The 71758-nt window shown below is 47.1% G+C and overlaps 1 protein-coding gene across 1 annotated transcript; it reads right to left on the bottom strand.

Annotated features, from left to right (window-relative positions):
* Window positions 1-14482: 14482 nt before the first annotated feature.
* On the bottom strand, window positions 14483-63725 carry PRAG1 (PEAK1 related, kinase-activating pseudokinase 1). The gene is made up of 6 exons (XM_032413496.1): window positions 63586-63725; window positions 58975-59447; window positions 55100-56931; window positions 35557-35714; window positions 22475-23232; window positions 14483-15782 (listed from the first exon to the last, which is right to left on the bottom strand). The coding sequence occupies exons 2-6, from the start codon at window positions 59281-59283 to the stop codon at window positions 14589-14591; spliced, it is 4251 nt and encodes a 1416-aa protein (XP_032269387.1). The 5' UTR covers window positions 59284-59447; window positions 63586-63725; the 3' UTR covers window positions 14483-14588.
* Between the last annotated feature and the right edge of the window lie 8033 nt (window positions 63726-71758).

Here is a 71758-nt window from a genome sequence, read left to right as displayed (position 1 = left end):
CAAGAAACTCTGACCCAATTACAGGAACGAGTACATCGCCCGTGGGAATCACTCCAGCGGACAACTTGGTGGGATACCCTCTCACAATGGTTCCCTTGGTTCCGCCCCCTCGTTGACCCCTCCTAATGCTCCTCCTCATAGTAGCATTTGGTCCTTATATTCTTAATGCCCTTTCTAGGTTTATCACTACTCAAATTGCTAAAATCAGACTCCAGTACTCCTTACTCACTATTGCCCCTTAAAAGATGAAAATGAAGCCTCTAAACTAGGTGTTTAAAGGAGCATCAAAGGGGGGAATGATAAGGAAAATCTGTGACCTAAGATGGCTGATGGAGCCAGTGAGAGAGTCCCAGTCCTTGCCCCTGGGTTCTTCTCCCGGCTCTGTTTCCCACGCGCACCAGTCCGGGTCCTTCTCCCTGCCCCGCTTCGCGCACATGCCCAAAGTGCCAAGTATGCGGAAGTAGAAGTGTATAAATTGTCCCCTTGGTTTGTGCTCGGGGCTCAGACCTTTGGAGATCACTCTCCTCTGAGTCTGCCGGCATTAAATAAACCTCCTGTCCTCCAAGATCTCCGGGTGCCGCTTGGTTCTTCCGTCGGGCGATCCAGCCCAGGTTCCATAACACAAGTGCTATACAATTTTGTGAGGCTTGTCCGAGTTCCAGTGGTTAGGACTCTAAGAAAATGACCATCACTTCTTTCAAGCCCTGACTCAGTACTGACTTATTTTGGCCATTGTTTCCTGACTATCACTATCTTAAGCCAACAATCTTTTCCTTGCTTCGATCAATCTCATGTATAAAAGTCACAGGATGTGGGCATGCCTTTGATCTCCAGTTTTTTCCCATAGGGCCACCCTGTTCCTTATATAAGGTTGCTGGACAGGCGGTTCACAAATGAGAGTTAGTAAGTCTTACCTGGGTGTAAAAGTGACTTAGGGAAACCTAAGATTTTCATAGCTCTTAGTAAGTGAACATTGCTACAAATGTCTATCAATCAATCAGTGATTAAGGAAATTGCTTAGGGCTCCGGACATCAAACAGTGATCACATTACAGCTCAGTAATTAACAGAGAGAAACTTCTCACCACTGAGTCCACTGCAGTCAGCCCCTGGCTCAGGATGCAAGGAATATAGTTGTTCGCAGCCAAAGTAAACACTTCCCCATCTGGGAGGCCCACTGAGTGACATGCAGCTTTGATGTAGACATCACTCCCCCCCCACCCCCCCCCCCCCCCACCCCGCCCCCCGAGAGCTATTTGTTTGGAGGCAGGGGTGGGGGAGGGAAGATGTTTGTCTGCTAAGATGTCCTGCTAGCATATTTTTGCTTCCTGCAATGCGATCCTCATGAGTTTGGGTGGAAGTGATTACCCTGGCACTTTAAAAGGAAAGTTGCTTCTGAAACCAGATTCTTCTTGGCAGTGTCCTGACATGCCTTTATTAGGGCTGATGAAATAATCTGCTGAGGATTTAGCTCACTTTCACAGACCCTTCTGACCCAGAATGGAGAGAAACCAGACAGAGGTCTGAACTCCACCTGGGGTAACTGTCAGGGACCCTGGGATAGGTTCATGGCGTTTGTGGATCCCTTTATCCCAGGATAAAGGTACATTATTTTGGAAAACTGAATTCCTGTCATAAAAACAGAACACTGAGAAGCAGCTCAAAAACAAGGTACCCTCAGGCCATTGCCGAGAACTAAGAGTGTGTCTTAAAGCTCATCCAAATCTGGGGAAACCTAGAGTGCAGGGCCCCGTATAACAAAATTTTTCTCTCAACAACATTCCTGTAAAATCACTGACAAACATTTCAGTAATTCGTAAACTTATGTCCACTTATGGATTTAGGTGGTTCTCATGAAATTTCATCCTAATTTTTGCCTAACCATTAAAGGAAAATGTGCTTCTCCTAGAGGGAGTCCCATGTACAGCGACTTCTGGTGTAGGGAGTTCTCTACTGCAAGTCACTTAGTAAATGTGCCGCACAGAGACCTAAGATCACAGTGTGTTCACCATGCCTTTCAGCACCGAGCCCCACTACCCAGAGCCCCATTGAAGAGGTTCAATTGCTGGGAATGTTGGGACAGCCTCATTACAAACCAGAGATGTCCCACCCAGCTGGTATCATACTAATATTCAGACTTAGCCTTAAGACCAAAAAAAAAAAAAAAAAAAAAAAACCAAACTCACAGTACAGAGTGAAAAATCAGCAGCTTGGGAAATTTGAAGATTCTTGCTCCTTTTCTGCCCGTGTAGCCTCAGTTTGGTGCAGAAAATGAAATTTCGTGTCTTATAATGGTCTGGTAAACAAAACAAAACAAAACAAAACAAAAAATAAACAAAAAACCAAACCAAACAAACAAACAAAAAATTTATACTACTTCCTTTGTCCAGCTGTCCTGCTTGAGGTTGGGCACCAGGCTGACAAGCCTGAGGGAGGGAGACAGCTCAGGAGGGTGACCACGGAGTCACAGCTATTTCAATGCAGGCATGCTGCCTGGGGGCCCAGAAGCAGGGCCTGGTGCAGGGCCTGGGAGGGGCTCAACTGGGCAGTCACTTTGGACATTCCCCGTGTGCCCAACTGACAGGCCCCATGAAGCTTCCGCGAACTGGGAGCCGGCAGTTTGGCAGAGCCAGTGGCCTGGGGAAGAGCAGACGGTCCAAGAGAGAATGTGCTCCCTTGGGGTGGGGGTGGGGGGTTCTGCAGGAGGCATCATTACTCTGGGAGTGCATCTAGGGTAATTCAGTGGAAAATGGTTCTAATAAAACTTGTGTGCATCTGTTACTACCCACCTCATCACCACACATTTCAGAGAGATGGATGGTGTTTGCATGACATGCCTAAAACATATAAAATGTTCCTTTGAATTTAACTTTTGAAATTAATAACGGAGCACTACGCAGTCATTATTGCAGTGAAAGCTGCCCAACATAGGACAAACAGAGCAGCTTTGATGTGGAAGACAGAGACTGTGGGGGTCCCAGTGCAAAGGCAAGAGCACGGTCCTTCAGAAACCATGGGGTGGCTGTGTTGTGGGGGGGGAGATCGCTGGGCTTGAAGACAGATGAGCTGGTTCCAGTCTGAGTCCCGTCACTCACCAGTTATAAGGACTCTCTGGCAAATCACTTAGTCTCTCTGAAGCTCATGGTCATGCTCTGTGCTTGGGGATATTTATGACCCTGGAGGGGTGGTGTAAGGTAAGCTGTGTTAAAGTGCTTTACCAACTGTAGAGCCCTGTGTGATTTGTGAGGCGCCATCTTTCCAAAGTGGTGATCAGAGTCATCAATTGTAAACCATGCATCATCATAAATGTTATTGACACAGTTATTAAGGACCTAATGTATACAACATAAGGGGTTAAGGAATGGGGAAACAAAGTGGTTTCAGACATGGTCACTGCCCTCAGGGGGCTCATAGTCTACTTAGTGAGGAAGAATACACTACACTGCCACTCTTATTATAACAAGATAAATATACAGTACTCATCTCCCCAAAACTGATCAGTAGTGGGTCAAGAGTACTGGGTCGAGAATGACCTAGAAGTGAGTGAGCACAGAGGAGAAAGGGACCCTAACTTTCATGGGCAGGGTAAGACTTGAGTTGAACACTGAAGGACAGCCAGGATATTGATGGGTCCCCAGGGGACAGCTGACCACACACATGGTAGAGTGGTACTTGGTGGAGAATGGAAGGCATGCAGCCTAGACGCTAGTCCTGGGTTTACACTTCACCTATTAATTCATCTTTCCAGACCTCAATATTCTCTTAAAATATTGGTCACCTCTCTGGATTCCTACATATATCAGAGAAATGTTGTAAGAAGGTAAAGTACTATTTCAAATACCAGGACTTTAAGTCCTTTGGAACAGAGAAGTCAGGCAAACAAAAAGACTATTATTATGTCATTTGTTGTTTTCTGATATTTTCATTAGATGCCAAACCAGGGAGTATATAAAAGAAAGTTTGCCCATTATGTCAAAAGAAAGCCAGAATAGCAATTCTTGTATCAAACGAGATTTTAAACCAAAGACTGTAACAAGAAATAAAGGGTACTGTATTGTTATAAAGGGGACTGTCCAAGAAGAAGATCTAACAATTGTAAATATTTATGCCCCCTACTTGGGAGCACCCAAATATATAAAACAATTAATAACAAACTTAAAGGAACTAATCAATAGTAGTGCAATAATAGTAGGGTACTTTAACACCCCACTCACATCAATGGACAGATCTTCTAAGCAGAAAATATACAAGGAACCAATGGCTTTGAATGACACATGGGACCAGGACTTAACAGATATATTCAGAACATTCCACCCTAAAGGAGCAGAATACACATTCTTTTCAAGTGCACATGAAACATTCTCCAGAATAGATCACACACTAGGTCACAAATCAGACCTCAACAAGTACAAAAAGATTGAGATCACACCACGCATCTTTTCTGACCACAATGCTGTGAAACTTAAAAGTCGACCACAAGAAAAAATTTGGAAAGACCACAAATACATGGAGGTTAAGGAACATCCTATAAAAAATGAATGGGTCAACCAGGAAATTAAAGAAGAAATTAAAAAATACAAGTAAATAAATGAAAATGAAAACACAATGGTCTAAAACCTTTGGGATGCAGCAAAAGCGGTCCTAAGAGGGGAGTATATAGCAACACAGGCCTAGCTCAGGAAGCAAGAAAAATCTCAAATACACAACCCAACCTTACACCTAAAGGAGTTAGAAAAAGAACAACAAATGAAGCCTAAAGACAGCTGAAAAGGGGAAATAATAAAGATTAGAGCAGAAATAAATGATATAGAACTTAAAAAAACAACAACAGTAGAACAGATCAATGAAAACAGAAGCTGGTTCTTTGAAAAAAATTAATGAAATTGATAAACCCCATCACCAGACTTACCAAAAAGAAAAGAGAAAGGACCCAAATAAATAAAATCACAAATGAGAGAGGAGAAATAACAACGAACACCACAGAAATACAAACAATTATAAGACAATATTGTGAAAAACTATATGCCAACAAACTGGACAATCTGGAAGAAATGGATAAATTCCTAGAAACATATAACCTACCAAAACTAAAACAGGAAGAAATAGAAAACTTGAACAGACCAATAACCAGCAAAGAAATTGAATCAGTAATCAAAAATCTCCCAACAAACAAAAGTCCAGGGCCAGATGGCTTCCCAGGGGAATTCTACCAAACATTTAAAGAAATGTTAATATCTATTCTTCTCAAACTATTCAAAAATATAAATGGAAAGAAAACTTCCAAACTCATTCTATGAGCCCAGCATTACCCTGATTCCAAAAGCAGACAAAGACTCCACTTAGAGAACTACAGGCCAATATCCCTGATGAACATGGATGCAAAAATTCTCAACAAAATACTAACAAACCAAATCCAATAGCACATTAAAAGAATCATTCACCACGATCAAGTGGGATTTATTCCTGAGCTGCAAGGGTGCTTCAATATTCACAAATCAATCAACGTGATACAACACATTAATAAAGGAAAGGATAAGAACCATATGATCCTCTCAATCAATGAAAAAAAAGTATTTAACAAAGTACAACCTCCATTCTTGATGAAAACCTTCAACAAAGTAGGGATCGAGGGAAACTACCTCAACATCACAAAGGCCATATATGAAAGATCCACAGCTAATATCATCCCCAATAGGGAAAAACTGAGAGCTTTTCCTCTACGGTCAGGAACAAGACAGGAATGTCACTCTCAGCACTATTATTTAACACAGTACTGGAAGTCCTAGCCACAGCAATCAGACAACGGAAAGAAATAAAAGACATCCAAATTGGCAAGAAAGAAGTCAAACTTTCACTCTTTGCAGATGACATGATACTCTGTACTCTAGTACACTCTAGTATACTCTATTTACTCCAACAGACTCCACCACGAAATTGCTGGAACTGATACATGAATTCAGTAAATTCACAGGATACAAAATCAACATACAGAAATCTGTTGCATTTCTATATATCCATATTGAAGCAGCAGAAAGAGAAATCAAGGAATCGATCCCATTTACAATTGCACCAAAAACCATAAGATACTTAGGAATATACCTAACCAAAGAGGTAAAGGACCTGTACTCTGAAAACTATAAAACACTGATGAAAGAAATCGAAGATGACACAAAGAAATGGAAAAACATTCCATGTTCATGGATTAGAAGAACAAATATTGTTAAAATGTCTATACTACCCAAAGCAATCTACAAATTTAATGCAATCCCTATCAAAATGCCACCAGCAATTTTCACAGAGCTAGAACAAACAATCTCAAAATTTGTTTAGAACCACAAAAGACACCAAGTAGCCAAAGCAATCTTGAAAAAGAAAAGCAAAGCTGAAGGCATCACAATTCCAGACTTCAAGTTATATTACAAAGCTGTAATGATCAAAACAGTATGGTACTGGCACAAAAATATATACATAGATCAATGGAACAGAATGGAAAACCTAGAAACGAACCCACAACCATATGGTCAACTAATCTTCAAGAAAGCAGGAAAGAATATCCAATGGAAAAAAGACAGCCTCTTCAACAAATGTTGTTGGGAAAACTGGACAGTAACATGCAAAAGAATCAAACTGGACCACTTTCTTACACCACACACAAAAATAAATTCAAAATGGATGAAAGACCTAAAGGTGAGACAGGAAACCATCAAAATCCTAAAGGAGAACACAGGCAGAAACCTCTGACATCAACCATAGCAGCTTCTTACTGGAAAGGTCTCCTGAGGCGAGGGAAACAGAAACAAAAATAAACTATTGGGACTTCATCAAGATAAAAACCTTCTGCACAGTGAAGGAAACAATCAACAAAACTAAAAGGCAACCAATGGAATGGGAAAAGATATTTTCAAATGACATATCTGATAAAGGGTTAGTATCCAAAATATATAGAGAACTTATAAAACTCAATACCCAAAAATCAAATAATCCAGTTAAGAAATGGGCAGAAGACACAAATAGACATTTTTCCAAAGAACACATACAGATGGCCAACAGACACATGAAAAGATGCTCAACATCATTCATCATCCCAGAAATGCAAATCAAAACTACAATGAGACATCAACCTCACACCTATCAGAGGGGCTAAAATCAACAACACAGGAAACAACAGGTGTTGGCGAGGACTGTTGGTGGGAATGCAAACTGGTGCAGCCACTCTGGAAAACAGTATGGAGGGTCTTCAAAAAGTTAAAAATAGAACTACCCTATGATCCAGCAATTGCACCACTATGTATTTACCCCAGGGATACAAAAACACTGATTTGAAGGGATACATGCACCCGGATGTTTACAGCAGCATTATCAACAATAGCCAAATTATGGAAAGAGCCCAAACGTCCATTGACTGATGAATGGATAAAGAAGATGTGGTATACATATATATATATATATTTGTGTGTGTATAATGGAAAAATACTCAGCCATAAAAAAGAAGGAAATCTTCGCATTTGCAATGACATGGATGGAGTTAGAGAGTATTATGCTAAGTGAAATAAGTCAGGTAGCAAAACACAAATACTATATGATTTCACGCATATGTGGAATTTAAGAAACGAAACAGATGAACATGGGGGAAAAAAAGAGAGGCAAACCAGAAAACAGACTCTTAAGGATAGAGAACAAATTGAGGATTGCTGGAGGGGAGGTGGGCTGGGGGAGGGGAGAGGGACTGGATGGGGGATGGGTATTAAGGAGGGTACTCGTTGTGATGAGCATTGGGTGTTATATTTGAGTGATTAATCACTAAATTCTACACCTGAAACTACAAAAAAAAAAAAAAAGTTTGCCCATTAAGGCTTTCCTTTCTTGGTGCTCAGACCTCACAGGTAGAGAGTCAAAACTAGACAAAGCACCTGGATTACACGCCAATTTTTGTTCGCTAAACAACGTGGTGTCCATTTACAGACACACAGCAGAGCCAAGCCATAGGGTTCTCAGGGCTTGTGGCATGCTCTTAATAACATCACTCCAGGAATATCAAGTGTCTCCCTCCTACATCCTTTCTTTCCCTTCAAGGTAACTTTAGAGGTACCACCAAGGAGACATTCCAGACCTTACAAAGCTTGTCCCCTGGAAGGTGATAATCCCAGCCGCCTGGCAACCTGATCCTGGAGGCTTGCATGCGCCGTTGTAAAAGTCCTTTTCAGGAACACTCGTGGGCTGGGTGTTGTTTAGAAATGGTTATCCTACCAGAGCTGCAGTCCCCATGTAACAACGCCCTTGGTTGTCTTCATTCCAGTGCTTTCTCCAGTAGGCCGTTGCCTTTTCAGAGTTAAAACAAAGGGGGCTGTCGGGTGATGAGCCAGGGCACAGCAGCAGGCGCATGCCCAGCCTGTCTGCGGCATGAGGGCTGCTATCAAACGTGTGATTCATGGCTGGAGGAGGCTGCCAAACCCAGCTGCAGGGTGCAGTCGGCACTGACCGAGGAAGGCCCTCTCTGCTCTGCACCCTTGTGTGCCTTCCGCACCCCCACGCCCCTCCCCCAACCCTTGACGTCCCAAGAAACCTTTCCACGGGACAAAACGCCCAGCAAGTTCCTTCATTCCACCCATATTTAATCAGGTACTTGAAACAGCGCATGACTCATGTTGGCCTCTGCCAAGACCAACAGCATCAGGCTTCTTTTGTGTAAGAGTTAACTCCAAGTTCCAGAACCGATTTCTATGAGTGGAGTCCTTGTTGCTTACATTGCAGCGCTCTGAAGTCAGGGAAAGGGAGGACCACACTGGAGTCCCCGAAAAGCCAAGCCTCGGAGAGTCACATTATCTCTTTCTTTTTTAAACACTTTCTGGAAGATTATCCCGGAAGTATTTTCCTCAAAGACCTGGCCATCGTCTCTAGGTTGGGTTTGGCCTAAGGGATCAACGCAGAGTTATCAAAGAAGCGTTAGGTTCCAAGGGGAAGGACTAGCAGAGTCACTCCACAGAGGCATAAGCTGACTGCAGTTTGGGACAAGTCTCAGGGTTTCCATCTGGGAGGAAAAGTAGTCCGTATCTCCCAAGGAAAATAAAATGGGTTGTCCTAAGACAAGGGGCAATACCAGTAAGGGATCATTAAAAGGTTGGCCAATTAATGCTCTCCAAGCAGTGCAAATGACGCTTTTACCACCTCGGGGTGTGATAAAACTGTGTTAATTCTCTGAGTCAAGCAAGAGATCGATCAAGTCACCTCCTTGCTTTAAGAAAATTTTTGTTGAGGGGTGCCTGGGTGGCTCAGTTGGTGAAGCCACCGGCTCTTGATTTCGGCTCAGGTCATGATCTCAGAGTCCTGGGATGGAGCCCTACGTTGGGCTCCACGCTCAGCGCGGAGTCTGCTTGAGGATGCGCCATATCTCTCTCCAACTCCCTCTGCCCCTGCCCCCACCCTCTAAAATAAATTAATAAATTTTTTTAAAAAGATGAAAGTTTTTGTTGACACACTGCTAAGAGAGAAAAGCTAAGTGCTCTTCTCTCCGGTATACCAACATTTGTGTAAGAAAGAAGAAATAGTCTTATATCTACTCATTTGTGCAAAAGAAACACAAGAAAGATAAAGAAGAAATTAGTGCGTTTGGTTACTACAGCTGATAGGCGGAAGCCAGGGAAAAGGGTGGGAGAAGGGGACTGGGTTTGGGGGAGGGATATTTCTCTGAGTATATTTTTTTGAGTAGTTTGGATTTTAGTGCCTGTGATGTTTTAGGTACTCAAAAGAAATGAAACCAGTAAGAGGGAGGGGTAGGGGAGAGGAAACCTCTGTTACTTCTTTAGGAAAATAGAAAATTGTCTCCATCATCATGGTGATGGGAATGGTCAGTAAAGAAAGGACATAAATAAAAGGTACAGTTCTTAAAGTCTTTCTGACTTCTTAAGGAATCTGTTACAAACTGAAACTGAACTCTATACCACCTAGAGTTCTATAGAGCCTCCACATCCCTGGAGATCTTTAGGAATAGAATAGAATAGATCATGTCTGGATGATTCCAGGAAAGGGTTGATAAGAGTGATACCCTAGACTGAATGTTCGTTCACCCAAAATTCATACATTGAAATCTAATTCTCAAGGTGATGGATTAGGTGCTGGGGCCTTTGGGAGGTGCTTAGGTCATGAGGGTGAAAACCTCCCCGTCAGTGCGATTAGTGCCCTTAAAAAAGAGACCCCTGTGAGCTCATTTGCCCTTTCCACCAAGTGAGGACACAGCAAGAATATGGCCATCTATGACTGGGAAGTGGATCCTCACCAGATCCAGATCTATTGGCACCTTGATCTTGATCTTCCCAGCTTCCAGAACTGTGACAAATAAATTTCTGTTGTTTATAAGCCACCAGTCTATGGTACTTTTTTGAAGCAGCTTGAGCAGGCTAAGGCTCATGAATCCCCCTCTGGGGTTGTGGGAAATTATCGGGGATCGTTCCAGGAAAGTAGTAAAGCAGGTGGTTTGTCTCTGAACCTTGCTTTCTCATTTCCTGTCTTCTCTTCCCTCCTTACATCTCCATGCTTCGTTCTGTCAATCTGTTTTCATACCTAATTATCCCTGATAAGGCAGTAAGTCAGAAGTCTGAAGAATAACCTTTAAGAAGTCCTAATATGGAACATAAATGTTTTCATGGTCTAAGCACATCCAGTGTTCAGGACAGTGGTTTTTGTTGTTTTTTGTTTGTTTTTGAAATAGCTATACTCATTTCTGGTAAAGGATCTATAAAGATTTGAACCCAGCACTTTATAACGTATGATAAAACTGTATGTTCAAATTCCCACTGGTATAATTCAGTACCAAGCTAGTTTGTTGGCCTGCCAAAAGCTCCTGAGTAAGCTTGACTTTGCCTTCCCTACTCCAGAAAGCTGGAACAGGTGTCATCAAGCTCTGGGAGGAAAGATATGGATCAGAGAAGACTGAGCATCCAGGACTCAGGAAGGTTCCAAATGGATCGTGGAAGTTCTGGCTGGACCCCAGTTCTCTCTAAATAAATGACATCATTTTGGGGTTAATTTGGACTCCTTTCCTGAGGCTCTGGAATCCATCTGGCTACCTCCTAAATAACCTTCCAGAGTGCAAGTCCTTCCAGAACATCCTTAGTCTGGAGTAGGTCTCCTTGGCTGTCCCTTAACCCGCATTAATTAGCACTGGAAAAGAGAAGAGTAATTTAAGATATTCACCCCATGGAACTTGCCCCAATCATTTTATTCTTGTCTTCTATTTTTAGCAATGACATCAGTCGGGTTAAATTTTGGTTTCTAATGAATCAATTCCATTCACATTGCCCTCTATTAAATATGCCAAGCAGATTTTACATGACAGATCTACTACTTTTAATGAGATTAATAAGCTTATCCTGAGATCTTCAAAGACTTATAGATAGTCAGCAGAGTGGGAAAGGCCTGCCTCATTTATTAGCTGTATATTTAAAGAATGGATTTCAGAGAAGTCATTAAAGTAACATGTGTCTTCCCTCTTCAAAATAGTTATAATTGTTTGTGTGCAAGTGCGTATCACAAAAGAATTTTCTCCAGCCCCGAGCTCTTGAAAACCAGGAAGTGTTACACAGACTGGTAACTACAGCTCCCCGGAGCCCTGTCTTTTTAGATCTGAGCCATGTGTTATGATAAATAAATAATCCCCTGAAGTGCATATCTTGCTTCTGGTAAGGATATAACAATTCAGAAGTACGACTTCATAACGCCTACAGGAAAGAACTGAGGAGAAGAAAAAAGATTCCACATCTTGGCATGAAAACGGGAAAGGCCCCGTTAACAACAAAGATTACAAATGTGAAAAGGATATGGGGGCGACCTGACTCAGAGCTGGAGAGGAAAAAAAAATTTGGAGATTTAAATACCAGTAGTTGGGTCTCAAGCCAAGCAAAAAGGAGATGATGAGTCCACAGATGCCAGGAGTATTGAATAGCCAAGGGTTAGGAGCCCGGCATTATACCAAAGTCCCTGCTTGTTCTGAACCTCAGCCCTGTGGAACAAAATAATGTTTCTGGATGTTATCTACTTAGTGCTTGAACTTTCTGGGAGATAAAGATGTGCATTGCAGGTGTATTTTGAGGCAAAAAAAAAAAAAACACACACACACAAAAAAAACACAAAAACCACCCAATTATATTGAGCCCCTGAATTTAGAGTGGCTAAAGCTATTTGCCCAACCGAAAATATGTATTCACATGATTTACCATTTATGGAAAAGGCCAACAACCCATGGAGATGAATGGGTGGCAAGTATCCTCTATAATCACCTCGATGGAAATAGGCTTGAATGTTACCCACTTGGATTTCACCAATAGTGAATATAAGAAATTGCCCTATCTAGGAAAATGTCTTTAAAAAAAAACAACAACCAAAAAACAAACACTGCTATTGGGGACATTATCCAGTGTCTTTAAACAAGGAAATCCTTGACAAATTCCCTTCAGAAGCACACACTGGAAAAAGGCCTGTTCCTCATGACGAACTGAACTGTCCCCTGAAATTCCACAAAGAATTCTGCAAGCCCCTGTTTTCTGCTTTTTCTACGTTGGTAGACAACTCAGAAGTAAGTTTGGTGTTTGTTATTATTCTTCTCAACTGGACTATTTTGCGATCATTTCGTCTCACCTTTACTTTTGGAATCATTTTGGTTTTAAAACCTTTTCTACAATCTCAATTATTTTTTTTCCCCCTGAAGTGGGTGGCATATATAAAAGGTGTCATTCATTCAGAGATTTAAAATGTGCCTCGAGACATGCGTTTCCAAGTGGCACTGCATTCCCTTGGCAGAATGTTTATTTCCTCCCTCCCCATTGTTTGCTTATTTACTTGAAGTGAGAAAAGACCAGAAAGCAAACGACAGCAAATCGAGGGCGGAGGGTGTGCCCGGAAAATTCCCAGGAATAAACCACTGACAAAATATCGCCCCCGAAACAGACAGGTCCTATGAAGAATTATGATTTCCATGTTCGAAGGCTCTTTTCTCTTGTCCAAATAGAGTTGGAAGCTGGCTTATTCAGTTCTTTCCTCGGTGCTCAAGCAGCAATTGACAAGGCAAGTGTGCTGCGCAGGCGCTCTCTTCACAGCTGTCGCGGGGAAATGGGGGCGTATTTACCTGTAGTCCGAAAGGAGTGAAATTAATATGCAGAAGGGGACCCGCGAGATTTCCCTGTCCTGGTTGCTAACCACATTCCCAGATTTCTAGGACATCCGTTAAGATCTTTGCATTTATTTTACAATTGTCCATAGTTATTAACAAGGTTTTAGAAATTAATTAGCTCGCAAGGTGGAATATTACCATTTAGGTAGAAATCCGAGGGTCTTGGGGCTGTCTCCCTTCAAATGAGTAATTAGTAACATTTTGTGTGTCTAGTTTGTAGAGAAAAGATCCGGTGCTTCCTAAGTCTCTCCACGTGCTTTAAAGGCATAGTGACAAATACTGACCGCGGTAGGTAGTAGGTGCCAGTAAGCGTGTTGAATACGTGTTTTACAAATGGAAACAGGAAGGAGCTTAGGACAGCAGGGAAACTACTGGTCTGGGAGCGGGAACACCTCTGTTTTATTCTGGTACTGCTGTTCCCTAGCACAGTCCAGGCAAGAGGCAGCATGCTGCCCCCCCCCCCCGCCCCAGCCCACCCCATCTTTCCCCATTCCCTGCCCCAAGGAGGAGGCCATTCCTGCGGACTCCATCCCCCGGCCCCTCTTGGGCTTGGCCTGGGGATGACAGGTGGGAGATGGAGGGTGAATATAGCTAGTTCTTCCACCTCAGCTCCATGCTTTTGCCTCACCATCTTTCCTTTTTGCTCTTAACCCTGCCCACGCCTTTCTAAGTGGCCAGGTTGAATTTTCTTCATTTGAACCGTCTGGGGTGGATTCCGCTTCGGCCAGGACTCTGACCCATACAAACGGCAACCAGCTTTAGCACACTGGAAACGGAACCTCTGCTGGGCTCACAGTTGGGTCCGGGTTCTTTCTAAGATGCTGCTGGGTGGGGAGGGGAGCAGAGAAGGCTAAGTGGTGGCCACACACCCGGGGCTGAGTGGCCTGCTGCTCTATCTCAGAAGTGTGAGATAGGGACCCCTCAAGTGGTCTTGAAGCCCCGGCTCAGAAGCTTAGATGCAATTTAACCCACCAAGATATTACCACACCGGGGCACTTGGCGATAAAAGAGTTTTCCTAATGACTCAACCCCCAATTTTTTTTTAAATTCAGGTTTTTTGGTTTTTTTTTTAAATAGCCATTTGACCAGATGGTGAAGTGATCCCATGAGGAAGCAGCGAAGCCAGAATGCAGGCTTCGCTCTGTTGGCAGAACTGTCCCCAGGCCCTGGCGCCGAGCCAGAAGTGGACATGATTGCAGGAGGAAACTGGGGGGACCTGGGGACGAGGGGAGGCCAGAGGGGCAATGACAGCTGCAGTCTTTCATATTTAGATATTTTTTATATATATTACATCCAAATATGACAGTCGTTTGTACCATTTCCCAGGGGGAGGCGGGCGTGTCCAGGGCAAGGTCGGGCGCGGGGGGCGGGGGGGTCTGGGGTCAGGCAGGGAAGCGGGCCGCTCCAGGGCGGGGCCGGGGCTGCGCTCACAGAAGCTGCAGGAGCTTCAGCGACTGTAAGAGGGCCCCCGGCTCCGCGGACGCCAGATACTGGCAGCACAGCCAGTCCTCCAGCTCCACCCCGCGCCTGCGGTCCACCGCCCTCTCGGCAAACTTCATCATCATCAGCGCGCGCTTCATGTCGATCCAGTTGTGCAGTGTGCCGCACAGCACCTCCTCCGACGTGCCCGGCGGCTCCACCAGCTCCCGCCGCGGCCCCCACAGCAGGCACTGCAGCACCCGCTTGGCCTCGCCGATGCGGATGCGCTTGATGGGGTCGGCCTCCAGCAGCAGGTGTGCGAGCTGCTGCAGGCCTGGCGAGTAGAGGGACAGGGCGGGCAGCGGGGGCAGGTCTTCCTGCCGGTAGTCCCGTTCCCGCAGCTGCGCGCGCACCTCGAAGGGGTTGGGCTGGTGGAGCAGCTCGTAAATGAGGATGCCCGTTTGGAACTCATCGAACTTGCGGTACTGGGAGGCAGACACGATCTCGGGGGCCAGCCGGGCCTGGCTCTTTTTCTGCTGCAGGTTGGCGGTGCCGCCTGGCTTCTGCTTGGCCTTCAGGAAGTTGCTGATGATGAGCCGGGGCAGGTACTTCTCCCTGGGCCCTTCCTGGCAGGCGGGGGCAGCTGAGGGACTGGGAGTGACACTGGCGGGGGGAGCGGCAGCGGGGCAAGGCGAGGGAGCGGCAGCAGGGGAAGGGGATGCGGCAGGGGCCGGGGCACTGGAGGTGGCAGAGGAGACAGGGGGCGTGGGGGTGGCAGAGGCGGGGCCGGGGGAGGCCTGCGGGGAGCAATGCACCAGCAGCAGGTTCTCCAGGCACAGGTCCCGGTGGATGATCCCGTGCTCCTTCAGATGCTCTAGCCCGTTGCAGAGCTGCAGAAGCAGGAAGCACACGCGCCGCTCGTAAGCCTCCGGTTCGGACTGATGGCTGGTGGCTGAGTCCCGCACAAAGTCAGAGGCGGTCTGGTGGGGCACCTCCGGGGTGATGACCACCACGCAGTCCTGTTCCTGGGTAGGGGGGTGTGAGGGCAGCGCAGGCAGAGGGTCCTTGGGTGCGTCCGGAGAGGTGAGCATGCTGGAGGGCACCGAGGCAACAAAGTGGCCACAGTCCTGCTGGATGTTGAAATGCACGGGCACAGAAGGGCTGCAATAGGAGGCTGTCTTGGGCTCAGGGGTTTTGCAGATCTGTGGGGAAAAGGCAAAGTCAGGTCAAGAGTGGACTCCATCATCCTGTTCAACAAACGGTGTTGGGACATTTGGGTATCCATTTGCAAAAAGGTGAACTGAAACCCTTACACCGTACACACAAATTACCTCAAAATGGATCATACTGATTTCGGTGTATGAGCCAAAAATGCACATTTTCCAAGAAAACACAGGAATCTTTGAGACTCTGGGTTGGGCAAAGAGTTGCCAGATACCATACCAGAAGCACGGTCCGCAGAAGAAAAAAGTAGATAATGGTCAAAATTCTGCTTTTGTGCTTCTAAAGATACCATTAAGAAAAGGAAAAGACAAGTCATAGGCTGGAGAAAACACAAAGTACATAGCTGATAAATGATTTTTTTAATAAAATTGAACAGAAAACTCTTACAACTCAATAATTAGGTGATAAGCTACCCGATCAAAAGTGAGCAAAAGATATTAATAGGCATTTTACCAAAGACATATATAAATGGCCATAGGCACCTGAAGAGATGCTCAATATCAGTAGCCATTAGGGAGATGCAAATCAAAACCACAGTGAGGTTCTAGAACATCTATAATAAGAATGACAGACAATAACAAGTGTCTGGAAGAATGTAGAGAAATGGGAACCCTCATACATTGCTGGTGGAGTGGAAAATGGTGCCATCACTTTGGAACACAGTTTGGCAATTTCTTTAAAAGTTAAACATAGGGAGTGCCTGGGTGGCTCAATTGGTTAAGCGGCTGACTCTTGATTTCAGCTCAGGACGTGATCTCAGGGTCCCGGGATCGAGCCCCAGGTTGGGCTCCATGCTCAGCAGGGAGTCTGCTTGCAATTCTTTCTCTCCCTCTGCCCACCCTCCCCCTACCTCTCCCCCCCGCTTGCTCACTCTCTAAAATTATTAAATGAATCTTTTTTAAAAAAGTTAAACATAAAATTACTACATAACCCAGCAGGAGTGGGGTTCCTGCAGAACGACATGCAGGGTGGCACCTGGGTATCAGTAGGAAGACATCCGTCTGCCCACGGTGTGGACTGGACAAATTCTCAGGAAGCCAGACAGGAGTTTACACAGGCTGTCAGCCTGACTCCCCGTCCCTTGTGCTCGAAGGCAGCTACCTGACAGTGGAGATGGCTGACCACGGGGGTGCTCCCTTCTTAGGGAATCTGAGAGACAGAGGCAGGCCCCTCGAGGATGTGGCCAAGTTCCCTCAGGCTGCCCCAGTTTCTAGATGCCATGGCCTGCAGGGCCAGCCAATTTCATTGGCACTGCTAGAGGGAAGCCACATGCAATATCCTCCAAGGGTGAGTCACAGAGCCGAAAGAAAACAGAAAGGTCTCCAGGGTTAGGGATGCCAAAGAGCCCAAGGCACCCTCGAAACTGAAGGTAGGAATAAACAAGCAGATGATCTCAAACTCCTCTGGGGAATCCCCACGACCACCTCCTTCCTGCCTCTCCAACATCGTCTTGTACTAATGACAGCGCCAGCCCCCCTCCCCCCCCCGCCCCCGAGCATCTCGAGCAACGCTAACCCTCCTCTGGCTGCCACAACTGGAGAGTCTTGAGCCAGACATAATGGCCCTCGGTCAGGCCTCGATTTCCCTGTAATTACATGAAAGGGACAGAAGATGGTCTGTGGTCTCCTCTCTCCAAAGGATACAGTGCAGCCTCGGCCGCGCTTTACAGAAAGGTAAGGGTCGGTGTGCGATCCTGCAGAGAAGGGCCCCTCGCCTCTATAACATATCATCCTGCAGACAACCCAGAATAAGCCTTCAGACTGCTGCGTTGCCACACGCGACGGACTACAGCAGTGTTTGTGAGGGGCCACCTGCTAAGAGGGGACGTTTTCAGGAGTTCTGTCGCAAGCATCTTTTCACAGAGATTTATTTAGATTGCCGCCACACAAGCCTTCTCAGCATAAGAGAGTCCAGCCTCTGAGGAAACTTTTAAAAACGATCATGGGGAGGGGGGGAAGGAAGGAGGTAACACATCAATGTAGTCATCTCTCTATTACAGAAGTAAAACAGAAATAAAATGGCAGCACATTTTCTCCCAGACACTGCTCCCTATTACACTAACAGAAATGACTCTGGAACACATATCTGAGGGGCATTGTTGCAGACTCCTCGTTCTAGTCCACCCAACTGTATTTGTTTTTTTAATTTTTTTTAAAGATTTTATTTATTCATTTGAGACACAGAGATACAGAGAGAGAGAACATGAGTAGGGGGAGAGGCAGAGGCAGAGGGAGAGGGAGAAGCAGGCTCCCCGCGGAGCCAGGAGCCTGATGCGGGGCTCGAGCCCAGGACCCTGGGATCATGACCTGAGCTGAAGGCAGACGCTTAACCAACTGAGCCACCCAGGCGCCCCTGTATTTGGTTTTTAAATGGCAGTCTTCTGAAACGCTATTAAAGGAAGGGAGGGGCACCTGCACCTTTTCTCTCTCTCTCTCAAATAAATTTTAAAAATCTTAAAAAAAAAAAAAAACGAAAGGGAATTTACAGTCCTCGAAAAGTGGTCTTGCATCTCGATCCCAGCCACTGTGTACAGACCTGTCTGCCGTGCCATCTGGGGCGATGTGGGCAAAGCGCTGCTGAGGTCGAGGTCACTCTCCTCCCGTGAGAGCTGCTCGGCCATCACAGACACCCGCCTAACTTGCATGTGAGGCACTGTGCCTACCAAGCATTTTTCACAGTGTCTCGGTACATCTCAGATAACCCGATGAGGAAGGAGGAAGTACAGGCTGCTACAGAAGAGGAAACAGAGGCTCCGAGGGGTTAAATTATTTGTGCAAGACTGTACCAGTGAGATGTGTTCCGGGGGCCAAAAGTATGGGCTTGGGAGTGAAAAAGACCTTGGCTTAACTCCGAACTCTGCAAACACTGGCAAGTTGCAATCGATTCTTGTGATTTGCAGTAGTTATGTTCTATTAAGCAGCCACGAACACGTTATGAGTGAATACTGACCCACTGCTCCGAAGGGAAATAGAAGGCAGAGTTCTACAAGCGTCTGGTCACAACATTTTTACCAACGGGGCCAGTACAGAACCTCGTTTTGTGGGTGTTTCTGTTTAAAGACGCCTTAGCAGCAGATATTGTTGATTCGCTAACCCAGAACTCACGGCCGACGGCACTGTAACTCAGGCCCGAATGAAGCTTACCTAACACCCGCCCAGAAGCACATTGCAACCTTCTGGCACTCAGGAATACCAGGGAGCGCTCAGCCTGGTCATTTTCAACGGTGAAATCATCAACACAAACACAAACGTGGGAAGAACGAGGCAATCAAGATACCACAACAAGGACACTTGTTCACAGATGAGTGCTGAGACCGGAAGCCAGAGACTTGCCTTGTCGCACCTGGGCTGGGAATTCGTACCTCGGGTGACTCAAATCTCCCCCTACTCTGTGCGGGCAGCAACCACAGAAAATGATTTGGGGTTACAAATAAATTTTAGTGAGTGAATTCCAAAATACAGAGTCCACAAGAATGAGGATCAACCTGACGTGTCTCAGTCTGGTTTCTCCTCTGCAATCGGGGCAGTGATAGGTGCCCTCTCCCCCTGGGGCCACCGTGAGCAGTCCATGACACAAGGCAGGCATGGCTCTCAGCCCAGTGACCAGCCCACGGTGAGCACTCACTGGACAAGGTTGCTATGGTGATTGTTCTGCAGGTCTGGCTGGAGCCCTGTGGTGAGGCCATCCAGAGCCGGCTTGCAGGTTATTGTACCAACCTGGATGGTACAGCTGGCCAGGGCCTGGGAAGTGTTTCCAAGGATCCCTTTTCTCAAGGCTATCAAAAACCTGGGCCCAGCAAACACCACTGACAGTTTGCACAGACATGTAAATGAAGGAGCAGAGTAAATGGCAACTGGGCTGGATGCATTTCAAAATCAGTGAGCTGGTCCTCTGCTAGCAGTCGCAGCTTCCTCGTGCCCTGCATCTGAGAGTCAGCAAAGCTGGGGGGGGCCTGGGCGGGCTCCCCCTGAGATCGTTTTTAGGGTGCTGCATGGTGGGGGTGGGTAGAGGAAGGGGCGCAGGCGCGGGGAGGCTTCTTCTCCACCCTCACCCCCTCTACCTCATTTTCAGGGAGTTTGTGCTCAGGTTTTGGTGCAAGACCACACAAACCTTTGGTTCAGCTCAACTTTCAAACGTTTTGCTGAGCCAAGTCTCACTTTAAACTTCGGAGCCACAGCCTCATTCGTGGTTAAAAATCTGGGCGAAGTCACGTTTGTTAAATAAAGAAGGCCCAGCTGGCTTAACGCAGGTCCCTAATTACCCAACTGGGGTTGGAGCTGACTGAGGAATAAAGCAGCTCTGAAAAGGCACACACAGCTGATGATTTTTTTCTTTTTCCCCTACCACGTATGCCCGGAGCAGGGCTTCAAGAGCTGGCTTTAATCTCCTGGCGGCTGCAGGGCGCTGAGCCCATAAACAGGAGGGCCCGGTGTTTAGTGGGAGCAGGTGCGAGCCTGCTTTGGCTAACGGGGACTCGCCAGCAAGGCTCCTGCTTCCCAGGCACGGATGAAGCGAGGCCCGCGACAGGGCGGCGGCACGGGAGGGAGGACCGCTCCGTCCCTCGGCGTCCAGATGACTGTATTCCGTCTAGACTGCAGCGCTAATGAAGTGGACCAGCTGCACGTGGGAAAGGATGCTCCAAAAGCCCCTGCCCCACAATTACCAGGCCAGGCGCGCTTGCAGATTGATACCCTTGTTCTCTAGACTCTGAATATTTGAAGCTCTTCTCCGAATTTCCTTTCCGTACATGACAGAGATAGTCCTTGAGCTGCCAAGTCTCCGGCAAAGTCAAATAGGACACCCGGGGACTTCTTCCTTAGAGGGCCAGGGCTATGTTCCTGTCTCCTTCTGGTTCACATTTCTAATGAAATGAGGAGGGACGCTTGTTTTTTACCTCCTCTGGGAAAGCTGGATGTTCTGCTTTGTTCTGCAGAGAACGTGGCTAACTCTGCATTATTATAGGAGGTCCTAGATCCGAGCTGCCCATGACAAGCACTTAGAAATATAAAAACCATGGGGCGCCTGGGTGGCTCAGTTGGTTAAGCATCTGCCTTCAGCTCAGGTCATGATCCCAGAGTCCTGGGATCGAGTCCCACGTCGGGCTCTCTGCTCAGCAGGAAGCCTGCTTCTCCCTCTCCCACTCCCCCTGCTTGTGTTCCCTCTCTCTCTCTGTCAAATAAATAAATAGATAAATAAATAAATCTAAAAAAAAAAAGAATGTAGCTGCTGGGTTTAGATAGAAAGAGATGATGAGATTCAAGAAATGCACAGACTCTCCCACAGGACGTTGGCGTTTGCCTCCATCTAGCGCCTGCCATCTTAGCCATTCCCGCCTCATCTTTGGGGGCCTTGATTTCTGGACCCTCCTTGTAGCCGTACAGCCCCCACCACCCTGTTTTTTCCTAAGAAGGCAGCAAATAACTATATATAGCCCCTGAACATATAAATCAGGGGTTACCCATCTATCTTTTATGGTTGTGTCACCAAGTTCTTCAGAGAAAAAGCTCAAAGTAAAAGTCACTGCCATTTTCCTTGGCCAATAATCGTAATATTAAAAAAAAAAAAACCTCCACTGGTAAGCAGGAAGCTACCCTTCCTCCCCAGACCATTTCATGTTAGTTCACTATTTGCATTTCTTTCTAACTGGAAATAAAAGAATATCTGGGGACAGGTGATAGAAGAAAAGAGCTCAGCATTTCCTTCCTTGCTCACCACAAAAGCTTGCATTTATAGAAGAGCTGCAGAACCACCAGGTATTCAAGGGATGCCAAAGAACATGAGAAGGGGCCGCCTGGAAGGACCAGAGTGTGTGTCGGAGACCAGAGTGGCCGGATGGGTGCAGACAGCTTGGCCAGCTTGCTGAGAGGCACGTCTTGAGAGAGCAATATGGGGGGCGGGGGGCGGGTAGCAACAGCCCTGATCTGGTGGCAAAGATTCAGGAGCTGTGTTACCTTGGGCTAGTCACTTAACTTCTCGGAACTTCCTTTTTCTTAACTGACAGGATGGCAGCAGAGGTGTTGCGGGCAAAACAAAGCAGCATTCGCAGCCATCTCAGCCACCAGCTAGCCGTGGGCAGATCACTTAATCATTTTGCGCTTCTGATTCCCCACCTGTAAAACCTATCTGCGCTGTGACACCGTGAGGTCATGGAGGGAATACACCCGAGAGGCCTGTTGCATAGCAAATGCGTAATCGATGCAACTACTCTCATTGCTCAAGATGATGCTTAGGCCTAGCTCTCTCCAGCTCTAACATGTGCAGAACAGTATCTTCATTGGCTATCTCCCTTCCTAGATTATAAGCTCCATAGGAACCTTACGTTCACCTCTATCGACTCAGATCTTTACAAAATACCTGGCATGCAGTAGGCCCTCCGTAAAAATGTGATGAATAAATGAATGAACTCTCTGCTGCCTTAAATTTAAGTCAACTTATTTTCCAACTAGATGACACAGGTTCATTCCTGAATGCAGAGGACGAATGTCACATTCACACTACAAATCTCACCACACTGTGTCCCAGGCCGGGCTGAGGGAGAAATCGGTGAGCACTAAGTGTTAGCAGGAAGCTCAGGCTTCTAGCCTGTGCCGACAGCCCGGTCACAGCTGGGGCCAGCTGGCTGCAGTGCAGAATGGAAGCAGGGTGGGGGGGAGGGCGGGGAGGTACCTACTTTCACAGCGTAGGTGCTGCCGGGGTCCTCGGAGCAGGTGGCGCAGTAATAGATGGCATCCCCCGAGTCACAACAGGGCTTGTTACAGGTCAGTTTGAAGAGTGACCAGTTATTCTCGTTGAAGTGCAGCTCCTTTTTCTGGCCGCCCATGAAGAGGTCCTCGCACTTGGCCGCGAGGCGGACCAGGGACTGGGCATAGAGCCCCCCGAGCTTGGCATAGGTGCCCTCCTTGCTGCTGATGCTGCTCAGCAGGCTGTGGAGCTGGAGTTGGGTGCTGCTGGTGGATGCCTGGCTGGACACGCTCAGCTGGGAGGACGAGGCCGAGGGGACCCCTTTGCACTGGAGGCTGGGGCTCCCGCACCTGCTCTTGCTGCCCGCCAGCCCTGGCACTGGCACCCAGTGGCCGTTGCCTTTGAAAGTTTTCTCCAGGGGTTCAGAAGAGGAGATGGTATGATGATGGCGGCTCCCGGGGCTCGAGGAGTAGCTGAAGTGGGGCTCTTCGTGGGCACAGACGTTGGTTTCTGAGTGGCTGAGGTTCAGCTTGGGACTTGCTGTTCTTGGCTTGGGGGAGCCCTGGGTCCAGAAGAAGCCGTCGGGTGAAGAGGCTGCCCGGCTCACTAACTTCTTCTGGGGGAGAGGCGGGGGCTGTAGGGAGCCGCTGGGGGACACATCCTCAGTGGAGCCCGAAGGGAACGGAACAGGAGCAAAGAGCTTCTTCCCACTGCTGGTGGGTGAGTGCGCTGGCTCAGATGGAGGGCCTGAAATTGAGAAATAGCAACAATCAGGCTAGAGGCCAAAGCCAATCAGTTCCGGGGCCCCGAGGTCAAAGCAATTCATTTTATTTGTATCCATTTTCTAGAGACAACAGATGCACAATGAACAAAATTCACAATGCAAGAAAGGTATACGGTGCCAATGAAGTCTTCCTCCTCCCCTGTCCCTTAGCACCCTGTCCCCCTCATCGGAGGAAACTGCGGCTGGTAATTTCCAGGGATCCTTCTGGAGATTTACCAAACAACCCAAACAAATGCACAGCACACATTTACACAAAGAAGATATTTCACATCAGATGTACAGATCTATCCAATTCTTTTTAACAGCGATCCCATAATATATCATCCGTGCAAGTATAATTTATTTAACCGATCCTCTCGTGATGGGCACTTCGGTTGTTTCCAACATTTTGCAAGCAATGCATGCAACAGCCACGGCAAACCTGACTGTGGGCTTTGAATGGATTTTTTAAAAGTCAGGTTAATAGAGGGTACAATTTACCGACAGCAAAATTCTCCCTTTTCAGTGTGTACTGCCATGAGTTTTGACAAACACCCCGGTGCCTTGGGGGGCAGGGCAGACCCAGAAATATCTTAGAAGGCGGAGGTACGTGACTTTATAAATGAAGAAACAGATCTCTAGGGAAAGCGAGTCTTTCCTAGACCCCCAGTTCCCAGAGTGGGGCACATGGATGCTGACCTTGATGGGGGGCAGGGTGGGGGAGACTCCATCACGGCCTCAGCCCCCTTCCCCACCCCCAGAGCATGGGGATGTTCAGAAGCATCACAGACGGTGAGCTGGAGGGCCAGTCTAGACAGGATGAAGACTGGACTTCACGCTTTATATCAGCATAGAAAATGGAGGTTTCACAATGAAACAGGAGTTCAGGTAAAAATAGGCAGGAAAAAAGGCAGAGCCACTGGGCACGGGAAAGGGCAAACTGAAATAGTCCTCATGTCCTTCACTCTCAGAACTGACTGGAGGATGTCCCCACTCTTTTGATAGCAGCTTTGAGGGCAATAACTGAAGTATTCATAGGTCGTAAAATGCCTCCCAGTATCCCGAAGGTTAAAAAGTGAGAGAAATATGGGTCTTACATTCAAGGACAGAGGCACGGGGACATGCGCCCCTCATGGAGTTCCCCAAGCTGTGTCATCCTAACACAGGGCGGCGCATGCGGTGTCTCTCTACACCTCTCTACACCTCTCCCCACCTCAGCAGAATGACCGGAAGGCAAGAGCTACAGCAAACATGGGCCCCAGGCACGCAGCGAAAGACCCCCAAGGAAGCAAACTGTGAGTTCTGTCTCAATGCACAGGATCTTTCTAGGGCTGCTCCCGCAGAGTTAACAACTTTCTCTGCCCACACTGAGGCCCCCTCTGCTTTCTTCAACCAAAGTGGGGACAGAAGGGGCCCCCGAGGAACAAGCATGGGTACCAGGCCCCTCGGATCAACACTGGGTCTCCTTACTTGGGATACCCCATAGGGAGGAGGGTCCCTCTCGGGGAGTAAGGGGCATGCGCACGTCATCAGGGCTCCCCTTGCCCTGGGCAGAGCGGGCACGGATGTCTGTGCCTCAGCTTCACTGATGAGAGCAGAGTCAGGGAGCTGACAGCAGAGGCCTCCCGTCCAGGACAACCCCAAACGCAAAGCTCACAGCACGGTAAGGTAGATGCATGCAGCTTGATGAACGCACGAGCCGGGGACCAACAGGCTCGTGCAGGGAGAAGCCTGCGCGGCACAGGGAGGCAGTCGGGCCCCACACCAACACCTTCCCTGGCTCTACTCTCTCTCTTCCCAGACCCCGGAGAAAGCACAGTGCTCCTCACGTTCCCACATCTGCACTAGGCAAGCACTCTTGCTGCCCAGTGGCTTCACAAGATCACAGTTTTCCTTCCCCTCACCCTGCGTTGCTAATGACAGGTGGGGCGCCTGCCAGCAAGGCTGAATGAGTGATTTATACCCTTCCAGGAGGCCAGGCTGATTATAAACCAAGCCACAGTGGCACGGTCAGGCCAGCCAACTCTACACACCCGTGTATTCTCCCCTCCCAGTCAGAAGGGCGGCAAGCGAGAGCCAGGCAGCCAGAAGACGGCAGATCCTGATCGCAGCTGATCTCAGCAGGTTCTGGAACCCTGGGGTCCTGGGTCCCCCATCCCATACTCTCCAGGAGGAACCTTTTCTCCTCTCAAGTGTATAGTCAGCAATGGGGGCAGCTGAAGTCTAGGGCTGTACATTCACTTCCTCTCTGTGCCTCCCTCTAGCAGAGGCTGAGAGAGCAGGGGGAGCATCCCTCACCAGCTCCTGGGCTGAAAAACGGAGGAGCAAGACCCCTTATACCTGGGGCTCTCAAAGGACACTAAGCCTCAGCCACCAAGTACCCAGGTGATGAGCAAGAGGGCAGCCAGGGGGAAACAGGTCCATCTCCTGGCCTTTCTGCATTCGGCACGGCGGAATGTGTCAAAGGGTCTGATTCTCCATTTGTTATCAACAGACAGAAGTGGGGGCGGGGGGGGCAGGGGAGTGTGATCAGAGTCTCTGGTCAATGCTTTAAGCAGTGTCTCCAGTGACAGGGACAGCCGGCCTATGGTGAGGATCCTTCTGGTCCCCAGGCCCGCTGGCTGGGGTGTGTCTGACAAATCAGCTTCTGGGCTAGCCGCTGCTTTAAGCCTTGTGCTAGTTCCCCATCCTTAGGGGTTTGCCTTCCTTGCTCTCCGTCACGGTGACACCCCCATGACGGCCTTTTCTGCCTCGACCGTGGTCTGAGGGCGGACAGCAGGACCAGCCCCGAGCTCGCCGTTGCCCTCACCTGGCTGAGTTCCCTCCTTTAAAAACTGACCGGATGGGGGGCGCCTGGGTGGCTCAGTTGGTTAAGCGACTGCCTTCGGCTCAGGTCATAATCCTGGAGTCCTGGGATCGAGTCCCGCATCGGGCTCCCTGCTCGGCAGGGAGTCTGCTTCCCCCTCTGACCCTCCCCCTCTCATGCTCTCTCTCTCTCTCTCTCATTCTCTCTCTCAAATAAATAAATAAAATAAAATAAAAAACTGACCGGATGGCATCATGGTGAAGGTCCCTTCCGGCAGGAATAGTCTATAATTTTGACCACTCACTCCATTTTCAACCCCTCCCAATATGCATTTTGTCTCAAAGCTGCCGCCGAAATAAAATACCTCTAGACAGAAGGCTCTCTTCCTTCCACGGTTCCTCTACCTCTAGTTTCCTTAACTTTTCAATCTGTAAGGACAGCAGGAATCTTAAAAAAAAAAAAAAAAAAATCCTGTAACACTTCTTATTCCCTAGATTACCCCGGAGAATCAAAAGGTTCTGCTTTCACACCAAAAATAGCTTGTGTGTTCAGGCAGTTGGAAGGAAGTGATTTTCTCCCTTACCCTCCGGGTGTTCCCTTACTCTCCTGTGGGAAGTGTGTTAGTCAGCGGCTTTGATCAGATCTATAGGTAAATCTGGCAAGGAGTACCAGGTATTCGGTGGAAAATGGTTCATTTTTCTTTGTTTCCGAGATGCTATGGGTCTGTCACCCAACAAAGCATGTCCTAACCAGAGGACGGCACTGCCTCCGAGTGCTCCCCGACCACACTCGTCCCCAGCAGGGCAGGGCTGTAGCTCCCCAAACCTCATCCAGGGAATGAGGCTCACCCGAAATGTGCACCTTACCCATATAATTGGGTATTATGTACACAGATGGTGATTTTGAGGTAAAAAAAAAAAATGCCTAATTCTGTAACAGGCACAACCTGAGGCATCCTTCTTAAGGTTTCTTCCTTCCTTTCTTTCTTTTTCTTTCTTTCTCTTTCTTTCTTCCCTCCTTCCTTTTTCTCTTTCTCTTTCTTTCTTCCTTCCTTCCTTTCTCTTTCTTTCTCTCTCTCTTTCTTTCAATTTCTTAATTTCTTTACTAATTTCTTTCCTTACAGTTTCTTAAAGTTTTTCTCCAGATTTGGAACCACAGCTAGTGAGAAGACCATACTTCACCCTGAGAGCCCCTGGGCACCTCAGGACCACATAACAGCTCAGCTGGTAGCATTCCCGGGGCTACTCCGAAAGAGATGTCAATGTGTGGCCCTTCTCGATGAAACTGTGCTTCCTCCACCATGAAACAAGCAGTACCTATTTGCTTGGGACCAGAGTGCACCCCTGAAGACCCACTCTGATTCCACCAGTTTCTTCACTTTTTCATGGGGGAACCTCCTCATGAATGTGGCTGTAGGCAACAGAGCAGCTAGATTCTTACTACAGTTGACCCTTGAACAACATGGGGTCAGAATGAATGGGTCCACTTATATGTATTTTTTTTAAAATAAATACAGTACAGTACTGTAAATGTATTTTATGATTTTCCTTTCTCTAGCTTATTTTATTGTAAGAATGCAGTATATAATACCTACAACATACAAGGTAATGTGTTAGTTGACTCTTAATGTTATCAGGCTTCTGGTCAACAGTACGCTATTAGTAGTTAACGTTTCTGGGGAGTCAAAAATTATATGTGGATTTTTGACTGTGTGGGGGGTTGGTGCTGCAACCCCTATGTTTTGCCAGGGTCAACTGTATTTTTTTTTTTTTAAGATTTTATTTATTTATTTGAGAGAGAGAGAATGAGAGACAGAGAGCATGAGAGGGAGGAGGGTCAGAGGGAGAAGCAGACTCCCCGCCGAGCAGGGAGCCCGATGCGGGACTCGATCCCGGGACTCCAGGATCATGACCTGAGCCAAAGGCAGTTGCTTAACCAACTGAGCCACCCGGGCACCCGGGTCACTGTATTTGCAAGAACTACCACACTCTGCATTTAGAACAGCCAGAAAGGAGAGGGGACAAATATGCCTTGACACCTAAAATAGTTGCAGAAATCACAGGCAAACCACTGGTTCAGGAAAATATGCCTAAAAAAAAAAGTCCTGAAAAAACTCTGGCCAACAGCCCATCTTCTCGGGACTCAGATTCAACAGCAATGAGAAGAATTCAAATATATCCTGGTTTTATGTTGGTGTTAGATCACCCCGTTTCCAAATTCTGGCTTACAGCTAAGAGTGTAAAAAAAAGGTGAGAATGGAAAATAGTTTTCTGGGAAGTTTGCCTCCATCATAGTTACATCATCAGTAAGTTTTTAAATGACTTTTCATACTAATTGGTCCAGAGAGCTCCAAACCCCTGTTCCTAAGTTTTTCTTCCAATTTCCAATTTGGCATATAAAGCCAGTAGCCAACTACAGAGTAGAACACCTCTGCATCTCTTTAGTGTGTCTGTTTCAGGGAAGAGAAAGTGTTTCTGGTGGAAAAGCCACATATCACATATGGGGCACTGGGTGGGATCTTAAAAAGACCAAGGGGAAGGTATACTAGCTTGGTGCCATTATATTTATTTATTTATTTTTTAAATTTTCTTTGTTTTAAGATTTTATTCATTTGAGAGAGAGAGAATGAGAGAGAGAGCATGAGAGGGGGGAGGGCCAGAAGGAGAAGCAGACTCCCCGCCAACCAGGGAGCCCGATGCGGGACTCGATCCCGGGACTCCAGGATCATGACCTGAGCCGAAGGCAGTCGCTTACCCAACTGAGCCACCCAGGTGCCCTGGTGCCATTATATTTAGAAAGCAGAGAAGAAATCAGGATTTCAGTGGTTGGGATAAGCAGCTTAAAGCCAAGGCAAAAATGCAGGCCAGAAGTTCAGACGTAGTACTGTGATGTTTTCTTTATCATAGAGTCCTCTCTTCTTGTGGGGTTTTAATAGGTACCTTCATTGTTCTCTTCGGCCAAGATGAGAGGTAGGCTTAAGGAGGAAGTGGTCAGTCCAGTTTTGAGCTCTGTGAATGAGCCCGTCTGGCTCCCTCAGCACACAGCTCTGCCTTCTGAGAGCAGACGGCCAGAACAGATGTGGAGGCCAAGGGCAGAGTCAGGGCCAGTAGTACCCAAGCTCCAAATTCGCAGCTTTTGGGTCTGGCTATTCTCCAGCTGCAGGTAAGGTAAAGCAAACTGGATTTTTTTTGGTTTGAAAAACTTGGGAGTGTTCCATGGATCATTTTCTTTTTTTTAATGAGGATATAGACTATAGAGCTGGAAATGGCTGTATAGATTTATCCATTCACTCAGTTAATGTTTCCTGAGCACCTACTAAATGCAAGGCATAGGGAACAAAGCAGATGGATCAAACCTCTCCTACAGCCTGTGGTCTCATTCAAAGAAAGCCATCTATGTGGGCACCTTGCCAATGGCACACAGAAATGGCACTCTGGCAGGTTTCTGCCAAACCCCCTCTTCCCACCCCGTGAGACCCAGTGAAGTGGGTGGCGGAGGGGATGGTCTAGCCTCACGTGTAGCTTTTTCCTCCAAGGAAAAACTGTGCAAACTCTTGTTTGGTCACACAATCAGAAAGGCTCAACTCGAAGTGTTTTTTAAAAAAAAAAAGCAGGCAAGTATCCCTTCAAAAAGAACCCTTGCTTTCTCAAGAAGGTAAACGTGGTCTGAAAATGGAAGCATATTATTAACATTTTACAACTGGCAGGAAAATGTGGCATTTGTGAGGAGTCTCCCCGGAACACTTAATCATCCCAAGAAACAATAATCGAGATGTGAATGCAATTTACATGCAAAAGAGGAGAAGCCCTGTCTCAGTTTGGAAACTGGCTCATGGCAAACATTCCATGCTCACCACCCCAGTGTGGCTGCGGAATCCTGCACTCTCCATGTCCTGTAAGAACACAGGATCATTTAGGGGTTTTCTTCCAAATTAACAGTAAAATTAACAGTTAGTTCAAAGCACTTTCTCATGCTGTTGATGGAAGCGTAAATTGACATTTTACAGGATAATTTGGGAACGTCTATTTAAGATGTATATGTTTTGACATATCAATTCCACTCCTAAGAATTTATCTTACAGATATGTTCACCAAATTATCTTCAAGTGTGTCACGGGATCTTACTGGAGACTGGTAATGAAAATCACCTAACCATGCATTGTTAAGAGAGGGGTTTAACCACTTTGCACAATGACAAAATACACAGCATTAACAAAAATGAGATCAATTCAGAGGTTCTGATTTGAAAGACTTCAAGATATATTAAGCATAAAAATGTGTCAAATTGAGGTTTATGACATTTTAAATATGGATAAAAGGGGCGCCTGGGTGGCGCAGTTGGTTAAGCATCTGCCCACAGATCAGGTCACGATCCCAGGGTCCTGGGATCCAGCCCCACGTCGGGCTCTCCACTCAGTGGGGAGCCTGCTTCTCCCTCTCCCTCTGCCTGCCACTGCCCCTGCTTGTGCTCACTCTCTCTCTCTCTGTGAAATAAATAAATAAAATCTTAAAAAAAATAAATACGGATAAAAATTTCTAGGAAGATATAGAAAAATATGCTCAAAATGTGTCAAAGGCAGGAGCTTGTTTAGAGGGTATCTGATGACTTTGTCTTTTCATTTCATATCTTTCCCCATCATGTGAATTGTTACCAGAGACATGTACTGACTTTATTGAAGTAGTAATATATATTTTAAAATTCAGCTTAAAGGGAATAGTTTAAACTAAGGTAAAGCTTCACTTTTGTGATATTGTAAGGGCTCAGGCCACAGACATTCTGAAAAATGAGTATCTTTTCCTTTGGGATAGCTCCTTCATCCTTCACTAATCCATCTCCCAGAACAGAACCCATGACTCAGTCTGTCTCCATTGGGGCAGGGGATGAGGCGGGCCTAATTGCAAAACACCAAATGGAATATATTAGACCAACCCGGCCAGTTTAGGATCAAGTGCTCTGACAGCCTGTTCGATAGTCAGAACACACTATTTTCAGCTAGGGAGTTTTAGATGCCTTTTTAAGGGCCACCTTTTCTTCTTACAGAGTCTCAGTTAACAGCCTGAGTAGGGGAGCAAATGCTCAGTGAAGGTTAGGCTGTCACTCCTGACTGACCTCTGATCTTTGTGGACTTACCGTCTCTCTTGACAGATCCCCCCCCCCCCCCCCCCCGCCCACTTCCTGGCTTGATTTTTCCCCATAGCACTTACTGCCATCTGACGCACTGGCTACTTTAGCCCTTTATATCTTTCTCCTTCTCCATCTCTCCCCACTGGAATGTGAAAGAAGGAACTGGGCATTTTTCTTGTCATTGCTGTATGTTCAACATCTAAAATTGTACCCAGCACAAGGTTTGGATTCAACAAATACCTATCAAGTCAATGACTGAACTAATGTATATATTTTAAAAATCCTCTTGTGGGGAGGGCACCTGGGTGGCTCAGTGGGTTAAGCGGCTGCCTTCAGCTCAGGTCATGATCTCAGGGTCCTGGGATGGAGCCCCGCATCGCATGGCATCGGGCTCTCTGCTCAGCAGAGAGTCTGCTTCTCCCTCTCCCTCTGCCCCTCCCCCACTAGTGCTCTCTCCTGTGCACGTTCTCTCTCTCTCTCAAATAACTAAAATATTAAAGAAAATCCTCTTGGCATAATTACTGAGGAAAAGAAGCTGACTACTATCAAGATATTTCATTAACTTGGCCATATCTCTGGTCTGCTAACCATAAAAATACGAACACTTACCTGGTACATACCTTCATGTGAATTCATACCTACATTCACTGTGTGGCCAGACCTCTTATCTATTGCTGGTGCCAACAGCTTCAGTTCGACAGAGCTCTTTCTAATCTCCTCTACTGTGGGAACCTGGCATCCAGGATGTATGTTAAAGTGTGGCACTGAATTTTAACGTTATCCTAAATCAAAGAGGAAAATGATTTTCATGTGACATTAGGTTCACCTATTTAAAAGGAACCATTTAGGGGCGCCTGGGTGGCTCAGTCCTTAAGTGTCTGCCTTCGGCTCGGGTCATGATCCCAGGGCCCTGGGATCAAGCCCCGCATCGGGCTCCCTGCTTGGCGGGAAGCCTGCTTCTCCCTCTCCCGCTCCCCCTGCTTGTGTTCCCTATCTCGCTGTCTCTCTGTCAAATAAATAAATAAAATCTTAAAAAAAAATAAAAGGAACCATTTAAAGCATGAGAGTCTTCTGCTGCCCATCTGTGGGGGTCATTTAGCTGACCACTGCGCCTCACAGCTATTCACTACAGATCACCTCTTGGCAGCATTCATGGATCTGTCCTGACACATGCAGTTTGTCCCTCCCAAACCAAGCATAAACCAAACAACTGCTTACATGGATTTTTCCTTCCACTGAGTTGACTCACTGTTCAATTGAATTGCCCACATGGACAAATGGGATAACAGATGTGCTTTGACGGGTATGACATGCAATACAAGCATAAAGAAGTGAAGTTAATATTGATATAAAAATGATACTTTGTAAACATAAAATTTAGACACACTGGTTTTTAAAATGCAACAAAGTTATACATTTCAATTATGTTTGTTTTTCTTATAAATTTTTTTTTAAAGATTTATTTATTTATTTGAGAGAGAGAAAGAGAACGAGGGTGCACACATCCATGGGGGAGAGGGGGAGAGGAAGAGGGAGAGAGAAACTTTAGCAGACTCTGCACTGAGCGCCGAGCCTGACTTGGGGCTCCCCCTCAGGACCCTGAGATCAGGACCGGAGCCGAAACCAAGAGTTGGACGCCTAATGGACTGCGCCACCCAGGCGCCCCTTTTCTTATAAAATGTGAAACTTTTTTTTTCTTTTGGCCACAAAACCCAAATAGTAGAAAACTAACTTTAACCACTAACCGTGATAAGCTTCCAAGAAATTTACACAAACTACTATTATGACACTGGAATGACTTTGTCCTCAACTCACTCAGATCAGCCTTTACTGCAGATAGAAAAAGTCCACAAAAGGCATCTCTTTTCATTAGTGAATTCCTCCTGACCAAACAAACAGTCTAATGATATCTTTACATTTAATATTAGAGAAGTAGACACGACATTCTGGTCTCCAGGAACTTTAGCTTGAACTAACTCTACCTCTCTTATTCAGATCCACTGTCTCAGCTTCAGTACTAGATACAAATAGTCACAAAAGGTGTGATGGATAAATACTTCAACATTATTTTTATGAGGTAAAAGTGAGCAAGAATTCATGGGATTGAAAGATAACTGTTTAGGAACAGATCGAAAGCAAGCCACCTTGGTTAATGAAGAGAAGCGGACTGAAGGGTTCCTCACATTTCATGACCAGTGTGGTTCTAGATAGTCTCCAGACTAATGTCTAATAGACGTGACAAAGGGAGGGTGGAGAAAGAAAGCATGGTCTGGGGTACAGAGCCATAAGCAGGAACAGCAGGTAGAAATTGTTCACTCTAAGGACCCAAAGTCTAGTAACAAGGTATACACTTTTTGTTGATCTAGGAATTCAAATTTTGAAGTGCATTCCCATTGAATAACTGGCTCATGATAAAGGCAGAACCATGAAAATATACTCATTTTAATTAGAAAATGTCTGAGTTAGGTGTCACCATCGTACTCCTAAATCCCCAGTGGCTCCATTATTTCCCACTTCTGCACATTGGTTTTGAGAGCTTTGTACAATCCAGCCTCTACCTTCCCACCAACCTCTGGTCCCATTTTCCCCTTGCCTGCTTCCACTGAAGTGTGTCAGGTGGTCCTGCCCTTTTCCCAGCATGCCCTGCTAACCCTGTGCCTTGGCGCCTCCTTTGTTGTTTCCGTAACCTGCAGAGCCCTTTCCTCCCTCTACCTCCTCAATTGTAACCACACTTGAGACATGAGTTGAAGTGCCATCTTTTCCAAACGCCTTCCCTGAACCCTTCCTCAGCCCTCATTGATTCCTCTCTCTTCTGGAAGCCTTGATAAACATTCATGTTCTAGGAAGCCCGATCTCCTAGCTTAGACCAGCCACCTGTGTGTCTGGTCTAAGCTAGGAGATCGGGCTTCCCAGAACATGAATTAACTTGGTTTCTCTTAAATTGAATTAACTTGGTTTCTCTTAAAAAACCAGGTGATGGGTCATGAACCTACTATGCTCCCGGAGCCTGAACAGTACCAGCAAGTTTTGAAAAAATGATTTTGGGAAGAGAGAACGGGCACTCTTTTGAAACCTTGTGCACGTGAATGGTAGGAGATTTCTCAATTTCTCTCTAACGGTGTTTTAGGCTTGTCTTCCTAGCTAGACCTGAAGAGTCCTGAGAGCAAACATGATTTGCCAGTTCTGACTAGCCCAGTGCACAGACAGTTAGGTAGAGTTCTCATCAACATGAGCTGGCTGGTGGCCAGTGGGGCTCCACTGTACACTGCTCCCTCAGAATTGGTCACAATCCCCGAGAGAGCACATCAGGGCACAGGGTCCAACCGTCTACGAGCCCAGCCCACCTCACTGTGGAATAATCCACCTCACAGAATTTTTGCACAATTTGATGGGAAAAGGAAAAAAAATGGAAGCCCAGGAAAATCTGCAGAGAAAGCAAGCCCTCTTTTGCTACATCCCACCCCAATCAAGACTAAGAGATTTCCTGTTTTGAAGTCTGAGCTATCAGAAGTTTCCCGTAAGAACACACCGCAGACTGACACAACATATGCTCTAGACTTAGCAGTACTCATCTTTCCTATCGAAATATGCTGGTGATTGTGATTTTACAATGGAAGCCTCGACTCCAAAATTGCCTACTGGGAAGAAATATTTCCATAGGAGTGAGAAAAGGTCGTCATGTTAGCACATGTCGAAAACTAATGTGTTAAAGCGAGTTTAAGAGAAATGCAGAAGACACACACGCGCACGAAGAATGTTGAAACAGTGAGAGGTTTTAATACTACCTAGCACAACTACAGAAACACAAGAGTTCCTTCTCAGGAATGTGCCCAATCAGGACATACCCACATAGTATACCTTAGAGCTTTCTCCAGGGAGTGGGACGGATGGTAGCCTCATGAAGCCTCCATGCTTTAATTCAACAAACATTTATATAAGCACCTGCTGTGTCCAAGTGTGTGTGTGCGTGTATGCACGTGGGTGTGCACTCATACACATGAAGGGGCGAACAAGATGGCGGAGAGCGAGAGAGAGAGAGAAACATGGAGGGTGAAAACTTGTGGCTGGCAGTACCTAATCCCCTGGGAACCAATCCCGAGGACAGAAATGGAGGACAGACCTATACATAAATGGCTCATCACCCCAGGAATCAGTGGACGCACTGTGTGTCAGTGGAAAGGGCGCAGAATGAGGCGCCTCATCATGTATCCAACAGGGGATTAGTGCCAACTGTTCCTGGGTGGAGTCTACCTCATGGGCAAAGCAGGACCAAGATGGTAGGTCCAGCTCAGCCATTCCCAGTCGTGGCAGTGAGCCCAGGGCTGGCCTTCCAGACCCGGGAGAATCTAAGCCTCCCCGTCAAGGTGAAGTCTGTTACCTCCATCGCTGCAGGTCCTGGAGTCCGAGGCCAGGCTGTCTGTGGAACCCGTGGTGAAGCTGACGGGGACAGCCCTGCAGGGAGGGCTGAGGCTCTCTGCAGAGCCCTGGCTCACTTTCTCCAAATCAGAGCTGCTCTTGTTCATCTTTAAAAGGTGCCTGGAAAATGTGAGAACAAACAATAAAAGCAATTAACTTGGTTTCTCTTAAAAAACCAGGTGATGGGTCATGAACCTACTATGCTCCCGGAGCCTGAACAGTACCAGCAAGTTTTGAAAAAATGATTTTGGGAAGAGAGAACGGGCACTCTTTTGAAACCTTGTGCACGTGAATGGTAGGAGATTTCTCAAGTGTGGTTAGGAGGAGTGAGTCTACAAAATTTAGACAAATGCCAAAATCATGGTTTGGGAGGAAATATGCCTTCGTATGCTGACCCTGTTGGCCATAACATTTACGTTACCTACTATACAACATCTCTATGAAGAAAAACACGAACATTATCGTAAGAGTCAATGTATAGAGATATACAGAGATTGGGTAGCTTTTGCAAGATCACAGGGCAAGTGAATTGCAAATTAGGACTAAAAAGGTGGGATTTCTTTTTGCCTGGCATTCTCTTGACAGAGCTTCAAAGGGTCTAGGTTGTTCCTTGGAATTAAGGAAAACTTTATATCAATTTAACCAGACTTCTAGTGCAATGCTCAGAAACATGTTAACATAACCCTTCTTCCTGAAGTACAGAATCTGCCCGTAGGCTTTCTATGAAATCTTTCATTGCATCTCTAAGACATCATTACCAATATATCAAGGACTGGAATACCAAGTTCAAGAGAAAAATAACTTGCCTTGGAGGAAACACTGCCATTATCAGGTAGAGCGGTTAGCTTATTGATTTCTCCTTCCCTTTCTCCAAGGACTACATGAATATTCACTCTGACCTGACATTTTCACCACAAAATGAGGCAGACCACAATCAATCTAGCTCTCTCCCTGTTGGTGGTAACCCAGATTTGTCTGAACTGATATTTCCTGATGACATTCCTGTTCCCACTAGAGCAGATCTATATCTCAATATCTGCTGTAGGAAATATACAATGCAGTATTGATTTGGCATCAGAACTGCCTTATTTAATGCACATGACCTTACAGTCAAGAATTTATCGATTGTTCTTTGTGTTCAACATTGCCAGGCCCTGCATTGGTCTTTGCAGTCCGGGGGATCCTGTGCTGATTACCAGAAAAGTTTAGAGAAAGTTTGTTAGCTACCATGAAATACTCTTTAGGAACACATCCTTCTCCTCACCCCCAATTCTTAGAACCACATTGAAAAATATTTTACAGCTGTCAAATATGAGTTGTGATAGTGATGGCAAGGTTCTGACTAATACCATTTCTTACATTTTAATGTCACTGGAGGGCTCTGGGAAATGTCAGATCCTTAGGAAGTGCTGTGGCAGTCGATTATCTTTATTTTACCCTCTGGCAAAATAAAATCATAGAAAGTTTTGTAAAATATTTTTATTCTCATCAGATCCATCAATCACGGCTTTTGCAGATAAAGCCTAGATATGCAGTTGTAATGACACCTCCCCAGTCTAGGAGAGAAGCCAGCTCTGTGGCAATGCAACGACCCAGCCCCCTCCAAAGTGGCCTCTGGAGTCTCTTGCTCCTCAGGTCCGGAAAACTGCCAGCACCAGAGTTGCTGAGCGGACAAAGCTCCCCATTCCGTAAACCTAGAGAAACACTGAATGAAATGTATATAAACAGATAAAGCTAAAAAACACGTAAATAAGTGTATGTGTGAATACACACACACACACACACACACACACACCTTGGATATATTCCTTGAGCAATGTTATTCAAATCACTAGTAGTGAATGAATGGCTAAGTCAATTTAGTGAGTCATGGCAGTTTACCAGCAGTTTATTTTAACAAAATATGCTGCTATGGGGCCAGAAAACATGAAATATTATAGTAAGGATTTTTGAAACATTGTTCTGTGACACTTGTTTCAGGTGTGTGCTTGTCAGATCATGATAGTAAATATATTTCTTATTGTGGGTCATTGTTAAAAAAAGGCTAAAAATCATTGCTCTAGAATCGGTGGTCAACAAACATTTCCTTAAAGGGCCAGAGGGGTGATATTTTAGGCTTATGGATCATATGGTCTCTGTTACGACTACTCAATTCTGCTGCTGGAGCAGGAAAGCAGTCGTAGACTCTACGCAAATGAATGGACATGTTTTCCGATAAAACTTTATTTACAAACACAGATGACCACACTGTAGATGGTAGATTACTGATCCCTGATCTAGACCAGCCTTGTCCAACAAAATTATAGTGCAAGTCATGTATATAATTTTAAACATTTTAGTAGCCAAATTATAGGTGAAATTATTTTAATAATATCTTTTATTTAATAAAATATATAAAAATATTGTCATCTTAATAGGCAATGAGTATAAAATCATTAATGAGATATTTTACATTTTTTTTCATTCTAAGTCTTCAAAGTCTGGTGTGTATTTTGTACTGACAGCACAACGTAATTTAGACTAGCCACATTTTAAGCTACTGGCTATTGTACTATTCAGTGCAGATCTAAAGAAACTCTCATACATGGACAAGGCTCTTCATGGTGTTACTAACAGCAAAAACAGAATCATAAACAGTCCAGTGTCCACCAATAAAATAATGGATACATTGTGGTATAGTATTATAATGGAATATGATATAGAATTCAAAAATAAATGAACTTGATTTTAATATACTAATATTGAAATGACTCTTAAATGTTGATGTTAAAAGCAGCTTGCTGCAAATCAAAACCACAATGAGATAATCACCTCACACCAGTCAGAATAGCTAATATCAAAAAGATATGAAATAACAAATGTTAGCGAGGATGTGGAGAAAAAGGAACCCTCATGCATTGTTGATGGGAATGCCAACTAGTGCAGCCACTGTGGAAAACAGTATGGAGGGTCCTCAAAAAATTAAAAATAGAAATACCATATGATCCAGTAATTTTACTTCTGGGTATTTACTTGAAAAAAAAAAAAAAAAAACCACTAATTTGAAAAGATATATGCACCCCTATGTTTATTGCAGCATTATTTACAATGGCCAAGATATGGAAGCAACCAAAGTGTCCACTGATAGATGAACAGATAAAGAAGAGGTGGTACATATATACAATGAAATATTACTCTGTCATAAAAAAGAATGAGAACTTGCCATTTGTAACAACATGGATGCACCTAGAGGGCATCAGGCTAAGTGAAATTCGTCAGACAGAGAAAGACAAAAATACCCAATGATCCCACTTACATGTGGAATCTAAAAAACAAAATGAGCAAAGAAACAAAAAACAGAAAAAGAGACACATAAAAACAAGGAATAAACTAGTGGTTGCCGGAGGGCAAGAAAGTGGGGGGAGAGTTGAAATACGTGAAGAGGATTAAGAGGTACAAACCTCCAGTTATGAAATAAATAAATAAATCACGGGGATGAAAAGTACAGCATAGGGAATACAGTCAATCGTATTATAATCACTCTGTATGGTGACAGATGGTAACTACACATCGTGGTGAGCATTTCATAATGTACATAATTGTCGAATCACTACGTTGTGCACCTGAAACTAATATAATATTGTATGCCAACTATACTTCAATTTAAAAAAAAAAAAAGTAAGTTGGAAAAGGTCTCAAGTACACTGTGATGCCGTTTAAATATCTTTTAAAAATACATAACGATGCTATAATTTTTTTGTTTATCATATATATGTAGTAAAATGGAAATAATACCCATCACCTTCAAGATACTGAATACTCTGGGTAACAATGGGAAAAGGAAACAGAAACTAAATACGAAGTGATCTTCCACTGGACCTGTAATGTTTTATTTTTCAAAATCTAAAATGGCAAAAGGTTAATAATACTTGAAAAATCTTTGGAAGACACATGACAGTTAAATTATTCTTTGAACTTCACTGTAGGCTCGAAATATTTGATAAATCGAAAACGCACATTTCTAGAAGGACAGAAAGTCACTAGGGCCTGCAAGAGCCCAGGGATGGCCACTCTTCTTGACCTGCTACAGAGCCGCTGAAAGGCGAGGGACAGAAAGGATGACCCAGCAGGATTTCCACCAGGCCGCACCGTGGGACAGGCAGATTCAGTGAAGGTTAGTAATAACCACAGAAGAGCCTTATAGCTGGGAAAAGTTATTTCTCAGACCTAACCACTCTTCTGAGACTTCAGAAATTAGTTCTTCCGAATCTAGTCACTATGAGGGAGAAGTCACAGTTTTGAACTCACCAAGTGAATGCAGACAAAATTAGCTTATTCTTGGGGTTGCAGCATAAATCTTCGGCAGCTTGCACATGTGTGTATGTGTAGGGAAGTAGGAAGCCTCCAAAAGTAGACCTTGATAAATCTCAGTATTTAAGCACAGGGGGAATTTTCATGTTTTCATGGCTCTGGGAATATTACTCTTTCTCTACTAAAAGGGCTCAAGAAGCCCAGGCTCCCACCAGGTAACAAAAGCCCAGTAAGCATTTGGAATTCTCTGGTGTAAATGGGGAAGAAAGGAGTAACCCTTGCTCATAATAGCGAAATCTTGGGAGTGATGACTCTTTTATATGAATTGCATTAAAAATCTTTCTTGGAAGCCCGTGTAATCTGCACTCTTAGAGAATTGCCATTTTAAGTAGGCAATGAGCAAAACTACCTCAGATTTCATAATGAAAGGGGAAGCTTATCATCAGAGCAGAGACTGACAATCAAGTTGCTCTCGTGTGTTCCATCTATGCATGCAATGGATTACTTAAGAATCCCCGGAAAAAGGTGACTTTTCTGAGCCCTACTGGATTGTTCTATCAGACCTAAGGCCAGATGACAATCCAAGGGCACCCAACGATGCACAGCAAGACTCTACTGATTGCTTCTAAAGGCGCTTTCCCCTCATTAATGATAGTTTGATCCGCTGTTCATAAAACTGGTGCCAACCATCTAAAAGATGCAATCTGATGTCACGTCATTTAAGGAAGTGGCTTCAACGGGCTGAAACCACATACTCCGGTCTTTCCTCTCTGGGTGGTGAATAACATTCTTATCAGCTGCACGGACAGCATGGTCTGCACAGATGTCTTTGCTCACACAGCGTGATAAACGACTTGTTCTTACTCAGACTTCCTTCCCTGCCTCCCGTTGATTAGCCAGAGTCACAGGAGAGTAGGATGAAATACGCGGCCAGAGGCCCGGTGTCCTTAGAGACTGAGCCCTGCAGCTGCCGCCCGGTGTTTTCAGAATGGCTTTTCCCCCCATTGTCCTTAGAGAAAGAAGCCCTGCCAGAGTTTTCTCCGTACTGTATTGGTAGAAAGCTGGAAAAAAAAAAAAAAAATCCAGGCGGAAGAGCCATCTGCCAGACTTCCTCATTCATAGGAACAAGCCTCATCTAAAAATACCCCCAAGCTTTTAGAATGTCCGAAATTCTTAACAGATGCCCTGCCCCAGCAGGACTGCATCTCAAGCTTCCCATGGCCACCGGGATCCTCATCAGATGGCACGGTTTGTAAAGTGTGACGGAGGCCGGGGTTCTTTCTCACTGCCCTGACTTTTGTTCAGTTCACACGCATTCGGTTGAGAGCCTTTTGCCTCCGGAGCAGAAGCTTATGAAAACCCAAAGAACACCAGTGCGGAAATTCAGTCTCGGGACTCTAGACCCCGGTACAGCTGCACACCAAGCCTTCGCATTGATCAAATTCACTGCTGACTTTGGTGATGACTCGGAGAAGACCTCCGAGCTAGCTCGGAAAGCACACACAGGTTAGAAGATGCTACACCCATTTTTTAAGTTGCCAAGAAGAAGTGAAAACAGACCAGCTGTAGATGCAAATAAGTCAAGTCATGCCTAAATCAAAGAATGAGAACCCCTTACCATCCTAGACGTGGCCCGTCACGCCATCCTCATTGGCAGGGCCCCCCAAAGCCTGGGGACGGGCTGGGCCAGTGACTGTGGGGTCCCATGGAGCAGCCCTGAGGAGGAGGGCCAGCTTCGGTGACGGTGGCGGAGTGCCTTGTCAGCCAGCTGTGAATTCACTGCTCAGAGCTCTCCTTTCCCCTAAGTTCCTCTCTGACTTTTCTATAAAATGCACTTCCTCCCAAAGCACAGGAAAATAGGGACGGCTCTGCCTCTGACCTGCAGCTTTCAATCTCCGATTGTCTTGTTGGGCTCCAGTGTTACCAGCAATTCAAATATACTCTGAAACACAGTCAGCCGCACCCCACTCATTCTCTACTAGGTAGCCACATCCTAAGGTCAAAATCATTAAATGATTCAAGTTGAAACACTGAGCTTGCTGGGTGAATAAAAGCACCTCATTTTTTACTTACCTTATGCCTCTATGACCTGCAGTGTGTCCCCCATCCTGTCTGTCCTGAAGAGCATTCCCAGGTTTTTGTTTTTTTGTTTTTTTTTTTAAGATTTTATTTATTTATTTTGACAGAGAGAGAGACAGCGAGAGAGGGAACACAAGCAGGGGGGAGTGGAAGAGGGAGAAGCAGGCTTCCCGCCGAGCAGAGAGCCCGATGCGGGGCTCGATCCCAGGACCCTGGGATCATGACCTGAGCCGAAGGCAGACGCTTAACGACTGAGCCACCCAGGCGCCCCGCATTCCCAGGTTTTTTAAGAAATAAATTTTGACTGCCTGCTCTGTGGTGAGCACCGTGTTAGGTGTTGGGGATACAAGAGTGCATAGAGATGATGCCATCCTTGCTTCAACAAACCTACGACCCAGAAGATAAATACTTGTCAAGCTCCCCTAAAAAAGTATATGGAGGGTTCAATCTATACCTTCAGGATAGATTTGCAGCCTTGGGGGTTGAGCATCCTGACTCCACATCTTTCTAAAACATTGCTCTCATAATGATGGTTGACCCTGATGAGCCCTATGCAGAGCTCTTGTAAGTATTCTTAACCTCGGCCACCATACTGGATCTTGGGTTCTCCGTGGTGACTGAAATATTCTTTGCCAATCTCAATTTCAAACATTTTCCCCCACTGTTTATATATTACAACATATAGCTAGACTTCTCATTTGGGAAGAAAAATGATCACCATTTTGTTTTTATACTACTACTTCTCCTCATAAATCCTTTGCTCCAATTGGGCTAATTTCTCATTGTCCGCAAAGCACTCTGCATTACTGTCCCCTCCCCATCCTAGCTCTGAAGAAACAACTGTCTCTCCCTTTCAAACCTTTACACCCTCAAAACCCAGGGTCAATATCACTTACCTACAAATCCCTCCCAAACCATTGCAGTCTTTTCTGACTGATCCGTCTTCTCTGGAACGCACACCAAATTGAGTCTGATTCACATCACTGAGCATTAGGTTATAATCTTGGTTAGATTATTCTAATTGTTTCATGTGAAATAGGCTTGTTACCACGCCCAAATTATAAACTGAGGAGCTGTGTCACACTCAGAATATACTGGAACACACAGTAATTACTAAATACTTCTTGACTAAGTTTATCTGCCTCTGTTTCAATAACTCGGTGGCATCTGGGAGCATAAATGTTTCCTTTCAGTAAAGAATTACACTTGTCCAGCAAAACTTGCAAAAGGCAGGAACACTGAGCAAACACCCCTCAAAAAAGCTGGATTCAATAGCTGAGCCTTTTTCATATTTACAAAATACAGCAGTCCCAAAATATCCTGAATTTCTACAAATCTTGTAGTTAAAAATTTTTTTTCAAGAGATGGGATGAGAAAGGCAGATAACTATGCTGAAAGGTTTTTATTGTTTTTATCTTTGATTCTCTTTGATGAAAATGCTAAGGGAGTTATTTCCCAAGTATCTTAGTGTCACCTGAAAGGGCTAATAAGTCCAGTCTACTCTGGGGGCATATTTCCCCCCTGATTTCTTAGCATGTATAAAGATAGGAAATCAGTTTCATTTTCGGTCAGATGACCTCAATGTTCCCCACGATGCAGGCCTATTAATTTGCATTTGCAGTTAATGCGCTAGTAACTTCCATAGCTCTACAAGCTGAAAAACCCTTTGGTTCAACCTGACAATGAATGCACTTTGCATTCAGTGGAAACCACTTAAAAATAGGAATAAAGCCATACTTATTTTTAAAGACAGGGACGTGCACACGCAAACATTTAGGTCGGTCGTTACTTTTAGGGAAGGATAAGTGCTTGAATTGGTCAAATGGAAATCTGAAGGCATTTGCCCTGACTATATACAGATCTACTTTGGCATTGAGAGATTATGAATGTTTTTTAAAGATCACCTTTCAGGGCTCAGAAAATTAAAGTTCCTTAATCTGTGGCCCCAGGCAGCATGGTACTCTTTTGTGTACATTCCTAGAGAAGTTCTGGGCTGCCTGGTGCCGGAGGAAGGCAGGCAGAGGTTTGGAGGTACCTGGCCTGGGGAGCTTTGAGCTGAGGCTGACGACAGGCCAGGAGGGTCAGGGAGCAGGTAAGGGAGACCCCATCACCAATGTACTACACTTTATCTCCAATAGAGGTAAAGAGGCCCCGAGTCCTGGCCTGGAAAGTCAAGGAAGAAGCTCTTACAGGTGTTCACACGCAGGTGGAAAGGAAGAGAAGATGGAAAGGAGATGAGGAACAAATGGACGACCAAGCAGCTGCAATCCACAGAGGGGTACCCTGACTGCCGGCCCGCCTCCAGCCCAGCACAGTGTGGGAGGACCTGCAGGAGCCGCTGGGAAGAAGAGCCGTGCAAGCATTTCCAGAACTTCCCAGACGGATTTCCGAGTCCTCTAGGAAGGCTTCTTGATGGGGTGGTTAAGACCATGAACCCGGGAGCTCTGCTGCCTGGCTTGGGTCCTGGCTTCACTGGTCTCTGGCCGGGTGCCTGATAAAAGGCACTTCAGCGATCTGTGCTTCAGCTGCCCATCCAGCCCATTTCTCCTAATGCCGATAACAATCACACTTATCTCATGGGGCTGTGGGCAAGATGCAATGAGTTAATGTTTGCTACGTGCCGGAAACAGCACCAGGTGCACAGAAAGATGGATGGATGGATGGATGGACGGATGGACGGACGGACAGACAGAGACAGAGGGAGGACTTCAGCAGCCTCCAGTAAACTAATTCTGCTACCTGGATAGAAGCAGAAAAGAGCACAGGGGTTCCAGATTTCACTCTGATATTTCTACTTTTCTTATGATACTGGATGGAGACTCAAAGGGGGCGCCTGGGTGGTTCAGCCGATTGGGTGTTTGACTTCGACTCAGGTCAGGATCTTGGGGTCCTGGCATGGAGCCCCAGACTTGGGCTCTGTGCTCAGCAGGGAGTCTGCTTCTCCCCCCCCCCTTTGCCCCTCCCTGTTTGTGCTCTCTCACGTGCATGTGCACTTTCTCTCGCTCTAATAAATAAATACAATCTTTAATAAAAAAATAAAGAGATCAAAGAAGAAAGTTCATCAGGATGATGCTTTGAAGATACGCATTATTCTAAAGTAACTAGGAAGCACTGATCTGTCCATCAACCAGACCTCAGTGTGATCTAGGATTCAAGACATTGCTAATTTGTAGTGTAGCCCCAGGCTCAGGGCTGACGTACTCCACAGCTGACCAGATTGATTAGCTCCATTATACACAAATTAAGAAACAGAAGAACCTCTTTTACAGTATTAGCTTGCCTCTCCTCTGCAAAAAAGAACCTCCCATGATTCCTACCCCCTTCACACCACCTCTCCACCCCCAACGGAGGGCTCTGGTGATTGAGTAAACCAAAGCAGTAGCAAATTCTTACTCACCAACTTGGGAATTACTGCTCTTCTACTCCTGACCTATCCCTCTTGGAACCCATCCACCAATACAATCTGTGCCTGACCAGAATCTTTCTGTTTCTAGACTACTGGTTTTGGCAACGACGTTTTCAGAATTATCTTTCCCTCTTTCTCTTGATTCAGCAAATGCTCCAAGTCCACTTTGTTGACCCAGTTTCTGAGCCCAACTATTGGCTTAAGAAATCTGTGTCTATTTATATTAGATGTTGTTCCTACCCTCCTGGCTTGGGAGAGTCAGGCTATTTGTAACAAAGCCACTAAATGATCTTCTCTACTCCCCTCTCTAGCCCAGTCTGTTGCCCAGAAAGGATGAGGTTTCTTTCCCACTCCCAGGTCACTTCTTCAACCCTCTGTTAGCTGTTCTCTCCCATCTCCTTTAGTCCTGGCTGAAACCTCCCCCAACCTGGGTAAGGGTTCTGGTCACCCAATTCCAACGTGGCGGTGGGCAGGGGGCAGGGGAGGTCCCTACACCACTAATTCTCACCAGCTGGGTGTCCTACCATACAACTCAATTCTGACACTAAGGACCCGGAGACAGCATCAGATCGAAGGTTCCAATGACCTCTTCCTTGGGTCCGATTCATTTGCTAGAGCAGCTCACGGAACTCACAGAAACATTGCACTTACAGAATATAACCCAGGAACAGCGAGATGGAAGAGACGCACAGGGCAAGGTGTGGGGAAAGGGCGCGGAAACTCCATGACCCTGGCAGGTGCACCACACCACTCCACACACATCTCCACAGGTTCACCAACCTCTTAGCTCTCCAAACGCCATCCTTTGGGGGTTTTATGGACGCTTCATTACAGAGGCACAGCTGATTAAAGCATTGGCCACAGAAGACTGATTCAACCTCCAGCCCCTCACTCCTCCCCCAGAGGCTGGGGGGTGGGGCTGAAAGTTCCAACCTTCTAACCACAGGGCTGATTTCCTGGCAACCAGCCCCCATCCTCAGGTGGGTTCAAAAGTCACCTCATTAACATAATAAAACACGCCTTTATGGCTCCTAGGAAATTCATCACTTAGCAAACTCCCGGGCTTTTAGGAGCTCTGTGCCAGAAACAGGGATGGAGACCAAAGGTTTATTTATTATAAATCACAATAGCATACTAGGTAAGTTCAAACATTTTCTATCTTCACTCCTGCACCAGGCAGCCTACTGCTTCTCTAGGAAAGTGCATAACCATGCAGCCTGGGGCCACAATTAATACATGATTCTGGCCTTCAGCTAGCCCTTGGGGCTCCCTTGCAATCCTTGCACTTGACCTCCCACTCTCCAAAGCAGCTATTTCAAACATTCACCATTTTTCTTGATATTCTTAGTTGCCATTCTTATTTCTTGCAAGTAAGTCCTCTTTCTCCATGATTCGGTCTTTCTTTATGTTCTTATTTACTTCAAGTGCAGAGAGGTGAAATCACCTTCTGCCTCGATTAATGATACACCTTCACACTGATCTGCATTGTTTTAGCTTTTCCCTTCATCCCCATCTCTACACTAACTCTCCATTTCCTGATTTCCCACTTGCGGGTACTCACTGTATTTCCTTGGATATATATCCTTGGATTTATCTTTTAAAAAATGCTGTCACTTTATGTGTTTTCAATTTACAGCATTACATTGTGTTACAGATCGTGTTCTGTTTCTTAGTTAGTTCACTCAAAGCCAGTTTAAGGTTCATCCATGTTTCTGTATATATATCCAGTCCATAATGTCTGACTGCTATTAAGTATTTCATTTCATACTCATGACATTTTAGTTTTCTGTTTTCCTAGACACGAATACCCGTGATTGCACCAACTACCCTCTACTGTGAACAATGTTGTGATGATCTTCATCGTATGCGTTCCCTTATTGACCCAAGTGTTTCTCCGAGGCAAACACTGAGGAATGGAGATTGTAGGGGCATAATGTATTCTTACACTGAATCTTACTCAGTAACTCATATTAGCTCCACCTACACCGAATCCTCAATATTTAGTGATTAAACGACTGTTAAGACCAAGAAAACTTCAGACTCTGAACTGTAAGAAGAAGAGTCTCTTTCATTATGTTTCTCTGCTTTTAGAAGAGGCACGGGACAAGCATTGAAAGTAGGATAAGAAGTAGGATCAAGGGGCTGGATTTAGGATTCATTGGTAGAGACAATTTCTGTTTCAAGTTTTAGAGAGGACATGAAGATATAGAAGGCACTTTGAGAGATCTGAAGGGAGGTCACAAAGTAAATGTGACAGATCAGTGAGTACTCTTGTCCTGGGTTTCTTGTACTTGCCCCTCGGGAGACACGCTCTGTCCCCAAGTTGAACATCTCTGAAACAGACAACCTAGCTCATCACCAGTCCAGAAGATGCAGAAAAATTATATGTACTATGTATTATGAAAACATATATTTATATTAAATTTATATGATAAATTTATATTACAATATTTATATATTTATAATATGGAATTTTCATTTTCAAACTATCCCTCTAAAAGATGAGACATACTTCCTGCCCCCACTCCCTGTCTCTGCCATCGGGAAGCATAGAAAGCTGGTGCTACAAACCAAAGAGGGTAAGGCTAAGTGAACATACATCATTTAATGGGTAACAGACGTAACGGTTAACTCTTCCTTACTCAAATACAGATCTCCAAAAAGGTTACAATTCATGGGATATTCATAATCACTCATTAAGAGAAAACAAAACCTTTGGCCTTGTAGTCTGAACTTTGAGGTTATAATCAAAGAGAGCACCACAGTCTGCCAAAGTTTGCTTAGGATGGCCTGGGCTGGACAGAACACAGATCCTCTCACGGGTATAAAACCCTTGAACTGGACGCCTGGGTGGCTCAGTTGACTGAGCTTTTGCCTTCAGCTCAGGTCATGATCCTGGAGTCCCGGGATCGAGTCCCACATCGGGCTCCCTGCTCAGCGAAGAATCTGCTTCTCCCTCTCCTCCCCACTCATGCTCTCTCTCAAATAAATAAATAAAATCTTAAAAAAACAAACAAATAAATAAACAAAAAAAACAAAAATAAAACCCTTGGATTAGTATAGGGAATAGTTACTGACGATCAATGATTTTGCATTATAGACGGTAAATTTTAGATTCAAAACCTAGATTGATAAATATCTGGCCCACGTGTCTACACTCTCCACGGGCATGACCTGCAGACAGTACTAATTGATCGCGGTGAACCTTCCTGCAGGGAGGGCACATGGTCTCCCTGTTTTCCATGTGGCGCTTCAGGCTGCTACTCCCATTGATTGGAACTGGTGTGGAGAATGCAACCGAATTGCCCTCATGGTTCAAGAACATGTTGTCACAAAATCTTCCTTTTGAGCTATACGTATCAATAAGCATTATTTTAAGTGACATCCCCACTATGACTAGTTTTAAAATTCCAAAGACTTCCTCCCTTTTTTCCTGATCTTCAAGGTCATATTACTTACTAATATATCAAGTTATCCCAACTATTCTTGTGTTTATCTAGTGTCGGTATATTTTTGCATTCATTTTGATGGCTATATGGAGCTCTCTGAAGAGCAGGAGCCATTCTGAAGGGTGTTCTACAACCCAGGAATGTACATGGTAACACTGCCCATTATTTGCCTAGGTTTTAGACTTCAGATAAGTTTTCATAGCACAAGCATAAATGAGCACGAAGTGGCCAAAACCCAAACTACCAGCAAGTCAGGGGATCATCTGACAGTGATAGGTCCTGGACAGTAAGATGAGTAAAAAGGGAAGGATTTCTTAAAGCTGTCTTCAATCTGGAAGTTCCCCTTTCCCCCCCCAGTGAAGAACAGTTGCTTCCGTGAGTCAGCCCGTTAGAGAAGCACAGAGAGTAAGCCATCCAAGGCATTAGACAAAAGCTCATCGAAGCTAGGGGTTCTACCAACTTGTACAGAAATAGCATAAACACCCTTTAACGACTGACAGTTCTAGGGATGTGCCCAAGAGTCGATATAAAGAAACTGAGCAATTCTAGTACAGGGGATGAAGACCCATCTTAAACTCTGAAGGTTATCAGCTGCAGAAAGGGCCGCCGAGTGTTCTCTGCAGTTGGTCTATCAACCCTGATAAAAGGAAGTCCTTTTGTGAGCACATCGAGGGTCCTAACACAGTAACAAATGACTCACACCACACATAGATAATTTCTCACCAACTGGTGAGTTCTACACCCAAAAAGTAGGCTGGCTATTTTAGGAAAAAGTCCCTTTGATCACTTAATCGACAATGGGGGCTCGAGCATATGGCCCACACTTGGGAAAAAAAAAAAAAAAAGAGCAGAGTATGAGCCCAGTTGCAAAACTGAAATGTATAATCATTGGAGAGAAATTAATCCATGAAAGGATACATTGTGCCTATCGGGGTGTTTGCCCACCCTGAAACATTAATAATTATTAACTTCGGCTTCTTTTACTCAAGGTGATAATGTTCTATTGAGCAAGGCTAGGCACAGAATTGTAATGGGATGTCCAGTGAAAAATCAGGCCAAGATCTGTAGTTCTCTCTGGCCTTTTGTCCCCCCCTAGTTCAATAACCCTTTAGTGAATACCTACTGTGTCCCAGGTACTATGCTAAGATATCCTATGGGAAAGTCAAAGAAAAATACATGAAACATGGTTCCTGTTCTCCTAGGAATTTACAATTTCTTGAGGAGATACAAATATGGATCCAATTTAACAGGGTGCAAGACATACTGTGGTAACTGCCAAAACAGAGCACTGGGGCAATCCAGAAACCTGGGTTTCAGAAAGATACTTGGATACAAGAATTTAAAGCTACTTGTTCCTTTCTCAACATTTCCTGATGTGCGAAGCATAGTGCTTTTGGAGAAAGTGAGATAAGACAAGCATGGTCTCTGCCTACAATTCAACAAGTCTTTCTTGAGCATCTATTATGTACCAGGCACCAAACAGGATACTGTGTTATTATAGACGGCTAAGCGTGCTCTTGACCTTCAAGGAGCATCTGCCTCCCCACCCCATCCTGCCTTTCCAAAAATAAATGGTTATCTATATACCTATACTAACCTTGGCCTTGAATCAGGTCACAAGACACTTCAAGGAAGGACTATTCTTGCGTTCCTCCTGGACACTGAGCTGAACTTACCTCTGTGTTACCCAACAGAATGAGAATGTGCTGAGAATCCAGTTGCTATGATAACCAATCTAATCTAAGGGAATCAAAACAGGGCGAGAGCCCATGGTGGTCATACGACACATCTGCTGATTTAATTTATACCCACTCAACCCTCAGGGGCCTTAAGGGGCAGAACCCAGTCACTGACGTTTTAGCACCTTATACAGAGCATCATGGAAAGTAGGCACTTAGGAGACACCTGATGAATTACAGAAAGAAAATCGAATCCCTACCCTTAGCCGTGGATGTATGCTCCAAAACGGAGAGAAGTTCCAACATATTTGATATAGACTACTGTTCAACTCAGTGATTTTTCTTTTTTTAATTACAGACTAGAAATATAGAAATCAATTTTGATTCTCCCTGGTCCAGACAGCATCATTCGATGTCCAGTGTTTTCAGGTTCTATCCACAAACTCAGGGGAAGAGGCCAACTATTAATTTGCCCCTGGCAGGGAGCAGAATATAAACGTACAGTGCTGACGTGCTTTGTTCTGTTTGCCAAACTCTGTGTGTACATGCGGGAGCAATCTCTCTCCCTGAAGTATCCCCAGGATTCAGTCTTCCCTGGATCGATCCGACCACCAGCCAACTTATTTCAGCTTTGTCAGAGGCTAAACATAGAGAAGATTCTCAAAGCACATAGAGTGCTTTCTAATACAAACTGTGATTTTCAAAATGCCACACAGAAAAGCCCCATTACACATCAAGACTATAGGATTTCCTAGTAAACTGTTACCATTCTACCAGAATCCACTGTAGCAGAAAATGCCTCAAGAATAAAGCATCCGGAGCTTAACTCAGATCAGATATGGAGTCTGGAGATAAATAGCAATCTCTATCATTCTACTCCCATCCTTGGGGCTCATGCTGAGAGACCATGTTACCAAGAGACCACACAAAGAAGTCATTTTGATCTTGATTCCAATGGCCCAGGGGCCACTTCTGTGGACGGAACAGCTCCATCTGTGACCCTGTCAGCACCTGTCTGCCGAGAAGTGACGGGGGAGGGTGAGCGGGGAATCAAGAATGAGCAAGAGCCCAAAGATAGACTCGGTCTCTGCTCCCCAGAATCCCCGCAGAGGATCGGGAGAATGTAACTAAGTAGTGGGTTAAAATTACGATGAGCATGAGTGACGACTTCAAAAGTAAACCTCTTTCACTTTCTTGGGGAAACTCTTCTCTTTTGGTTAGCCTCACCTGAGGCCAGACCTTCGGCCTCTGAAACCATAGAAACCGGTCTTAGTTCTTATTCACCTGCCATGCTCTCACTCCTCCTCTGAGTTCAGGCCTCTCATCCTAATTTGGGGTTTTTCTGTGAAATTCCTGTCCGCACTAATCAGAGGAGTCTCCCTCAACTGACCTTGTCACTCAAAAGCCGAAGTCTTTTAAAACCAGGTTTGCATCTGCGAAGAAATAAAAGGCAGAGATAAATTTGATTCTTCTGCATCTTAATTATCTCCCCCGGCGCTGGCGCTCTCAAGAAACTGCCTTTAAGTCTTGAATGTGACATTGAAACTAAGAAGTCCACGCTTGTTTCCCCGTAGGTTTTAGCCTCCTAGCCAGCAGGACTTGTCAACCCTCACCTCCGAACTCTGCCCTAAGTTGGGGCACTAAATTGACCCAGAGACTCGGTGAGGTCCGTCAGTCTAAGCTGGTGAGCCCGAACGTGTAGGTGGATCCGTGGTGGCCCCAGACCATGCCTCACCTGCTAGGAGGTACACTGAGTGCGCTTAAATACCTCTGAAGGGTATGACATGGGCATTGAGAGCCTCTGTCCTTCATGGCATTACAGCAAGAATCTTCTCCAGACCCCTAATGGGAGCTTACAGAGGACAGTATCTCAGACAGAGAAACTACTGCCAAACATCCAAAACAACACCATAGGAAAGTCACGTCATTCTCAACATCATTTTTTTTTTTTTTTAACTCCGAGCCACAGTCAGTTTTGTAAAGCAGGACCATTAGGCAAACCAGAAAATGATTCTTTGTTCTTCCATAATAGCCCAAGAAAGCAGAAGGATCTAAGTGCATGTAAGTGAAAAGTAACACTGTCCTGCATGAAACAACCCCTTTCTCCAGAGCGTTGAGTGTACTTAACACGCGTCATGAGAGTCGCTATTTTTGTTTGCGGGTGAGGCTGAGTCTTCGAAATAGGACACACAGATGGGCCGTGCAAAGAAACTGAGTTAATCTTCAATGTCATTCAAAGACCTTCTAACATTTTCCATCTTGGAAAATTGACATCAGCCTGCCATAGTTACCAGTGTGGTACTGGTATTGGTCCTGGATCAACTGTGGAGTGTGTTCCCATGAACAGTCCAATTTGCCATCACCCTGACCTGCTAGATTCGAAGGCTGTGGGTTTCTGGCACCTTCCTCAGAGGGATTCAGTAAGTACTGAGTTCCAGAATTAAAAGTCAACTTATGGTCCCAAGCCCGCCCTCATCTCCTCACGAGGCAGATGTGATGATTCAAGAGATGTCAATAATGCTTAAAACATCTTCCCCAAATGAAAATATATATGCGTTTGTTTTATTTTAAATAGTGCCAGGTGCTCTTTGCTCTTTTCTGGGTTCCCTTAAGCTAATTTTATTTCCCAGATTTTTTTCCCCAAAAGTCCTGAAAATAAGAACTTTTTTGGTTTGCTTGGTTTTTGTTTGTTTGTTTGTTTGTTTTTAAGAGTTGGAACCCACAACCTCTGAGATTCCCACCTGGTTTGAGCTACATATATAATCCAATGGTTTTATCATAACAAACCGGGCCAAAAAACTCTGATCTCAACCCAGACGCTAATGCAAACCCTACCTGAGTCAGGTTGCTGTGGTGACTGGGGTTCCTCCAAGCCCTTAATTCTCCCATGAGAAAGGTTTAGTTTCTTCCCGGAGGAAGTAGGTGGTGTTCAGGTGGTAGGCCTAGGAGTGGGCCAGGAGGTTCCCATAGGGTGCGGGGGGGGGGGGCCCTTGCCTGCATAATGAACCCCTCTACTGGAGTCTGTTCCTCTCACTTGAGTCTTTCAACAACAGGGTGTTATAAAAGCATTGTTATTCCCATGCGGTTTCAGGGAGGCCTGGTCAAGATAAGTGGCTTTGCTCAAGATCACTCAGATGCAGTATGAACTTGATTTTCTGGTCAAGTTCAAAGCCCATGCTTCCCACTAACCTACCCAGGCCTGAGGCAGACAGAGCCAATGCCCATGTTTTACTCTCATGCCTTGTTCACTTCCTACACCACCTGCTGAAGTGCCCTATGTGTTCAGGAGCAGAGCTGGCCAGATACAACGGTGTGACCTTGGCAGGTGACTTCAGCTCCTCCTATCTCTGTTTTGTCTTCTGTAAATTGGGGATGGTAATTCCTACCTCCTGGGGCTGTTCTGAGGATCAAAGGAGTTAATAGGTCTAATTCCCTTAGATCCACAACGGGCCCACAGTGAGCGCCATATAAATGGGACCTATTCTTAGCTGCTGGATCCCTCATTCACTCGGGAAGTTAAAACTGTAGCCAAAAGGAGTCTGCAAATCACCTGAGGATCTGGAGGGTGTCTACGCCGCATGGCAGGTGGCCAGTGCAATACCAGAACAAAGCAGTGGTCACAGAAAAAGCCCACGTTAGAGAGCATCACAGCCTGAGACGCCTTGATGTTCAAAGTCAAGTGTCACAGCTGCATGTCTCTGTGGTCAGCTCCCTGCTTCCGGCAACAGCCCCGAGGCACGCGAGCTGAAACAGAATCACTGGAAACGGCACAACGAGAAAAAGTCTGTTGGAAAGGCTGTCACTTAAAAAACAAAAACAAAAACAAAACACACAGCAGGTTTCTCCTTTCCCTGATAGGAATCCATTTTGCTGGAATGAGAGGGAAATTTCCCCCCCCCCCCCCATTTAAATTCCATGCACAACGCAATACCTTTAAAAACGCACTTATTTTTTTGGGCCTTTGGAAGGTACTTTAAACTGGCAGGAGACAGCAGTGAAGCAGTGGAGAAAGCTGTTGATTTCAGCATATGCGAAAACGAACTCCTTCTCCCCCCGCCACCCCGGTAAAAACCCACATCTGAAGGTTACTAACCCCGTGCAGGGCCTCCCACTACCCTGCTCTTGGCTCCAAGGCCTCACTGTTTCTGGAGCAAACATTTGGCAGCGCCCGTGGGCCTCCCCGTCTCCTTGCCTCTCCAAATGCCGCAGGACAACCTTCCCTGGCCTTCTTTTGCGTGTCTAAATAAATGGTGAATCTCAGCGTTTCCCCGAAAAAGCCTGCTAGGGAGACTTCAGAGAGATGGGGAGGAAAAGAGTACCAGCTTGGACAACTCTGAGCACCAGGAGAGAGGAACAGCTTGGCAGTGCTTCTTAGAAAGAGTCATTTCAAAAAGCCAATCCCGGGCAGGGCACCGCTTGGGGGCTTGTTTGCTGAGCATGAACACGAACAACCCAGAACTTACATAAAGGCACAAGGGCCTTTGGGCAGACGCTGGTGCCCAGAGCGCAGGACTCAGGGCTTGGGCCTGAGGGCTTTCGGTAGAGGGCAACAGCAAAGGTTTCTGGAAGGGCCCCGAGTTACACACAGACCATCATACTCACCGCGACTTCGGAGGCGGCGGCGGAGGTGAGAATACCTCAATCCCACTTCTGTCCTTGGGGAACTCAAAGGCAAAAGAGGCCGATTTGCTCATCCCGGTGCCCACTTTGCTGCTTTGCCCGGAGCAGCCGTCTGCGGGGCGGAGACAGTGCCACGCGGAGGAGCTGGAGCGGTCTGCGGTGCCGTTTTCCATCTCCCTTCCCCAGCTTTGACTCAACAACTCCTGTTCCACCTCCTCCTCTTCCTCTATCCGGCACTGACGGCTCCAGGCCCCCGTCTGGTACCGGGGCCTCCTCTGGTCCAAGGCTGAGGCGGTGGCAGCTGGGGGGTGGCACCGGACAGAGTCACCGGCGGCGACGCCATTGGCCCGGCAGGAAGAAGCAGAGTCAGGGGGGCCCCTGGAGGAAGTCTGGGGCCCCGTACCACCAGCGGAGCTCCCGTCGCTGAGGTCAGACAGTGGGGATGCAGAGGGGGACACCGGGGACCCTCCGGGGCTACTCTTGGACAGCTTGGGGGGAATGGCAGGCTTCCCCTTGGGCGTGTTCTCACTCGCGTCGGGACGGTGGCTTTCTCTGGAGCTCAGCCCCTGCCCAGCTGCAGCCTCCTCTTCACCCGCCTCAGAGTCCTGGCTCACAGGCCCGCGTGGCCACTGGACCCCCACGGCGGAGTCGGGGCTGCTCAGGTAGATTGTCCGGTGGTCCTCTTCTGGATGGGCTGCCATGACTGTGATGGTGGCTGCCACCTGGGGAGCCATATCTGGGCCTTCCCTGTCCCGGCCCCAGCCAGACGCTGCTTTCTGAGCCCAGGCATTAGCTGTCCGTACCTGGCCCTGGCCCCGAGCAGCGGCTGCCTGTTCCGCTGTGGCCTGTGGCTTGGAAGGTGCTGGAACCGCCTTCTTCCTCTTGGTGCTCTCGGCATAGATGGGTTCAGGCTGTACGGCCTCCCTGGGGTGGGCTGGAGGCTGGGGCTCCCCCGTCAGTCCAAGGCACCTGTTAGAGGTCAGCACGTGGCAGCCCGAGTCCTGCTGCTTCCCCGGCACAGGCTCCTTCACGAGGGAGCAGTAATCACTCTCAAGATGGGGGGTGAAGGGGCTGCTGGCCCCACTGCTGGCACTCCCACAGGAGAGGCCATCCGAAGAACTGGCGGCCTCTGAGGTAAGGGACAGCTTCTTGGGACCCAGGCGGGGCGGGGTCTCGGCTGGGCCCTGGCTACAGCACTCCCTCGGGAAGCTCAGAACCTGCTTCTCCTCCTCAGGGGGGCCCCCACACACCCCCTGCTCCCAGCACAGTGGTGAGCGGTCCCCTCTGCCAGGTCTGCCCCGAGAACTCTCAGCCTGTGAGGTGGCCGTGCCAACGGGGCTCCCGGGGCAACAGTCCAGGATGGAGCAATACTCTCCCCCTTCACTGTCCCCCGAAGGTGAGCACCTCTGATCGCTGTCGTCCTCCGAGGGCAGGGACTCCTGCAGGGGCTGTGGAGAGGGGCAGGGCCCGGGGCCCTTGTGACAGCCAGACGTCATGCCAGCAAAGGCAGCTACCTTCTGGCGGAAGCTCTCCTGAGCGGAGGTCAGCTCTTGGTAGGGAAACATGGGTTTATCTTCTCGCCCAACCTTCTCACTGGAGAAACTCACTGGGTGGAAGGCAGTGTTCCGCTGCCCCCGGGCCTCTAGGCTGTGCAGGCCCACCACGGCATAGGCCGGGGGGCAGCGAGCGAGGCCATCTGTGGAGGCAGAGGGCCCGGCCGGCTTCTGGGCACCACGGAAGCTGCCCAGGTAAACTAGCGGCACGTCGTCCTGCTTCGGGAGGGGGAGCTTGCCGGGGGCTCGTCTCCAGATGACCTACACAGCCCCAAGGTTAAAAGACTTACATTAGACCTTGTCAGAGAGAAAAGGAAGAGAGAAACCGTGAGAGGAGAGTGCCACGACATTGTCAACGGTCTTCCATGCTGCAGGGAGGGAGCCCTGCAGCACGCCTACCTTCTGATCTCCCCACAGACTCTCTTCATTGCTGGGGACCCCCCCCACCCCCCCGGAGCCAGTGGTCTTCCCAGACACTGAGCTGCGTTTCCCACCCAAGGTCGGGCTGGCTTAAGTCTGTGAGGTGGGGGGGGAGAAAAAACAACAAACCTCTCAAAAAGAACATTCTGCCTTCTCCCTCAAAATGGCCCGATGAGATAAATTCTCCTAAGAGCTTCGAAAACAGAGTGTTGAGTTTGGTTGCATTTTTGTTTTATGTTTGTTAGTTGTCTTGATAACCGTGTCACAGTACAATCCTGAAGAAACCAAAGTCATGGGGCTTTTTAAAACAGCTCGGGTGGGCGCTGGGGCAGGAGAGTGAGGGGTGGTTTCTGAGCTGGGTCCCCAGCTCCCTTGCTGCTCCCTGGGCCGTGCCAAAGAGCTGCTCCCTCTCCAAGTTACAGGCAGTGACCTCAGCCGGAGCCTGCAGAAGTGGCTGGACTAGTTGAGCCCTGAGACAAAGATATGGGTTGGTCATGGGACGCCTGGGTGGCTCAGTTGGTTAAACATCCAACTCTTGATTTCTTGAGATCAAGCCCCATATCGGGCTCTATGCTAAGCACAGAGTCTACTTGAGATTCTCTTTCTCCCTCTGCCCCTTCCCCCACTCGTGCACACACTCTCTCTCTCTCTAAAATAAGTAAAATCTTAAGATGTGGACTGGTCATTCCCATCACTGAAGTCATGGTCCCCTTGTCCTTCCCTTCTAAAGTCTCCCCCTACCCCGAAACTTTTAGAAGCAGCCTCAAAGTTGGGCCGGCATTCGCCTCCTTTCCAAGATGATTCTGAGCTGAGGGAGTCCCTAGCTTACGTCTGTAAAGACCGAAGGTGCTGAGCACAGCCTGGTGAATGGGTGTAACCAGCTTATGACCAATGGAGCGGTTCTGGAGGAACATGGAGCTAAGCAGAACCACAGGAAATGCCTCTCCTCAGTTAAGCCTCCTCTAATTTAAAACTGACCTCTGATTTCACATAGGCTCAAACAGCCTTCCTGATCCACTCATCATGATGGTTTAGGAAAACTAGAATAGGCAAAAGGGTCAAACAAGTCCCAAGCAGTTCTTAGATGTCTTAGACTTCCAGCTTCCTAGACCCTGTCTAGAGGCAGCAGGCTCCACATGCCCTCTAAATAATTATACCTTTGTAAGGAGGACCTGTGGGAGATGAGCAGAACGGTCTAATCTCTAGGGATATAACTGTCTCTGGTGATCCCAGTTCAAAGCTGCTAAAATCCAAGCTTCACAACTGGAAACATGAACCCCGGCTGGGAACTGGATATGAAGAAATTATTGCTAACACGTTAAGTGGGATCATGACACTGTGGTTCTCTTTTTTAGGAAGACTTTATTTTTTTAAAGACATGGATGGAAATGACACGACGTCTGGGGTTTGCTTTAAAATCACAGGGAGGGGAGGGTGGGGCTGGGGGCAGAGAAGAAGCAAGACGGGGTCATGTGTTGATCTGTGGACACTCATGGTAATGGGCCGTGGACACAGAGCATTTGTTATGCAATCATTGCTACTCGTGTATGCATTTTAAACGATCGATGAAAAAATTTTAAAAACCTTTTTTTAAAAAAAAAAAAAAAGCTGCATGTTTGCGTGCCTCCAGATATATAATTAAGACAATCTCCGATGCCACTGGAGGGACTGGACTGATGGTTCTCAGCCTGAAGGGACAGATGGAAGGGAGGCCAGATAGGAAAGGAGGGCAGGAGTCAGGAAGGAGCAGTCGTGGGGCAGGCTGATGGGAGGCCGTCCCGCGGGAGCCGTGCTCTAACAGCCCTCCCTGGCTGCTGGCCAGCCACCCAGTGTTACAACAAGAGCAGCCCCTGTAAAAATACCACCGGGGTTAGTCAGCCTCACCTGCGAGACGTCGGCGCTCAGGTTCGCCTCTGTCCACACATCGGAGGTGTCGGGGCTCATCATGGTGGGCTTCACGGCGATGGTGGGCTTGGAGTAGGGCGAGCCGTTCACGCCTTCATCTTCCAGGCGGCAGTTGTCGGGCCTGGGGGGCAGGCGAGGCGGAGGGGGCAGGTGGCCGGGCGCCAGCTGGTGGTCACTCCTCAAGCAGAAGCAGTTCTTGCAGGACCCGGGCTTCCAGATGTGTTCCACAAAGTCACCGCACGCAGACATCTTCGGGCTCTCGGGGCTCAGTCGGACGGTCCGGTGCATCTTGAGCCCACGGCGCGCTGGCTCATCTTGCGCTCGGCTCTCCGGCGTGGTCTCCTGGGAGGCAGATGCGGGTCGCAGGGCGGCTTCCCAGGACAGCAGAACACTGGGCCTGTCAGAGAGCTGCCCGACCTGAGGATGGCCGCACTACCAGCGAGAGGCTGAGTCTTCCAAGGGGGAGTAGTAGGTGGGGGAAGGGGGAAAGAAGGAGAAGAAAAAGGTAGAGATTAGCATTCCATGTATTCAGAGGCCCTCACCTATTTGTCATAAGGCTCTTAGTCACCCTCCGGTGGTGCGGCCTTATCAGAAGCTGTGAAAACTAAACACAACTCTGTGACGGGAGTACCGAGCAGAGTGGGCATTTCAATCCCCAGGGCTGAAGGGGTCTAGAGCTTGGGACAAGAACTACAACGTAGTACAGCAAATAAAAATGGTGGTTTCCAGAGGACAAGCCACAGCTTTTCACCAAGGACTGTGTGAGGGGGCAGGTAGGCCTGGGCCCTGAGCCCAGTGCTAGAAGCCATACTTCTGGCCAGGGGGACACTCGATGGATGAGAAAGGGGAGAGGTGTGGGGCCAGCCTGCCCCTCAGGGGAACCGTGTCAGGAGGCCCAGCATCTTGAGAATCCGCCCTCCTCCCCTTACTTCATAGACGTTATTCAACCCAGTGCTCAGTGAGGTCAACAGAGCCAGGGCTGTAGGCCAAGGAGGGAAACAGAAAGAGAAATGCCTTATTACCACAGCCCTCTGGTCTAAGGGTGGCCGGGTAAAATATAACAGAAGGAAGAGATTATCACACAATTATTTTCCCCTACGATAGCCCTGGGGGTAAGGCAGTCTGCTTGTTGAAAGAGTTGTCTCTGACCGTCCAATAGGGAGCAGAGAGTTTGCCCAGAGAACCTAGTAAATTCACCTGTTGAAGATGAACTCAAAGGGTTGCACATATGAACCAATTAGCCTGAATAACACCCCGGCAGGTAGCTGTTATCCCCATTTTAGAGATGGAGAAACAATGGCAATGACATAACTAAGACCTGTCCAGCAGACACAGGGAGTTCGGTGGCTGTAGAAGGCAAGGCCAGCTGTGCTCGCAGCCCCTCAACTCATCACGTCATTCATTCTACAGAGTGGCTGCCCATCACCTGTTTGCTGCTCGTCGTTCTTCTTTCCTCATTTAAATGAACTGACCTCCTCATAAGGAAAATGTCCATGAGAAAGTCATCTCTACAAACGTCAGGCGATCAGATTCTCATCAAAAAGGGAGCTTTGCCCTGGGGTTTGCTCTCCACTCTCCTCCAGTGAGAACTTGCTTTGGGGCAGATGCCCTCTGAACGATCAACAGGGCTAACCGGGTGGAGTGAGCCAGGAGCCCATTCCAGCATCTTTGTGGAGAGTGCTCTCTTTCCAGTGTCCCACACTCACAGACAGGGGTGCTTATTCCACAAGCACCGGAGCTAAATTTACCTCCTCTCCCTCCAAAGGTCACCGTGAAGCCACTGCATCCTGAAGCTAAATAAACACTCTGAGAAAAAGACAAGTGTTTGTCTTTCTGCAACTGTCGGTAGGGGCTTATGCATCCCTCTCTTCAAGATGATTGTGGGTTAGGTTCTTCTCCTCCCCTAAATACACCCAAGTAGCAGGTTCATGCCTCACCAAGTTCCCCAGAAGAGGTCACTAAGCTTCAACAAGCAGAGGAGGATAGCAAGGATTTTTCTTCCTCCCACAGTCTCGAGCCACGGAGAGCTTTAGGCTCTGCTGCTAAATTTCGGGGGGAGGGGGAGTGGAAGAAGCACATTGGTATTCAGAGAGCAGGGGTCCATATCCCTGCCCCAAGGTGGGGAGTTGGTCCTTTCCTAGAGAGCTGTTGGCTTCCTGACCACAGGGAAAGAGAGGCTCCCCTTTCCTGCAGGCAGAGGCTCCGAGCCCCCTTGATGGGACGGGGAAAGGAAACTCAGGAACCCGCTCCGTGTGGGCCTTTCACGTTCCTGCAGCTCCTTATAAGGCTGAGCTCTCTGTGGAGCTGGGTGTCCAACCACTTCCTCGCGCTACCACAGACACACAGAGAGGCAGTCTGGGGTGGCCACCCACCCTTCACTGCCTCCCCCCACGGGCAACCGAGAGCACAAACTTGTCATGTCTGCTTGGTGCCAGAGCGCCCCATTCTTTGTCCCCGATGGCCCACAACAGCCCTGGGACTTTGGGTCGGCTCTGGATGACTGAGGTATGGGAAGCCTCCTTCAGAACCTTCCCCAGCTTACCACACTCTCTCTGCTCCCATGCCCAGCTCTGAAATTCTCTGACGCGGGCACAGCTCTCCACACGACGGCTCAGACAGGCAAAGGGTTTTAGGGGAAGGCTTTGGATAAGAGAACAGAATGAAGCGCTAGCCTTCCACCATCATTGACTCACTGCATCCTGTTAAAACTGGTTTCTCAGTCACAGCAAACAGAATTTACCACCACATCAAGCCAGAAAAGATGCTTTTCCAGTTCTGTCTAGAGAGCTCTATGCCTGGAATTATCTCCTATTTGTTTTCAGTGAGAGATGGTGAAAAACTCAAGTGGCACACACAAACAGCAACAGTACTTTGCCTACCAGTGCCAACTCTCCACAGCCTGGGAATGGTACCTTCCAGCCCACATCCCTTACCTCAGAGGGGAGGCAGCCCCCAGAATTATGCAAATTCCCCCATTTCAGTGGGAGGCAGCAGTGTAAGATTAGAAAAAGGTCCCAGCATTCTTTCTGATCCAAGTCATGAAAAATAGCTTTGCCTCTGCAAACTTCTGCACTGGATTTGTGGCTACAATTTGCAAGACTGAAGTTGTCAGACTCACTCCCATCCCATTTAAAAAGAATCTGAAGAATGGTGGCCAGATCCATAAAACTAAACCTTTTGGCTCAAAATGCCCCTTACACTTGCATCAAAGGTTGTTAATGCCTTACCCTGAAGGGACGGAATTCCAGAAAAGACTCATCTAATAAATAAATATATATGTATGCATTGTTTTATATATACAATTAAATTAATGCAACACTGAAAAAGAAAAGTACATATGGAAAATGTCTGGATTTCAATACTCGACTGGTAGGGGTTGCCCAGGCAGAAAGAACAAAGTGACAACCTTAACACACCTCCCCAACACCCGCCCAACACACACACACCCAGAGGGTATCATGATATTCGCCCAACTTTTTATTTTATTTTTTCCTTCTCCAATGCAATGTAATCTAATCTCAGCAGTAGGAATGTGATTTTCATGGGTTAGACCTCCTACAGCCTAAACCAGTAAGGAGGATAGCCGAATTCCACAGGATCCCCTGATAACAAAGTAGCTGCAGAATTCCCCAGGGCTTCCTGTCAAATTTCCCTCTGAAAAAGGGGAAAAGGCTGCTACCATTGTTTAGGCCAGTGATCAATAAGGTCCATGGAACCTGACTCTGCCCTGATCTCATTGCAAAACTCCTGGCCCGTAGACCTTTGGGCTTCCCTTTACAGCTCTGCAAAGCCATGCCCTCGCTGGCTGAGCTCTACCTGAGAAAAATAAACACATTTAGCCGGCCCTGCCTCCATTCCCATTTACAGGACCTGAAAGTGGAGAGGTGGAGAGGTTCTATTTTCTGAGTGTGTGTGTGTGTGTGTGTGTGTGTGTGTGTCCGGCTGGGGACACAAGCAGCACAAGCAAAGGTTAAGAACGTGCCCACAGTACGCCTTTCAGAGGGCTCAGCCGGGGCTCGGGAGAAAGGCATCATCTTGTTCCCTCTGGGGGCTCAGAGGCTGCCATCTAACTCGGGGCAACACAGGAGGCGGCTACCCTGGGGCCCCAAACCATCTCGCCCCCGGGATCCCGGTCCTCGCAGCCCCGGCGGCCTCTCCCTCTCTGCTCCTTTGACAGTACTCCTGCCGCAGAAATGAAGTCTTCCCCATTAGCAACTCGCAAAGCGCTTCAGTCTCTTGCCCCAAACAGAACAGCAAGCCCAGCAAGCCCAGCTGAACAGTCGGTTTCCCCTCCCCGAACTCGAAGGAAAGTTTCCCCCGTTTTAAAAAAGCGCGATTCTCAAATGAATCGAAAACACCCCTCCGGCTCCCGCGTGCTCCAGGCTCAGCGCCTCCAACCTGGAGCACAACCCCGGGCGCACGCGGTCCGGACGCTCCACCCTCCGCCAGCGGCCGCCTGTCACCCCGGGGGACGCCGACAGGGGGGTCGCCCTCTCGGCGACCGCGGCGCTCCGCCGGAGCTCCCCTCCGCGGCCACGTTCGCCAAGACAAAAAGAGACTGGGTTTGGAGAAAGCGTCGCGCTGGCTCACCTCGGGGCCGCGCTCCCCCGGCCTCGCCGTCGGTCGCCGAGCCGCCAGCCGCCCCGCCGGGCGCCTCGGAGCATTGTTTGGAGAGTGAGTGCGCGCGGTGCGTGCCCGGCGGCGGGCGGGTGTCCTCTGCCGGGGCCGGGAGGCCGGGTGGCAGCTGCGAGCGCGGCTCCGCCCCCTCCGCCTCCGGTTACGCCGCGCGCCCAGGCCCCCGCCGCACCTCCGCAGTCCCCGCCGCCGCCCCGCGCCCCCCGCGCCCCCCCCGACCCGGCCCGCGCGCCTCCGGCTCCCTGCCGGCGGGCTGCTGCTCTCCCGCCCCGAGCGCTCCAAACTCTCCCCGCCCCGCCCCGCCCCTCCCCTCCCTCGCCCACCCGCCCGGCCTCTCTCGGCGGGGAGGCCCCGCCCCTGGCCCGGGACTGGGCGCCTTCCGACCCGCGAGCCGAGCCCGCACCTGCGCCCGCCCCAGAGGCGGCGATCGGTGTTCGCAGCCTTCCTCTGACCACAATGCCTGTAGAGGTATCATAGGTGTCCTGCCTCCCTTCGTCCAGCCGGCTCTGCGAGACCCCGGGGCGGTTAAAGCCCGAGAGCTGGGGCGGGGGAACGAGAAAGCGAGAGGTCGGGAGTGGAATAATGAGGTCGGGAGCCGAGCCGGGTCGCCACAGCTGCGTGGGCACCGATATTGTCCATTACGGTGGCGGGGGAGGAGCGTGGGGCGCGAGGGAGCCGGACTGGGAATCCCGACGGCGGATTCCAGGTCCCGCTCAGTCCTGGGACGGAGCGTCAGGCAAATTGCTTCACCCCCAGGAACTTTAGTTTTCTGGATATAGAATGAAGGGTTGGACTGGAGAGAGCTGGTCTTCCACCTCGCTCCGACCGACATCCCGGTCCTCCGCGGGCCAATTTACACCTGTGTTTACAGTTTCCCCTATCTCACTCACAGAGATAGACTGAGTTCGAGATAGTCCCTGGGCTAAACCTCTTGTCACGGAGAGTATGACGGCATACTACCTAGTCAGTCGCCTCCCTTCCTCCAGCTGCCTTATGACAGGCTCGCACCTTGACCTGGGTGTTTCCTCAGAGTTAGCGAGCGCCAGAGTCACCACCTTGAGCCTCCCTGGGTGGGGGCAATGTAGTGAAAGGGAATGGGAAGAAGACCCTGGAAAAACACCTCCTCTCTGCCCCTCCTGCTCCCCAGAGAGGTAACTCCAATTAGGTCCACTGCCTTTCAGTCCACAGGACTCAGTCCACTACAGTCCAATGTAGTGAAAGGGAATGGGAAGAAGATCCTGGAAAAACACCTCCTCTCTGCCCCTCCTGCTCCCCAGAGAGGTAACTCCAATTAGGTCCTCTACCACAGTCCCCTGAGCCTCCACCCAGCTGAGAGGAGGAAGATTGGTTTCCCTTGAGATTCCTGTGCTTTCCATGAGCTCTGGCAGTGACAGCGGGACTGAGGGGATGAGGAGGTAGGTGGAGGGGAGACAGGGAGAAGACCTGTTTTTGAGGTTTGGCTTGGGTGTGAGAAAAGGGGAAAGGTAGAGGGATATAAGGAATACTTCCTCATGCTCCAATGTCTGGATTTCTCCTTACTATGAATAGAATTTGGGGGAGGGGGGCTAACACTGGTTAAGTGCCTACCCTGTGCCAAGCCACCCCATGAGAGGGACATCATGCCCATTTTATAGGGAAGAAAGCTGACATGCAGAGGACCACATAATTTGCCAGGGCCCATCAGCTGAACAGTGGCAACACTGGGATCAGAAGCAACAACCGCACTGCTCCACCGGTGGACAATCCCAGTCTGCCGTGCTGCCCTCTCCGAGTCCTGGCAGTCCAACCCTATTTTTCTTTCTTCTCAAAGTGAGAGGAAACCACATGAACAAACATGGAAGGAAAACTCTTGCTAGCCTCATCAGCATCCAACAAAACAGAAGGGGCCAGGCCTCTCTTTACTAAGACCCGGTGGGGAGGAGGGTGTTGATAAGCAGATGGGTACAAAGTGGTCTGCACTGGAGAAATACAAAAATGGCATAAGGATGTGAGTGCGGTTTAGTTACAGTGGGAGATGGTGCACGCCTGGGATTCGAGAAGTTCCTGGTTCCCATGATTCAGGCTAGACGCGACTATTCTTCCTCTGTGAGGCCTGGATGAGGACACCCACCTCACAGGATTGAGCATATAGAAGGCATTCTTGTTCCCACTTGATCTTCCTCTCTTTACTGAATGTATCCTTAAGACACAGACAGGCTGAAGAAGTAATGATCAGAAGCAAAGGCAACAGTGTGACAAGATTGGCAGTTCTGTGGCATGGGATGGCAATTGAAGGGTTAATTTAGTCTTTCTGCGAAATAAACATGCTCCCAAGTGTTTTGCTGTGCTCACACAAAATAAATGCGTATACTGTAGTTGCTGACATGTCATGTGCATCTTTTTATGCCAGCGACATGGCCTTAAAGGTGGCTTCATCTTGCCTAATGAAAAGAATCAAAAAATACTTCAAAAGACCCACGTAGATCCACATAAAATACCCATTCTCTTATGCAGTGCTCCACCAGTGACTGTTAAGTATGTTATCTCCTCAGTAAAGCTGCGGTAAGCTTATGCATTTTAATAAACAATTCTTGCTCGAACTCCCAAACTGCATCCTGCAATGCAACGTCATTTGTGTGTACACAGCGTTCTGCTTCTAGCTACTTATCAGTCCATTTCATGACACTTTTAACTGCGGGGCTCGGGTTCCCCGATACAGATCAGACCTTGTAGAAGAGCGAGTCGCTTCAGGGTTTTAGTCCATGAGCACCAGTCTGTTTAAGAGAGCAGTGAAACTGGGGGGAATTAGGACAAAGGCCGGGACAGGTAGTGCTTTGGGGGTAGGTAAGCTAGAGTTGTTTGAAATTAGAAAGGCAAAAAGGCAGAAGGAGGAAGTGTCCACATTAAAATATACTGAGAAGAGGCTAGATGGGGTATTGGAGGGGTTGGACAGTGGGAAGATTGGGCCAAAGTAATCCCATGCCTGATCTCTCTCCAGTCGGAGAATAGACCCCAAACATCAGAGAGGTGTCTCTCCCCTTAAAGGGAGAAAGGGGTTCAGTTTTAGTCAACAAACATTTATTGAGCGCTTTCTACTTATGAAGCACTGGATGAGGTCCTACAAGGAAAATAGAAGGTCTGTGAGACGGAGATGATGCAGGGGCAGTGGGGGCTCAAAAAAGGAAAAGCCAGAAACCCAAAAAGTGGTTTCACGGAGCCAGGGGGCTTAGGAGGATGAGAAGGATTTCGATTTGTGGACAATGGGGACTTTCCAGACTGAGAGAATTGTATCCACAAAGGAATGGTCGTGGGAGAGGCGGGAGACTTTGCAGAGATTTCCCATCTGGTCTGGCTGGAGCGCGGCTATAGGAGACAAGGCTGAAACTGCAGTGTGGGACTGGCAGGAAGGAGGGAACCTACCCACGGGGGAGCACTGACTTTTCTGAGCAACTGAATGACGTCATCGAAGTTAGCTTTTCATCAGCCCTACCTGGATCTTCTATCCCAGATAGATTAGGAAGTGGGAGAGGAGGTCAGAGACAAGGAGACTGGCGTGGAGTTTCTATCTATGGTCCAGACGGGAGGTAAGGGGGCTGTGATAAAGGAGGCGGCAGTGGGAATGGAAAACAGGGATGTGGGATGGATGGTTTGGAAAGACATGAAGAGGGAGATCTGGGGACTGGCTACTTAGGAATTCACTGAGGGCAATAAGATGTTTACAAATAATAGCTTACATTGCAGAGCCCTCGCTCTGTATCAGGCCCCGTGTGCTAAAGGGTTTGCATGCCTTTTCTCATATGAGGCTCACAGAAATTCCCAGGTAGGTGCTGCTATGGGGGAGGGGAAGGAATCAAAGATAACCAGCAGAATTTCAGCCTCCAGAGACTTGTAAACTACTGGTTTCGCTAGTGCAACTAAGGAAGTCAGGGCACTTCACTCTGTGGTCTCTTGAGTCTGGTGTGTATGGCAGCCAACCAGGGAAGGAAGGTACCCTGCCAGCCGTGGCATGTGGAGCCAGAGAAAAAAATGAAGGACGTTGGAGAAGAGATGATATGAAGAGGTGAAGCATTGGCAAACACGGTAATCTAGAAGAGGCCATGGAGAAAAGGAGCGTGGCCCCTCTCTGTGAGACTTTCTGAAACCCAGAGCCGTGTGACGAGGGAGAAGAGCTAGGGAGCAGGTGACGTGAAGGGGATTCAGGCTGCGGTGCATTGTGTGAGGCGGAGAGCGTCTGAGACCAGCTTAAACTCTTAGTTACTCTGCGTACAACGACAGGAAGTTCCAATGGACCCCATGGAAGAAGGAAATCAGGGGGGAGGAACATGGGACGGGAAAGGTGGGCTCCTCCATAGGGCTGTCAGTCCAGAAAAGGGCATTTAACAGGGGGAGGAGGACGGGCCGCAGATGAGATAGGATGGAATCTCTGGAAGCCACGGGCAGGTGCCCAAAACCACCCCAGAGGGGATTGGACAGGGAAGAAGGGAAGGAAAAAGGTCTTCTGAAAATTTGCTGTGAGGAGCTCATCTGAGTTCTCTCTGTGCTGCTGGAGGTTGGTCTTCTCAGCGAGCCAGCCAGAGGTTGGTCTGGCAAGCATGCACAGCCCCACTCCCCTCCTTCTTTCTCCCTAAGTGATAATCAGCTCTTTTGGTTGCCAACCCAACTTATCTCTTTCTTCTCTGAGCTGTGGAAATTCAAGTAATCTTATCGGTTAACCCCTGTCCTGTGATTATGGCATCACATCCTTGTGTCCAAGCTTCTTAAAAAACCTTTTCCAATGTCCCATCCTCCCCCCGACTTTAGTCCTAGGCAATTCTCCACGGATAAAATATTCTAAATAATTTACAGTATCATATTCCAAGCACTGAATAGATTTTTCCCCCAAACTGAAAGCTATTATTTAAATAACTGCTGGATGTCAGAATCTCAAACCACATGGGACTGAGAGCCAAGGGTTCAAGACTGTTATGATCTTCCTTTGTGCCCAAGTGCCACAGAGCTCAGATGTCAAGCATTAAAGAAGGAAAACACTCTCTTCTTTTCCTTTTATAGCATAAACACAGTTAGATATGCATTTGGTGATAGATACCTTATTGCAAACCTCATTTTTTTAAAAAAATGTTACTGTTATAGGTTGAATTGTGTTCTCCCACTCCCCCCGAAAAATAGATGGACGTCCTAACCCCAGTTTCTCAGAATGTGACCTTATTTGGAAGTAGGGTCTATAAAGAGGTAATCAAGTTAAAATAAGGTCGTTAGGGTGGTCCCTAACCCAATGTGACTGGTGTCCTTATAAAAAGGAGGAAAGAGACAGACACCCAAAAAAGGAAGGCTGCTTGAAAACACGATGGGAGAAGAGGCCATGTGACTAAATTGATGCTTCTAGAAGCCCAGCAAGGCCAAGAATTGCCAGCATATACCGGAAGCTAGAAGAGACAAGAGAAGGTTTTACCCCAGAGCTGTCAGAGAGAGCCTGGCTCTTGCCTCCACCTTGATCTCAGACTTCTAGCTTCCAGAACCTTGAGACAATACATTTCTGTTGTCTTAAGCCACCCAGTTTTTGGTACTTTGTTACAGCAGCCCTAGGAAAATAATACGGTTACTAAAACGAAAATGTGCCAATGAGTGATATACACTATTGCTTCTAGATGGAAGATAAAGATTTTTCAGAAATCAGCTCCAAAGAGCATGACATACAGGAGACATGTTAATTAATGTCCGCTAAGAATATAAGGCCAGTTTTCTGTAATAAGGTCAGCATGTCCCTTTGTTCAACCTGCCCTAGGAAGACAATGGTCATTCTTTCATTGTTAGCTCCCTCTTTCTCTGGTTTCAGGCCTCATGGTTAGAATTCCTGGTTCCTTGCCTGTGCTAGCATTTGCATAGTTGAGAAACTCCTTACCTCCACACCCAGACAGTATGAATTAAGATGTACCTCAAAGCCCATCAAAGGATTGTTCTGGGCGCACATACATTTAAGAGATGTCGTTAATGGACAGGAGAGATCATCCAGGTCTAATCCTTCAGGGACAAATGGAGACGCTGAGGTCCTCAATGACTGACATGACTTGCCCAGGGTCTTCTGAGCCATTTCATAACCTTGTTCTTCTGAGCTTTCAAGGTTGTTTCATTTTAATGTGGACTCACTGTGAGTTAAGGGTGTGAAAATAAGAACTATTTGAGGAATTAATTCATGACTCCCACTGCTTGGCTTTCTGACTGAGCCGGAGCCAGGGTTGGAAAGAAGCAGAATATTTGACTTTAGGAAGAGTCACAAAGAAAAAACAAACCCATTTGAAAGATCTGCTTCGTTACCCTAAAGAAAACCTCTTAATGGTACAGCCACTTCAGAAAACAGTTTAACAGTTTCCTAAGAAGTTAACCAGAACTTTGTCTTATGGCCCAGCAATTCCCCTCCTAGACATCTACCTAAAGAAATGAAACTAGGTACACACAAAAACTGGCACTCAAATGTTCACACGGCATTATTCGTAAGAGCTAAAGAGTACAAACAACCCAAATGTCCATCAACTGGTGAATGAATAAGTACATGGTCTGTCCATACAGTGAAATACTATTCAGTTATAAAACAATAAAACCTTGAGACCCGTGACAACACTGATGAACCTCAAGAAGGTTATGCTAACTGAGAGAAGCCAGGCACAGAAGATTACTTAATGTGTGATTCCATTTATTTATTTATTTATTTTATTTTTCAAGATTTTATTTATTTATTTAATTGACAGAGAGAGGGAGACAGCGAGAGAGGGAACACAAGCAGGGGGAGTAGGAGAGAGAGAAGCAGCCTTCCCGCAGAGCAGGGAGCCCGATGTGGGGCTCGATCCCAGGACCCTGGGATCATCACCTGAGCCGAAGGCAGTTGCTTAATCAACTGAGCCACCCAGGCGCCCACGTGTGACTCCATTTATAGGAAATATCCAGGAGAAATAACTTGATAGAGACAGAAAGTTGATGTGCGGCTGCCTGGGGCAGGGAGTGGGAAGGGGGTCTGGGAGCGGAAACTAAGTGTCAGTGGCATGGGGGATCTTACTCCGATGATGAAAGTGTTCTACAACTGGATTGTGAATCATGATGGCACAACTTGAAAAATTGACTAAAATTGTTGAACTGTACACTTAAAAGGGTCGAACTTTATGGGATATAAATTATACCTCAATGAAGTTGTTTATGAAAAGAGAAAGAATGGAATATGATTCAACCTTAAAAACGATGGAAACGGACACCTGCTACACCATGGATGAACCTTGAGGACGTTACGCCAAGTGGGATAAGCCAGTCACAAAAGGAAAATTGCTGTATGATTCCATTTTATGTGAGGTCCCTAGAGTAGTCAAGTTCATGGAGAGAGCAAACAGAATGGTGGTTGCTGGGGGTGGGAGGAGCGTGAGTGGGGAATTACTGCTTAATGGGTGCAGTTTCTTTTGGGAAGACGAGAAAGTTCTGGAGACAGATAGTGATGATAGATAGCAATGTCAATGTGCTTAATGCCATAGAACTGTACATTTTAAAAGGTAAAAATGGCATATTTTATGTTGTGTATATTTCATATAATTGAGAGAGAGATTGAGAGAAACACCTCTATTTCTGTAAGTGAACTGCCTATGTCTGAAAGGTGAAACAGGTCTGAGAAATCTTGTGTTTTCTTTTTCTTTTTTTTTTTAAGTAGGCTCCCACACCCAGCATGGAGCGCAACACGGGGCTCAAATTCACAAGCCCGAGATCAAGACCTGAACTGAGATCAAGAGTCAGATACCCAACTGACTGAGTCACCCAGGTGCCCCAAATCTCATGTTATCTCCAAGTCAATGAGCCTTAGTCATTCAAAAGACCATCAGTTTTTAAACTCCTGTAGGAAACACATCGATCCATAATTCTATAAAGTCACAGAAACTCCAGGCCTATTTGCCGCCTGATAAATCATGGATGAGAAAACATCACATGCTTTACCGTTCAACCATCCCACCGCTGAACGTCCTTCTCCCCTTGTCTCCCCCAAGGCAGCTTCGGTTTTGCATTTTGCTAGGTCAGTAGGCTTCTGAATGTCTTGACCCCTGCGTTGTTTTTGTTGACTTCTACCGGAAGGCTTCTGTGTAACATTACCTCCGAGACCTAGTCATCATTTGCCAAAACC

This window comes from Phoca vitulina, unplaced genomic scaffold (genome assembly GCF_004348235.1).
Source record: "Phoca vitulina isolate PV1807 unplaced genomic scaffold, GSC_HSeal_1.0 scaffold15, whole genome shotgun sequence".
NCBI classification, from domain to species: domain Eukaryota; kingdom Metazoa; phylum Chordata; class Mammalia; order Carnivora; family Phocidae; genus Phoca; species Phoca vitulina.
This window is presented reverse-complemented; position numbering and strand designations above follow the sequence as displayed.

What these genes read in the sequence shown, in the direction of transcription:
- PRAG1 (XM_032413496.1), bottom strand. Translation starts at nt 59,283, where the DNA reads ATGCACCGGACCGTCCGACTGAGCCCCGAGAGCCCGAAGATGTCTGCG. An exon ending in TGAGCGCCGACGTCTCGCAG is followed by an intron (nt 56,932 to 58,974) that starts GTGAGGCTGACT and finishes GGGGCTGTGTAG; the next exon opens with GTCATCTGGAGACGAGCCCC. An exon ending in CCGCCGCCTCCGAAGTCGCG is followed by an intron (nt 35,715 to 55,099) that starts GTGAGTATGATG and finishes CACATTTTCCAG; the next exon opens with GCACCTTTTAAAGATGAACA.